Below are 72,089 nucleotides of genomic sequence, written 5' to 3' on the forward strand. Positions count from 1 at the left end.
GACTTTTTTGGAGGAAGCACCATTATGGATTTTGGACTCTTAGTTTGGGCAAAAATTAAGTTAAGACACCTTAATGACAGATTTGTTTCTTACCAACCTGCAGTTTTTCACTTCACAGGATGCTAACGGTTTGACTTCTTACGAATCAATTGAAGATAAAAGCCCAGTGCACTTGAGCAGCTGGGTCGACCTGCCTAACTTTTGCTTTTAAGTAAATAATGTCCGAATTTTTCAAAAGTAGCTCATTTTTAGCTGCCAACAATGTGTGACACTCTATAAACAGTGGCCTGGTTCTTGCCTGAATATGGCTGATGAGTGGCAGGGGTTTAAAGCCTATTACCTTTTTAAGTATTCTGAGCTTCTCAGAGCAAATGCTCCAGAGATCAGAAAACGGTTCACATGACTGAGCAACGAGCAGACTTGTGATGTGTTGTGTAAGACCACAGAAACAGAATTGGTAATGTTTCTACTTAAACTTAAATAAATGTTATGATAAGACTTTGTTTGCAGTCACTTAATTACAGACGGATGCATAACATGTGAGACATTCTTAATTTAAGAATTTAAGAAGCAAAGCATGTGGCTGCATTGTTTTTAATTTAATTATAGAAAGGGATATTCGTGGAAATTCTAATCTGCAATCACGTGTGTCCCTCACAACCGTTTTGCATGCTGATTGTTGTTTAACCTTTTTTTTGCTCACTATGGGGTAATAATGACAATAATGACTTTATCAGCATTATCAGTGTTATCAGATATTAGATAAAGGCCATCAGATTTAAAAGGACTGGTGACCCAATATATTATTATAATAAGTAAAGTAATTTTATACAAATCTTGACTAAACAAATAACCTGCATAAATTACGCATATTGAATAGAATAAGCCACATTTATGCCGCACATTTCTAATGAGAGATAAGACTGTGCTGCCCTCTTGTGTTAGCTTTATAAACTGACACATACCGAGTTTACAATCCAAGGCCTTCAGTTCGTGATGTACATGACGTTCTTGCCTCAGCCAAAGAAATGAATGTTTTGAAGGAAAATATCTGAGGACTTTCTCCATCAAATGCAAGGTGAATGGTGCCCAACATGCAAAAATTTTTAAGGTTAAAATAAATAAAAAATAATAATAATTGGATGCCCGAAAAACAAAATCATGTTGGGATGTTATTTTACCTTAATGATTAACATAATTCATAGAGTTATTAATAATTCAAACATGTTTATAAATCATCAGGGCCTATAGGCCTTTTATTGCTACATTTATTTTATTAATTACATACAATTGCATACTGTTCATCAATTCATATAGTGTAATTCAAATTTATCAACAAAATTGCATTTACATGGAATATTTCTATATTCAGCATTTTACATGAATTATTTTTTTTTTTCAAATAAATTAATAAATCCTACATCTGAGAAATGGGAGGGTGACCAAATTCTTTTTGGGCCACATGGTTTCTTATAGTTCTACTTCTGTATGCTCGCAGCTTGTCACATAACGTTTCATTACATAATGTCAGAATGTACACAAGCAAATTTGCCAACAGGTAGACATTACTATAGAATCCAGGAGAAAGTAGGAGGGTTTGTAAAGGAAATAACAAAATAGAAGGTATAATTGCACTATTGAGAATGGGACACGCAGGGTTAAATAAAACATTACATCTAATAAGGAAACATCCGACTGGCTTATGTGATCATGATCAAGAGGAGGAATCAGTGGAACACATATTATGTCATATATTATGTGTGTGTATATATATAAAAGTATTACATTAATAAATACAATTCCCTGCCTCCAGTTCTCTCATGAAGATGTAACATTAATGGAGCCTGTTGTGTTCTGGGAAACCGTGTCCCATGCAGTGTCTTCAGATGCATACATCAAATTTCAGTAGATGTAGCAGGTAACACGGGAATTTCATGCATACATTCACTTACTATTCACAGTATACACACAGCATACTGCAATGCAGTAGGAGTTGAATGGTTGTATAACATTCTGAACACAGCTTCTGTACTGATTTCAGAGTTATATTTAGCAAATTCTGGTAAATATAGTTGTTCATCCGGGTATTTCATGCATACATAACATTTGCACATTTTGCACAGCATACATACTGGATACTGCAGAAATAGTAAGATTAGTATGATAGTATGGCATTTCGAACACAGCACTTGAGTTGAGCGCTAACCCAACATGCGACAACACGCGCGTTACGTGCGCGCGCACGCACATGAATCGTCAGCACTCTCTGCTGGCTAGAGATTCTTGAGAGGAGACAACTGGTGAGTGTGAATTAAACACACTTTTTATTAGAGTCTGTTAGACCAAATAACACCCTGATTGCTTTTAGAGTAAAACGGTGAATGGCGGCTAGTTCACTTTCAATTCTAATTAAATCCTCTTTTGTATGTATGCTAAATCACACGAGCGAACTGAAACCAATGCTAAGAGAATTAGCACTCCCGTTGTGAACCAATGTAAACCATTAGCATGAGCTAACAGCTAGTTTGTGCTAGAATGTTCCATCTGTTTTGACTTAGTGAACATGTTTAAGAGTTACCAGTTCTTCTCAGCAATGGTTACACATCTAAAAGTCGTTAATTTGTAAAAGTCTATCGTAAGCTGCTATTTCTAGTTTTAATCTTGTGTAAGTTATCGAATGTTTATTGAAAGTATTAACTCCAGAACTCCAATAAAAACTGTAATAAATACATTGTAACATTGGAAATCTGCTCCAAATCTTTCCAAACTGAGGTTTCTCTGATTTAAGGTACCATTATCATGCTGTTTTTCTGTATTGTTGTCTTTGGTGATAATAACACACATCCCTGTCTCGTAGGGTTCCTTCACATATTTATTTGGTGAGGTTTAGTCCTCAAGACAGAATGGCAGACACAAAGCATCTTGCGTTCTCCATCATTCAGTTTCTCCATGATCAGCTGTCTTCTGGGAGTTTGTCATCCGATGCTCAAGAAAGTTTAGAAGGTAATACATCAGTGCCAGAATCAGTGCTGGACAATGTTATGCTATTGGTGGGTAATTCATATTTTTCAATTTTTATTTATTTACCCTTTTATCTAGTTGCCATCCAGTGCCTGGAGACGGCATTTGGTGTCTCTCTAGAGGACCAGAGTTTAGCAGTCAATCAGTCTCTGCCAGAGATATTTGCCTCTGCAACCAAACAGGTAAAAGCTGTTCAAGAGTGTCATCCAATCCAGGTGTTTTCAAACTGGGATCTGAGGACCACCAGGGGACCGCAAGGGAGTGATAGGGGTCCGGAGAAATGTTTAGATAAAAAGTGTAAAAATAAAAAATAAAAAAGTAGGTAAAAACTGCTAAAAAAAAAAAAAAAAGAAAATACATTACTGTTAAAGTACAGTATTGTAATGAGTTGAAACAATTTTTACAGTAATGGGTCTTTATGTAAGAAACTTTATAGACGTCTTTGAAATTTTAGGATGGGGATACCACACATGATGATGATCTTATCTGGTGGTCCATGGCATTTAAAAAAAATAGAAATCCCCCGGTCTAATCCATGTTGTTTTGGAATGGTATTCATAACTTTGAATGGATTTCACCTAAGACATTGCTCTTTGTTGCAGACACCACAAGTTAAGACCAATCCATCCTGTGGTTCACCTTCAGAGGAGCAGTTAGCAGAGGCAGAGCGTCTTAAAACAGATGGTAAGACCATCCGTCACACCATTGCCATTTTTGGACACTTCCTACGGTGTTCTCACTGAAAGTGTTGCATGTTTGTCTCTGCAGGTAACGATCAGATGAAGGTAGAGAACTTTAGTGCAGCCGTTGAGTTCTACTCTAAAGCCATCCAGCTGAATCCTCAAAATGCTGTCTACTTTTGCAACAGGTATATGCACTTTTCATTAAATCCGAAAAAGAAAAAATGTAATGCTGTAGTATTTGCATTATCCAAGAATGATTAGAAAAGTATTTTATTAATTTTTATATTTTATATTTTGAAGAATTGTTTTTATTATTTGAAACGTAATGTAATTGTTAAAAATGATTTTCAGAGCTGCAGCCTACAGCAAACTGGGGAACTATGCTGGAGCCGTTCAAGACTGTGAAAGAGCCATTGGAATCGATCCAAACTACAGTAAAGCGTATGGGAGGATGGGGTAATTGTGATGTTTTTATTTTTCCCCTTAAAATGTTGTGCACAGATAAATTATTGAAGGCCAATTGTTTAAACCTCTTTTTCAACTTCAGGGTCCACACAGGTCTTGACTTCACCCTACTTCATAAAATTGAGAAAAGCAATAATCATGATACAGTCTGATATGTTTCAAAATGTTATGATTTAAGTAAATAAGTGTGTTCAAAGTCTGAATGCAGTCCTGTGGTCCAAGCGCGAGCCTGTAGAACATTTGAATTCACCTTCTGTTGATACATTATGCAGTTTTTACCTTTATAGTGTTTATATTGTAATATGTTGTAGATGGTTGCAGAAAATGCATGTCATATCTCTCATCACTTTTTACAAACAATTGGAAGTAGGAAAGCATTGATATTTAAAAATAAGATACCTATTACATTCCAGAGTTGTTATGCATTGTGCATCATTATTTTTTCTAGTTATCATCGGTACTTTGGTTACTCAAACTGTATCTGACATTTAATTCAAAGCAACACTAAATCCTCCCTGAATATGTGCTGCAGCCTATTTAATCACGCAGAAATTGAGATACATGCATGATTCATGTTCTCAAAGGACATACTGCATTCATTTTGGTTTGTGTAGGTCTTAAGGTTTCAAAATATTTAAATTTGTTTTCAAAAACCCTGCAGATACCCTCATTTAAAAATAAATAAGATATTAATGGATTCTGGTGTCACAATTTCTTCTTAATTTGTGTTTTGCTTAAAAACAAGGCTTGCTCTTGCAAGTTTGAACAAATACTCAGAGGCTGTGAGCTACTACAAGAAAGCGATGGAGCTGGACCCTGACAACGACACTTACAAAGCCAACCTGCAAATAGCAGAACAGAAGATGAAGGAGGGACAGCCCAGCCCGGTGAGTTCACAGAACAACCCTGATAATCGTTTTCTTCTCTCTGTGGAAAACAGAGATGTGCTAAAGCCCATGTGTTTCTCTTTGTTAGGCAGGGGGTTTGGGTGGTGTTGACCTGGCCGGTTTGCTGAGTAACCCTGGTTTCATGAGCATGGTCAGTAGAAATACATCTGTATGTTCATCATTAATGCTTGCTTCTCATCACTAACTCATTGTCACTCTCTTTAGGCATCTAATTTAATGAACAACCCACAAGTGCAGCAAATGTGAGTAGACAAATCTTAAATACATCATTTATTATACACATAATATTCACGCTCTGCATGAAGTGATGATTTTTTTATTAGTATTCAAGAAACAGATGTTTAATACTTAAATTATTTCATATTCAATGAGCTTAGGAAATAAATTGCCATATATAAAGCTTAGGTATGTAACAATATGAAAATTTCTCGATACGATAATATCATCAGGAATTCATACTACACTTTTAAGCTTCTATCTTGATGGAAACGGCAGTAGAAAACTCCAACTTCAGTAAAAACAGGATTACAAAAACGTGTCTCGCTACAAATCTTGTGAAATAGTACCATAAAAAAAAAAAACAACTGGTGGCCGCTGCATTCCCAAACGCAGGCTAAAATCACAGCACTTGCAATAGAGTTCACTGCATTCATTCACTGTGAACTTCTGAGGTACGGAAAACACTGAATCACGAGCTGATCGCCTCAACAATGTGCGTGCTTCGCTTTGATACACACAGAGAAAACTGAATTGAAGGGATTAAGCCATATTGTGCTTTTATTAGTTTGTTTTATTACTGTGCCAAAGCATAATGGCCCAAGACCTTTTATGTGAGAATGATAGGTTTAAATATATTTTATGAATGACACTTTTTGCCCAGTAGACCTATAGTTTTATATAGTCATGTGATCATGATTATATTGAGACATCCGCACATTGCTTTCACGATATCATGATATTGATAATATTGTTACATCCCTATTAATGATAAAAATGATGGATCTCCACCTCAAAAAAATAAATAAATAAAAGTTCATTATTGTGATAATGCTTAATGTAGAGCCCTGATTTAAGAAAATTATTGAACCTGACATACAATCATGAGGGTCTGCAGGGGTCCTTTCTATGATTTGTCTATGATATTTAGGTTTTATTTGCATTTTAGTTGGGCCATGTGACTTACATCAGTTTAAAGGGCAAAGATTTTCAGGTGTTAATAAAGAGCGAAACTGATCTTTACTAAGAAATAATAAAAACAAAATCATTATAAATATATTTTAAAAAGTATTTTATTATTTATTAATTTTAATTGTTAATTATTTAAAAAAATTTAAAAGGTGACAGAAGCAGCAGTTTTAAGTGTAGGTTGGCCAGCCCTAACCCAGCCCTTGCATTAATTGCATTAAATATTTTTATGCGTTAAACTGAAAAAAATTAATTGTCTCCGTTAACGTGCTGATTGACACCACTATTAATAATCAATTATATATTTAATAATTAACACGTAAACTAAAAACTAAAAAGTCCTACAAACATTTAAATTGCACAGATTTTATGTCAAGAAATGGCAATGGCCCTCCTGAACTATTTCTGCTGAATATTTTTGCTTGCTGAAATTTTCAATGCATCACTGTTTCGGGGCAGTTGTACCAACCAAACAAGACTTTGTTCTTAGCAGAAATGTATATCAGCTATTTCTGTGCCCATGTAGGATGTCAGGTATGATGTCTGGGGCTTACGGTCCTATGGGAGGAGCCACCTCGCCAGGAGCAGCAGCGGGAGCTGGAGCAGGAAGTGCAGGTGCTACAGGTGGTCCCAATGATCTCTCCAGCCTCATACAGGCGTAAGTTTAAACATCACTGTCCTGTGATTTTCATAGGTTTCATTCTACTTCCAAACAGAAAATTCCAAGTTATATTCAGTGGGTCTTAACTGGTGTTTTTCTGTCACAGTGGTCAGCAGTTTGCCCAGCAAATGCAGCAGCAGAACCCTGAGCTTATAGAGCAGTTGAGGAGTCAAATACGCAGTCGACCTCCCAGTAGTGCTGGCAGTGACGAACACTGACAACTCTCTATGGTACCACAAATAACTCTAATTCAAGTATTTTTGTGAAACATAGCTTTAATGGGCTTTAGACTTTAAGGCAAGGCACTATAGGCAAAAACATTTTTTTATGCACTGGTCAATTTTGATGTTTTGGGTTATTGGCTTTGAATAATGTTTTTCAAAATAGTGGAAGGAAAACATCCAAAATGCACTTTTAAGTGTTTATTTTATTGCACATTAACTGTTTGTGTCTGTTGATTTAAATTACGATACATATCTTTATCAGGGTATAATTTCTACTTAATGCATTATTATTGCATACTTTTTTATAGTGTAATACAATACTGAGGTGCAGATAATTATTTGCAATAAGTGGTATAAATAGCCAAAAATCCTGCTATTTTAACATGATGAAAATAGAATCTATAGTTGTTTGCACTTAGTGTAAATAGCATATCATAAAAAATACTGCTATTTTCTTTGGTGTAAACATAATCCATTGTTATTTGCACTGTGTTAATAGCATCTGTCGCTAAGAGAATATGCTATTTTAAATTAGCATAAATAGTAGGGCTGCAAGATAAATCAAAATGAAATCACAATCGTGATTAGACAAATGTTGCGATTGTCATGCATATCTTTCAGGGAAGCATGGTTCTGTGAGCAGTAGTGAATCTTCATCCGAAGACCAGATAGTGAAATGTATGCAGATTTGTGCATATTTATTTAGACCGTGCCTCAGTTGCATATTTAAAGGGTTAGTTCACCCAAAAATGAACATTACTCACCCCTGAGGTCTATATGACTTTCTTCTTTCAGACGAATCTAGCCGTAGTTATATAAAAAATTGTCTTTTATCCTTCAAGCCGTTTCATTGCACTCAACTGGTGTTGCATTCCTTCAGTCCTGGGGGGGGGGGGGGGGGGTGGCTGGTGAACAAAGACCTCCTGTAAAGAATCGATGCGTTTCCGTAAGAAAAATATCTATATTCAAAACGTAATATTCACTTTAATCTAGCAGTTCTGGGGGAATTGCATATGAGATCGCTGCTCAGAAGTGAAACAACCTGAAATATCGAATACCATTTTTAATATAACTCTGACTGGTTTCATCGAGGGTGAGTAAAACGCAGCCTAACTTTCATTTTTGGGTGAACTAACCCTTTGAAAGTAACATTAAAAATATATATACAGTTTGGTCAGCATGTTAATCTGTAAATTAATATTTTTTAAATCTTATTCACCAGGTGTGTCTTGCCTTTAGATGTTCTATAGGTTTTTTTTATGTTGTGGTTGAGCTTTACAAATGTTGTTCACCATTACTTCTCTCATTTTGTGCAGAGTTTTATTCTGGACATGGTGGACCTTTTGGAAGATGGGCTACTTTTTAATTTTTTAAGATACACCTTGTACCTTCCACTCTAGGGACGAGACAGAATTTCTTCATCTATAAAAACTGCATGAGTTCCCACTGCCCCACATTGCCCTGCCGGTTGGACGAGGTCCTCAGTGCACATGTACACATCATAATTGGGCACTGGACTCCAGCAAATGTTTATCAATGAAATATCACATTGGGTTAACACTATATTACCAAGTAATAATCCATGTTACTGGACTGAGAGAAATAAAGCACTGCTACATGGACATAATGCAGATTTGCTGTAACACCTCAGTGATTCACTTGTCCAAAGACAAGTCTCTGTCTAAACAGGAAGGGGTTGACAAGGAACATGTGCAAACTCAACATTGACAATTAAATGTCACATTTCAAATAGGACTTTGTGTTTTTGCATCTGAAGTTTCATGTTTCACAACCACTTATTGCTTGCAACCAGTGAGATTTGTCAAAGTACCATTACTTAAGTGTGGTTCCTCATTTGTTCTGAACTTTTTGGATTAAAAGAAATCGATGTTTTCTTTTTCCATTTTGGAGAACTGATATGTGTGATGGTATATTAAAAGGAACTTTTTTTCACCCATAACATCACTGTCTCAAAATCTAGCAAGCTGCCCATATACATAGCATTTTGTTGAATTGTAGGCAATGTTGGGGGCAAGGCATTACAAGTAGCACAAGTTCTGTAATCAGATTACTTTTGTGAAGTAACGAGTAAATTAACGCATTACTTTTTCCAAAAAGTAACACCAGTTCTAATGGCGTAAAAAGTCAGTCCCGGGCCCATATGCAAAGAAAAAAAAAACTTTTTTTAAACAACTGATCTTGGCACGGCGGCCCAAGATGTAAAAACATAAAACTACTCAGTCATTTTGGTACGGCGGCCAAAATGTAAAAACACAAAACTACTCACTCATTTTAGTTGCATTCTCCGGTCCTTTCTTTCGGCAAATTCATCCACGATGAACTTCGTGCATTCGATGGAAAGAATTGCCAGTCCCGATAGTCTGTTTTGCGACATTGTGCTCCGCAAATAATTTTTGTGTCGTGACTAACTTCTCCACTTTCTCTTTTCTCTTTAAGGCCCCATTTTTATGTTTATATTGTCATTCCTTTATATGTTCACGTAGATAGCCGCTATAATAACCTCTCACTGTGTTTTCTTTTCCTTTTCTTTTTTTTTTTGGCGCGACGATGCGTCATAGTCTACGGCAGCCGCGGAGTGCAAAAAATTATAAACGCAAACAAGAAATGACGGAGAAATTAGACATTACGGAGAAATAAGAAATTACTACACGATATGCATAAAAATGTATTGCGCCCACAAATTAATTAAATAGAAAAAAAAATTGGCCTCATTTGCACGTGCTTACCCTGCATGCCCAGGCGCTAACGTTACGCCACTGACGAGTTCTTTTTGTTTTCCATGTCTTGACTGACAGATCTAAATTTGCCATGTTGAGAGAAATCTGGAGTAAGTGCAGAGGCGTTGTGATGTTACTGTAGTTCTAGACTAAATGTGAACATGTATTTAGTCATCTCACTCACAAAAACAGGTTCCGTATTCCTCAGAATGAAAAAAAATGTCAAATGCAAACTCTTATTTTATTTTATAATATTATACAACTAGGGTTGCCACCCGTCCCTTAAAATACGGAATCGTCCCGTAATTGAGAAATAAAATAGCACATCCCGGGTTTGTCCCGTATTTTCGGAGTTGTCTTCAATGCAGCATCTCATGCAAATCATCCCACAGGCATTCTGTGAAGACTCGTCCTATTCTGCCCCTGATTGGGTAATATTCGCTGCCATCGTTGGATTGATTGGTTTGTTTCAGGTTCACGGCCAATCAGAGTCAGAGGAGGGCGGGTCTCTTGGCAGAGAGTCGATTTGAAAGAATGGCGGAGGCTGCTCAATTTGTCGGCGAGTGTTCTCTGTTGCGCACGGTGGCTTGTCAGATGTGCGACAGCATGCCTCGGGAGAACAACGTTCATACACTTTACAATAAGGTTCATTTATTAAACATTAGTGTATTAACTAACATGAACTAACAATGAGTAAATAATACATTTTTACAGTATTTATTAATATTTGTTAATGTTAGTTAATAGAAATAAAGCTGTTCATTGTTTATTCATGTTAGTTCACAGTGCATCAACTAATATTAACAAGATTTTAATAAAGTATTATTAAATGTGTAAATTAACATGAAAAAAGATGAACAATTGCTGTATAAGTGCAGTTCATTATTAGTTAATGTTAATTAATGTAGTAAATTAATGTAACTAATGAACCTTATTTTAAAGTGTTACCGATTTGTTTATTACAGTTAAGGTGTACAGACAGACAAAGCATTATTTTAATAATAGATAAGAGATATATATTTAATAATAAAAATACAGTGATGTGAAGCAAATAAACAACTAATTTAAATGATTGCATTCTTCAATAGGCTACTGTAGAATTAATAATAGACTAAAATAGATTAACTTACCAATAATAATAATAATTTTAAAAAAATGGTATGTTTTACGTGAATTTAGAAATGTTTGTAGATCGGATATTTATTATGTGGTTTCACTGTTCGGATGGTGTTACTGTCTGCAAACAACGACAAATATTTTATCCAAATCTGTGTTCACGCCACCTTATACAATTACTTCAGTTCATTAGCAATTTATATTTTTATGAAAACATGTTTTAAGTTGTGATTTACCACCCCTGGCACCTCATCGGACCTGTGGTCATCGTGGTCCTGAAGATTTAGTATTTTAGTGTTGCAAAACACTCGTTTTTGATTTATTTAAAGTGATTCTCCTGGTTATCTAATTTTGGATTCTCTTATTTACTGTTGGAATAATTATAGCCTAGTTGGAAGTGTTCCAGATCATCATGTAATCAGTCTGCTCCTTTAACCTGGAGTGTGCCACAATCTGACGCTTACAGGTCCTGATCCGTCAGACCCATTAGCACTGTCTGATTACACACCATTGTCACGTGAATCTGCTTTTTTTTCATGACAGGATTATGGCTGGATTGGATTACTGTTGTATCCAAGGTTTCATTAACTAGCATTCTGTGTCCAGAAAACCTGGCCTTGTTTACAACGGTTCAATGCAAGATTTTACAGATGGCAAAGACAGCTCATCGGATATATATTTAATTGATATTACATATTAACAAAGTCAGGATTATGAAATAAACTCAGAATTTCTAGAAAAATTTTGTTTATATCTGGCAATTATAACTTCTTTTTTTAGATATAACTCTGGTTTAATATCTTGCAATTTCTTTTATACCATGATTCTGACTTTTTAAATTTAATTTAATTTAATTTAATTCCTTTAGTATACTTTAAATTCTATTGTTCTGTGGCAAAAATGGGCGTACTGAACAAATCAATGAATGAATTTGAATAAATCTTTTTAGTGAAGGGATTCAAAGATTTGAGTAACTATAGGATACATTAAAAGTCCCACCACTAATGATCACCCATTTAAGTGTGAATGAAAGTATATCTGATGAGAAGTAAATTATTTGTGAAAACTTACTGGAACTCAAACAGTAGTAGAGCACAGCACTAGCAAAGGGCATGGGTTCGATTCCCAGTGAATACATGAACTAAAAAAAAAAAAAGCAGACTTTGAATGCAGTGTCAAAGTCAAAGAGTCTGTAAAATGCAGACTGTATCAAGAATAATAAACTAAACTGAATATATTGCAATTGTCAAAAGAAAAATAATTTAATTGAGCCTGTGCATAAAGGACACAGTCGTAACTAGATCATGTGAAGGCACATGTCGATTTTCCTTGTGGCTTTAGAGACAGATCTTTTACCTGTCCTCACTATGGATTAGGTCCGTGAACAGCACATCTCACCCTTTGCTATAGTACACAAAAAGTGGGGGTTATTTGACATCACTTTATGCCAAAAATCCAGAAGTAAGGCACAGAGCCACTGTCAACAGGGAAGTGTTAGATTTTATTACTGCATCCTAATCCTCTTAGTCTCCTAGTTTCTCCTGACCGTGGTCTTGAGATGCTGGATGGATGCATGATGGCTTAATCCCTCCTTAGAACAGGTTACGCTTTGCCCTCCTGCGTTACTCGCAGCGTCTCACCCATGGAGGAGCTACTGATACCCACAGAAGCCGAGGAGGCGCCGCCCGAGCCTGCCGTCTTCTTCTCTCCGGCGGGACCTGCTAAAACTCCGCTGGAAAGAATGAAGGACTTCATGTCAAGCACGTTCTCGGTCGGTGTCAGAGAATATGTGAAGGACTACATGAGGCAAAATGGGCTGCTGACACTCTCTATTCTAGCCGTGATCACAGGATGCGTCCTGGGCTTCATGCTGAGGGGTCTGGACCTCTCCACACAAGTAAGGCTAAACTAGAATTTTTGACAAATAAATGACTCTGGACATGTCAATGAAAATGCAAACACGTGCAAGTTGTAATTGTTTTAAGGTTGTTAGTGATGCATCTTCATAGATGCACCTCAAACATCCACCCAACACATCTTTTTAGATATTTCATTCATTTTTAATCAAAAGGGGACAGAAAATGTGTCATTATGGTGCAACTCATACTGTGTTAAAAGAAAATGTCACTTCTCAGTACTAATTAAATTTTTACTATTATATTTTAAAAGATAAAACTTAGAACAGTATTGTTGGTTTTTGTTGTGATGAAATTAGGCGTGTAGGTTTGAATGTTAGGAAGTGCTTAAGGACATCTGTGCTCAGTGATCTAATCCCAGACAGAAAGCAGTTAAGCCGAGACAAATTCAGCTCGATGTGAGAGAAGGTCTCACTGCGCGTGACGCCTGACCCTGCTGAACAGCGAATAGCAACAGTTCGGGGAATTGGCTTAGATGGACTTCTCTCAGAAAGCAAATTCGTCCTACCCAGTTACATTATAGTCGCAAGCATCAGTAGGCTATTATTACATATCCTTTAATATAATCTAAATTTTAATTACACATACTTTTAAGAATAAATATAAAATTCTGGCAAGAGGAGAAGTGTGGTTTTTATATTAGGGATTCACTGATGTATCAGCCAATAATCAGTATCAGTCGATAAAATCATTATCTTGTAATACATTAATGCAATCTCACTTTAAAAAGCGCAGGTTCTGTTTGACCCTATTAATCACTCGTACCTCACATCAGGTTTTCCACAGTTTTTACCCTTCACCAAAGGTTATTTGTTCGCCTCCCATCCAGTATTCACAGGTTGGGTGGTGCTTTGTTACTTCTGATTAAAAACAAATCAAGTCTAAGGCTATAAGTACAAACAATTATCCAGTGTTCACAACTGGTTCTTAGTTAGCCTATAATAAAAATCTTGTTAAAAAGAGTTGTTTACAAACATTTGAGTGTGATTATTATATTTGAAAATTAATAGCAGTTGACTAGAATAGTTTGGACTCTGATATTAGTTTGTTAATTTTAACCTCTAATTTTATATTAATAATAAAAAAAAATTGTTCCTTAAGAAAACCAAACTTTCAATATTTGCATCAGAATTATGAATAATCGGCTCGGTATTGGTTGAGAAATTACTTGGTGGATGTGTGTGTAATACACACACACACACGCACAGTAAAAGCCATACAGTTGTAAAACGTTATTACATTTTAAAATCCTTCAGAAATTATGCTGATTTGACACAATATTAATACATTTCACAATATTACTGTTTTTCTTTTTCTTTCTTTTTTTTACTGTTTTACATTTGATTAAATAAATGCAACATAAAAGAGTTGTTTCAGCAGCTTTAAATATTTTTACCATTCCAAACTAAATATGACAAAATATAATACATGGTGAAACTAGATGACGTTTAACGCCATGTTACCATATTCGAAACATTAGCTCTTTCTGTTGTTGATGTTTTTATTATACTATGTGAAATTTAGAAATTGTTAAAAATTGCTCATCATCTGAAAAGTAATTTTTGTGTTTTCTTTGTAACCAGGCCAAAATCTATTTCTCCTTCCCTGGTGAGCTGCTCATGCGGATACTTAAAATGTTGATTCTTCCCCTGATTACTTCCAGGTGAAGATTTGACTCATTCTCATCTTTATATTTTATATAAAGCATTTATCCAACATAAAAAGTGTGTGAAGATCTCAACTCTTACTGTCTGCCTGTAGTTTAATGTCTGGACTGTCGTCTATGGAGTCGAAGGCCTGCTGCAGGATGGGGGTGCTGACGGTCACTTACTACCTTTGGACCACGTTCATCGCAGTGATTGTTGGCATTGTACTTGTTCTCATCATCAAACCTGGCTATGGGACACACTTAGAGAGCAGCAGACTGGGAGGAGGACAAGTCATAACGTCTGCAGATGCCCTTCTGGATCTGGTCAGGTATGACTGTCTAAATTTGTAGCAACAACAACCTTGTAGTTCCTGAACTAATATTCATATCAGCCAAGCAAATTTTAGGAGTAGACCTAGATATGGGGTTAAAGGCTCCTATCGACCTATTTCCATCTGATTTTAATTAGCATTAATGGTTTATGGTTCAATGGTTTCAGAATTGCTGATCTAGGAATATGTAGTACTTGGAAAATAGATGGGAAAGTTAACCCAAACATGACAGTATATTCTCAAATTCTGACCTGTATGACACAAAATGTGAACTTTTTTTCCATGCAATTACAAAGCATCGGGACCAGAGCATTCAGGCTTCAAAAAAGAACAAACGTATCCTAAAAGGAGTTTGAATGATTTGTGCATAGTATTTATGCCTTCTGAAGCCATTTAATGGCTCTGTGTGAAGAACCCAATCAAATTCACCCTAACCTTCCTTAGCATTTTCATTACTTGTGACTGTGAATTGTTCTTTGAGTAAGATCTTTTCAGTTAATCAGTTGATTCAGTTCATACAATAAGTCTTAAAAACCTCAACAGTATGTTGGTTTATGTTGTACATAAAAAACTAAAATCCCATTTCACACAATTTACACAGAAGAAAAAGATGCTGAATGGCATGAGGTTGAGCAAATGATTATAGTATTTACATTTGTTGGTTAAATTCCCCTTTAATGTCAGCTTTTTATTACTAAAACAAGTAATCTTTTCAAGTACATTTCTCTTCATTTTAATTGACACATTCATAAAATACAAGAAATATTCCTCATTGACACTGTAACTGCCATTCATTGGAAGAGTTGCCCATGTCTGGGGATTTTCAGCCATCCTATACAGTGCAATCCTATTATAGCAGTGATTAGGGTATTTTTAGTAATCTGTACAAAGCGCCAAGTAAGAAGTGCAGGACCCTCCCACTCCCCTCTGCCCATAAACACAGCTAGTCTTGTGCAGCTATATCTGATAATAGCTGAGCTCAAGTGTTTAAGTCTGCAGGGTGTACATCATGTCTTATAAAGTATAAATGTGCTGTACTTTATATTCATAAAGACACAATTAATGAATAGGCATCAAATTCTTTAGATATGGCCAGTTGCTCTAAACCTTTCCACTTATACTTCTTTTCCATCCTCAGAAATATGATCCCGTCCAATCTCATTGAAGCCACATTTCAGCAGGTGAGTAAACAGACACCATAAGATGACGGCTGTTAAGTGAGCTTAAACATGTAACGTGTTTGTACTAAGAGCATGAATAATATTAAAGTCCCTTCCAAGACAAGTCAGTGCACTTGGCAGCCATATTTGGAATGTTCAATTCTGTTGCTGATTTGAAGTAGATGCTATTTAAATATGAGTTTGGCAAGCAGTTTTTGAAATTTCTGTACTGCCTCATTCAAGTAGGTATTAAATATATATCTCTACACACACACATATATATAACTGTTCTCATAGTGGACTCGATTAAGTCATTTGCAGTGCTTCATGGGAGTGGGTGGGGCTAAAGAACACTTTTGATGGGCTTTCCTCCCTACGATTCTCTGATTGGTGGAATTTTCTGTACAGCATCATGGGTAATGTAGTTTTTCACCACAAATTCTGCTATTAGATGTGAATATTTTAAAAAATAATTTCATGCGAATGGATGGCTTCAACAAAAGCATATGTAATCGATTAATAGCCTCAGAGCTTACGACAAGTCTGTCCTAAAAGATTTACCAGTTGTAGTTAAAATTCAATTTCTCTATAGAGTTTTTAATTTTGGAACCCGACTGATGCAACTCTGTTGCACTGCACTTTCTCCCATTCATAATAATATGGGTGAACTATTTTGTGGATAAATATATGCATCCTCAGACGATACCTCAAATCATGCAACTTATTATGGACTTTAACCTGGTGGACGATAAAATCCATTAGATTTGCACCATAGGATCAGGATATCATAGAGATTTGGGCTTACTGGACTCGGGCCAATAAACAATAACCTAGCATCTGCATAACAATTAAAAATCCCTTCATAACTACCTAGAATACTTACAACATTGTAACAATGAAGTTTGTATAAGCAAAGAAAACATAAAACCTTCTTCTATATTTTGTTGTTTCAGTACAAGACAGACATTATTCCAATCATAAAAACACAAGTGAACACAGGACGCCCAAATTTTGTCTACCTGATGCCTGATGAAGACCATCCAAAGGGTCGGACGGTGCAGTTGGAACTAACGCCACCTCCAGACATCGAGTACAAGAACCGTCCAGGCAACAGTCAGCAGATGAATGTACTCGGCATCGTTATTTTCTCAGCCACGATGGGTAAAACATCTGCCTTCACCTAATGAAGCATCTTCACTAAGTGAAATCACGGTCAAATGTGGAACTATAATGAATGGCTTTTCATTTAGGTCTCTTGCTTGGTAAAATGGGCAAACGCGGAGCTCCTCTGGTGAACGTTTGCCAGTGCATCAATGAGTGTGTGATGAAGATTATTAATGCAGCTGTATGGTAAGAGAGAAAGCACTCATTCATGCTCATACATCATGGCAATAAAAACAATCCTTTAATTTAGGGGTTTTAAAGGCACAGTTCCATACAAAGACTGTTTGTCATGGAAATTAAGTTTTTCCACAATACTTGGCCAGGATTTGCCATTGAGAAGCTTGAGGGCTCAGATACCATTAGCTGAGGATCTGAGTGAAAGTTTCCAGCATGCAGCAGGCACGTGCACAACGGCTGCCAGCGGGAAGGTGTGTTAAAGCCACATGCAGGGATTATGGATCACCTGCGCTTAAGAGCTGTCTCACACTTCTCCAAGATGCTGACTAGTATGTGGCTGTCACACACTTAACAAAATACTTAGGCCTAATTTGAAGATTAATCCGATTTGAACTGCATTCAAAATGTCCATTTATTTGGATAACACAGTTATAATATTAACTAATCAATGAAACAGGTGTGATTTCTGCAATCTATTCAATGCATCTACTTGTGGTCATATTTTCAAATGCATTTATTCAAATTGCTTAGAATCTGCATAAATCTGTTCATTGTGAAAACAACTGAATCTATGAACATGCTTAAAATATGGTTAGCTGTGGAACAAGAAATATTCAATTGTATGAGAAATGTATTTCTGACCTGGTTGTTGTTTATTTAAAATACATTTATTAGTACTTTTACAGAAATCTTAACTGCTTCATATGTGACTGACTGACAGATGTATTTGTTAGGTTAACATTGTTTAATCTAAACAGATGGCAATTTTATATGCAACCTAAATCTTATATTTAGGCCTAAATGTTCAGGGCCTAATTCCAAATCATTGATTGAAATCAAGATGGACCCTATTTACTTCCTTAATACATATATTTTCTTAATGTAAACAACTCAACACTGAGTGTTACTCAAAGAACAAAATGTTTTGTAATAAAAACTAAATAAAAATAACAATAAATCACTATTTTAATTAATGTCTTTTTTTCAGGTCTCAGTGGACAAGTACCTTCTTGCATTTTTTTGTTCACTGAATTTTCTCTACTCAAAATGCATCACATTAAAGAAGTCAAATTGGTTTAGTTTTCATGTTGGGTTTTCATGTTGAGTTGAGTTTAATAGTTATTCATAGTTTATGCAAAAATATAAATTCTGTGATTTACTTACTCTTACGTGGTCCCAAATCTGTTTGACTTTCTACAGAACTGAAAATATATATTTTAAGAATCACTGAACCATACAATAAATGTCCATAGAATCAAAGTGTTCTAAAAAAATCAGATTGGGAATGACATAAAAGTTATGTCAATTATAAAATTATGACAATGTGGCAAATTAGTGACTGGACAGCAATTTTTCATGTTGACTGTTGAAGTCATCACATTCTGAGAAATGTGAATGTGTGAAATAATTCCTACCAGCTTCTCTGTATTTTTCAACAGGTATTTTCCGTTTGGGATCATCTTCCTAGTGGCTGGTAAAATCCTGGACATGAGTGATCCCTCCACACTTGGGAAGAAGTTGGGCTGGTACGGGATGACGGTCATGGCAGGCCTGTTTGTGCACGGCCTCATCTTGCTTCCATTCTTCTATTTCATTCTGACATGGAAAAATCCTTTCACATTCATCAGAGGGCTCCTGCAAGCCATGGTCATCGCTCTCGCCACATCATCCAGGTATGAAGAACTAGGCCCCCATGAAATCAACTGTATTTTTATTTTTTATCAAATTCTGTGTCTTTTTTCCCCAAATTACATTTTATTATTTAAAATGTTTCTGGATTCAGTCCCCTCCCCAAAAATCCAAAAGCATGTATAATTAATATAAATCATGAAACTTACAATTTAACAGCAATTGATTAAAAACACACACAATTTTTTTTTGTGTGTGGCCCTATGAAATGTTTTATATTACTTCTCAAATTCAGTTTTATTTTACCAAACTCTTTCCATTACTTTTCTGAATTAAATTTGACTGGTTTCATAAAATTGTAATAATCAAAAGCATATTCAGATAATTGATGTTATATATATATATGTTTATGTATTATAATTTTATAATTTTATTTATGTATTTTTTCAGAAATACCTTGTTATTTCTGTCAGTTTCTTGAAGTGAAGTCTCAGAGCAGTTCTAGAGATCATGTTCATGTGTTCATATACTGAGGCGGCAGAGGCGAGCATCACATGCACTTCAGTATGTGTGTTCAATTAAATGAGAATCTTCTGCGCCATTCACACAGACACACATAACATGCAGTATTCATATTTAAATACTATTTTTGTGGCTTAATATTCACAGACACTAGTCCATATCACGTTTTGATGTGTCTGCCGCCCTACTTTGGATTTATCCATCCAAAATGTAGCAAATTCCGGTACTTAAATTAAGCTGAAATTATGCTTTCATGACTGGATTCTGCGATTCTGTAATGGCTTGTCCTAACTCCATTAAATAAAGTAGAAACCTGCTTTGACCTCATGACTTTGTAAACATGAGATATTCTATCTTTTTCACAGTTCAGCAACGCTGCCCATTACAATGAAATGTTTGCTGGAGAACTGCCGAGTGGACAGGCAGATTGCCAGGTTTGTGCTGCCAGTGGGAGCCACCATTAACATGGATGGAACGGCGCTGTATGAAGCAGTGGCAGCTATTTTCATTGCCCAGGTCAATGAGTACGAACTGGATTTCGGACAGTTGGTCACCATCAGGTACTTGCAGACAGCCAAAGATTTAACCAAATATACCGTATTTTTCGGACCATAAGTCGCACCAGAGTATAAGTCGCATCAGTCCAAAAATACGTCATGATGAGGAAAAAAACATATATAAGTCGCACCGGACTATAAGTCGCATTTATTTAGAACCAAGAACCAAGAGAAAACATTACCGTCTACAGTCATGAGAGGGCGCTCTATGTCTTCAGTGTAGACTACTAGCGCCCTCTCGCGGCTGTAGACGGTAATGATTTCTATTGGTTCATTTCTCTCTGTTCATTTCAAATTAATTTTGATAAATAAGTCGCACCTGACTATAAGTCGCAGGACCAGCCAAACTATGAAAAAAAGTGCGACTTATAGTCCGGAAAATACGGGTAGTCAGGTTTTGTGGTTGATCGCTAGCACTTGTGTGCACAGAGCTCCTGTTACCCATTTTCAATACTTTCTGTTTAACAGTTTTTTTTTTTAACTAATTAATTATTACAAATAACTTTTAAACAGTGTTAGTAAAGGGTATACAAAAAGTAATAGCATTTGCTTTTCTATAAATAGTAACAGAAAGACAAATGTAATAATACTTTCTCATCTATAGGCAGCATTCAGCAGATGCACATTCCATTTAAACTAGTCTTTGAAACGTTTAATTTCACTAACCTCGTAAACTTTGTGAAAATCAGTTCGCAGATCCTCTGAAGTGTGGATTTGTAGACTGCATAAAAACTTAACTGAGTGCACTGTTGGTTAACTTCCTTTATAATCAAGAAGTTGCCATCTATATTTTACAGATAAAAAAATAAAAAATAAAAATAATACTTATTAAATATTGTCATGCATGTTATGCATGCATTGTTAACCAGCTTTAAATAATGTGATAGACCAACTCATCTAGCACGATCAGTTCTATCAGGAATCACTAAACTCCTAATAATCTTACTGTTGTGATTTCCTGCAGTATAACAGCGACCGCTGCCAGCATAGGTGCTGCTGGAATCCCTCAGGCAGGCCTTGTAACCATGGTGATAGTGCTGACATCTGTCGGATTGCCACCGGACGACATCACGCTGATTGTGGCCATTGATTGGATCTTGTAAGTTGAGATATCTGCCATATTTACCTGCTGAAAAAAACAAACAAACAAACAAACAAAAAACATAATACAGTTCTTAATAGCTGTGATCAATGGATCATCTAAATGAATAAATAGTAAACAAGAGTAAATACTAAAATAATGCATGAGGACAATAGTGATAACAGGGTCAAGAATAAAGACTTGTACTCCTTCTGGTTTAAAGAGATCGCTTTCGAACAATGATCAACGTGCTGGGAGATGCTCTGGCAGCTGGAATCATTGGTCACTTGTGTCAAAAAGACTTCCCTCCTGACAGAGCGGTAAGATAACAGCTGTTTTCTGTTTATAGTATTTGGGTCAATGACATTACATGTTTGTAATGATATATGCATTTCATTTTTGTTATATATATATATATATATATATATATATATATATATATATATATATATATATATATATATATATTTTTTTTTTTTGTTAGGGGACATAAAGTGAAAAAAATATTTGTCCTGATATAATAATAATAATATTAATAATAATAATAATAACAATAATAACAATAATAATAAAATTAACTTCTTGAAAAAATGTAAAATAAAATCTACAATTTAGTATTTTTTTTTTTTTTTCAAATTTAGTATTTTGACAAAATTATTTGTAGGAAAAGTATTTGAACAAATCTGGAGCACAAGATAATTTCATGAATAGCACTGGTATATTTGTAGCTATATCCAACAAAACATTGAATGGGACAAAATATTTTTTTTTCATTTTTCTTTTACGCCAAAAATCTTTGGGATATTTAGTAAAGATCATGTTTCATGAAGATATTTTGTAAATTTCCTACTGTAAATTACATTTTTGATTGATAATAAGTATTGCTAAAAACTTAATTTAAAGGTGATTTTCAAAATATTCAGATTTTTTTGGCACCCTCTTATTCCAGATTTTTATAAATCTCAAATACTAGCCAAATATTCTCCATTCCTTTTTAGCATCATGTTGAAACTTTAGTTTATATTTAAATACCACAAGTTTCACAATGCTATATGCACTTTTATTTATTTTTGTCAGGCGAAAGCGAATGGAGCTGCACAGGACAGCCAGACGGCTAAAAACATGGAGAATGTGCCTTTAACTGAAGTACCGCTGCTGGCCGGGAAAGACTGTATATTAGAAGTGGTTGGGGACACAGTTTTTGAACGACCCACAGTCTACTATAATATATGTCAGGTCTGAGTCACCAGACGATTGCCTTATATCCACAAACCTCCATTCTACCACTGTGCCATAAAGCAGTACTGAATGAACACTTCTTCTGGTTCTTCTGTTTCCGCTTTTTAAAACGGACTGATCCTGGCTGTTTTGTACAGCTGAATACATTTAGGCAGCGTTCTTTCCCTATTCAAGGGAACCACTTCTATTCACAAGGACAGGCCAAAAATAAGTCACCCCTCCCCCTGCTTTTGTCACCTCTGGTGCTGGAGGTACAGCAGTTATTGCATGCTGGCATGCATTCAGGATTTTTGCCGTTCAGGTTCAGGCTGATATTACGGTCAAAACATGATTCAGATCCGCAGTGACATCATTCAACAACTTCCTAAAGGTAATGGGGAAGGAACCTGAGTGACATGTTAAAATGCACAGTTAAAAGCCAATTATCTGGCATCACATGCAACAACACGGGTGACTGATTTGCAAGCTTTTTTTTTACATATACATTATTGTATTTTTGTGTAGTGAACTTGCAACATTTTCGTAATAAAAAAATAAATAAAAAATGGATGTAATGTGTTTGCGTGTTGATGTTACGACAAACGCCATGTACGTGTGAACAGATGGTTAACATCGGATTTGGTTTCAGAGAACACTAGATTAGAAATTAGATAGAGCTGCTTGCTTCAGGTTTAAGAGCTCAGGATGATCAGACCAAAGAACATTAATGACAAATTAGCCATTCTGAGGTTATGCCCAATCAAACTAATTCAGTGGTGACATGACATAGACACATGACCATGATCCCAAGCACAGCTGACCCAATTATTAAAGCCTTGAAACCAATTGTGTTCAACGTTTAACATACTTTTTGTATGAAGTTTGTCACAGTATTTTAGGGCTTCTGCAATTTTTAAAGGTAAGTTTAAGACTTTTAAATGAATGAATGGGAGAAAAGAAAATGAATGGGAACATAAAAAACTATGTTCTGTAAATGTAAACGTCTTAGGAGACAAGACGCAATACATTAAATTTAGAAAACACAGTACACCTTCCAACAGATCTCCATTAGTTTTTGCTTAAATAGGAAAATAACTTCACTGTAGCTGCAAAAAGGGGATCATGCTTAATTTTTTGTCTTGTTTTTCAATGCAAAGGTCAAAAGTTTCTTAAATCATGATGTGCTACGAATTAAAAAACACTACTTATGTTTTATGAGAAACTGATAACAATGAAATGTTTATGAACAAAACGAACAAAATGCCAATGGGCTCAGAAAAATCAACAATTCAAAATAAAATGTTTTTGTACCCCACTGACATACATTTGTTCTTGATTTAAGTATGAACTCAAATGTGCAGAAAACAAGACTTCATATATTTAATTAGCATCTCAAGTAACTAAATGCAAATTCAAGATTGTTTAGATTTATGTACTGGTATATATATATATATATATATATATATATATATATATATATATATATATATATATACACACACAGTATTTTTTGCTTAAAGGGGGGGTGAAATGCTATTTCATGCATACTGAGTTTTTTACACTGTTAAAGAGTTGGATTCCCATGCTAAACATGGACAAAGTTTCAAAAATTAAGTTGTACGTTTGAAGGAGTATTTTTGGAACAAAAATACTCCTTCTGGTTTGTCACAAGTTTCGGAAAGTTTTTTTCGAGTATGGGTTTGTGTGACGTTAGATGGAGCGGAATTTCCTTATATGGGTCCTAAGGACACTTCTGCCGCGCAGAGCACGGAGAGCACAGACATTTCACTGATCAGAGCGAGAGCGTCGCGAAAAGTCACAAAAGAAGTGTGTTTTTGGTTGCCAGGGCAAGACAACCCTGCACAGATTACCCCCCCCCCCCCCCCCAAAAAAAAAGACCAGCATTAAGGGACAAGTGGACGGAGTTTATTTTTACAGAGCATCAACGGAGTTGTGCAAGTGTTTTTGTTTGTTCCCTGCATTTCGAAGATGCTTGTTTTACAAACAAGGCCCAGTTTGACAATGGATTTGCGTATCATTTATTTCTTAAGGATAATGCAGTCCCAACGAAAAAGGGTCACGATCGTGTGTTGGAACCGCAGGCGGTGAGTAAAACTGCTTCAAATATCTCCGTGTTGTTAACTTAGCTATCTGCACGTAAGCACATCAAGTAAACAACATGCGATGTTGTCATCAAACTGCACTTTCCACATGTACAGCTTAAAAAAAAAAAAAAAAAAAAGACGACAAAGTGGAACTTTGTCATTTTCCAAAACCGCTAAGCAAATATATACAGTTTCATTTCATACCACATAGAGACGTTGTTGCTGATGCTGCTCTTGTTAAATTTCAACCTCTTTCAGCCTACATGACTGTAAGCCATGGTTTGTTTTGGATGTTTTTTTTCTTCTCATGGTGTCACAGCTTCCAGACGCTCTCTACGCAAAAGCCTACTGGCGCTCATGATTCTTTAGCTCCGCCCACACGTCACGCCTCCAGCCGGTCGTGTTTTTCTGGGAAAAATCGGTACAGACTATCTTTCTCTTATAAATATAATAAAACTATAGACTTTTTCGAGTTATGAAGGATGCAGTACTACTCTATAGGTACTCAAGATTAACAGGATATTGAGTGAAAACGAGCATTTCACCCCCCCTTTAACATCTTTTAGAAAAGCAGTTAAAGTATAATTAAAATTTTAAAGAGGAGTCTGGAATTGGATGTTTTAAATAAACATACCAGCTTTTGGACTTTTGTCACCTCCCCATTTTCACCTAAACCTACTTTTTATTTTTTTTCTGTGGTGAAAATGAGGCTTGACCTCAAGCTACTGAAAATTGCACTTAATTCCTAAAAATATTTTTTTTATACTCCACATGTTAAAGTCTGTCTCATCTCTGTTCAACTAAAACATGACAACTCTTCATATAAAATATGTAATGTAGTGTGGAGAGTTTGTCAAATATAATCAGCAAATAAAAGCAGATTAATTTGTCAACATTTAGCATAACAATGAAAATATCAAAAACATTTTTACGACAAAACAATGGCATTTATTTGAATGAAACATGGAACATCATGCTACAGGTCCTCAAGTCACACTACCTCTAAAGACCCGAAGCATGATGTGTACAATTACTGAAATCAATCCTACCAACATATGAACATGCAAACAAGTATAGTGTTGGTCTGCAAACCGGATGTGTACTAGTACTGTGTGAGAACAATTAAATACAATTCTTCACCTTTGTGTGGCTTTACATGACTTGACAGCATCTCAAAAAACAGATTGAAATTTCACAAGTTCACATTAAAATGTACAAAGCTGCATTTAGGATAGACTAAGTACAGAGTAAAACACTACATTAAAATGCATTATTAATATTAAGCAAGCAAATGTGTAATTGAAAACTGATCTAACCAAATCTATAGACTGACAGCTTGCAGTCAAGTGCCTACATCCCTGCTTTTATCAGACTCCAATTTATCCACATGGGGAGTGAATTCAACGCTGGTTAAAAAGATCACGTAAAACCAAGTTTTAAAGATAGCTTCTTTCAACCACCTTCCAAATAAAACCAGACGAAAATAAATGTGGTTAAATGCAAAACAAACTTTAATATCAAATGAAAAAAACTGATTAAAATCATAAAGAAAACTGCATTGGAGGAAGAAAAAATGAAAATAAAAAACAAAAAGACAACACTTGCGGTTTTAGATTTTAATTTCTAAACAGGAAAACTAAAAAACTTAAAGGCATACACTTTACTCTCCAAGTTCTTTGGTCCTTCCAACGATCTTTTACCTTACAGATGGGTGAGCTGGAGCACTGAAGAATTGGACTAGTCACTATTTACAGAGGTCTACAAGAGGTGGGGAAGTTTTTACTGAGAATAAAGCTAAAAGCTTTCACATTATAATATAATGAAGAAAATGGGACCATTAAGTCCAGTGTGATGAAGGGAAAGAGCAACAATGCCATGGTATCTTTAAGGCATCGTAACAGTGTTGGCAAAAATTAAAGAAAGCTTATCTTTCGATATATATATCTGAAATTTGTAAATTGTCCAGGGTTTTATAAATGCCAGGCATCAGGGACAAAACCACTAATGCAACATTCTAGTTTTTGCTCAACACCAGAGAGCACAAACTTGTTTCACCCCAACACAGACGTATGAATTATGTTTATGTAGACAGTCAACAATAACTGAAATCTTTAGAACAAACCGCAATTAACTTTTTAAATTCGTTTACGAAAAAAAAAAAAAAGTCCCTTTACTTGTGAGACTTGCTGGTTTTGAACGACACTTGCAGGACTCTGTCTCCCATGCGGTATCCGTTCAGGCTAGCGATGGCCATTGCAGCCTCTTCGTAATTTGTCATGGTAACAAACCCAAAACCTTTGCATTTGTTGGTGTTAAAGTCACGGATGACCTTGACGTTGGTGACAGCACCGAACGGACCGAACATCTGCCAAAGGATGCCTTCGTCGACATCCTGACCCAAGTTGTAGATGAAGATACACCATCCAGAGGAAGAGCTGCCAGACACGTTCATCCCAGAGGCACCGCTCATGTGGTCAACACTCATGGGTGAAAACCTAACAGAGCAAGAGATCAATCAGTCAAGTCACCTTCATTTCTATAAAGCTTTATATAATGCAGACTGTGTCAAAGCAGCTTCATAGTAACAAACTGGACAACAGCGGGATCAATTATGGAAAAGACAACAGCCAAGACAAGAGTCATCTTCAATGTTGCCTGCTTATTATTTACATTGAAAACGATTGATTTTAATATTGCATTGGTAACATGCTTTCATGGCTGCAGTTGCCAGATTTAAAGAGATTAAATCCTCCAAGCAGAGCTTTTTTTCTTAAATCTATACATTTTCTGTTCAGTGGTTCACGTAATCTTCCCAATCTGGCACTACAGAGAAAGAGCTGATGTGCTGAAAACATTGACATGGAAACTATTGCGAAATTCCAGTCAAATAAGTGTAATACAGCCAGTCTGTTTCAGTTTGTGTTATTTGCTTTGACTACATCTGTGAGCAAACCACGCGAGTTGACATTGTCTTGATTTATTCTGTTTGAGAACAATAATTCAGGGAATGTATTACACTTTTCTTACAAGCAGCAAAGAATCTGATGCAACAACTACAACGTACTGATTAATGGACAACATTAAAACTACAGGAAGCATATTTGGCTCTCACCTGAAGCGCTGCGCCTGGTGATGAACAGGTCCTCCAAACCGACGGGACTGAGTGGGGTACAGCTGAGAGATCAGCTGGGAATTCTTGGTCTGGTTTGGACTGGCAGCAAACTTCACTGTGATTGGTTCAGAGGCACCAGCTGGTTTGGATCCATTAAGATCCTTGATGGCTTCCTCCGCTTCAGACCTCTTATCGAAACGGATGAACGCAACTCCACGAGATAGGCCTAACAGGTAAGAAAGCCCCACAAAAAGAGTTGAGACCCAGAATACTTTCACGATGGAAAATTGCAGGACAGAATAATTACCAGAGGCCTGATCGACCAGTATGCGGGAGTTTATGATATGCCCGTACTGGGTAAACATGTCCTCTACATCCTTCTGAGTCATGGTCTTGGGTAAACCGCTGATGTACAGGTTGGCATCTTTGATGCTGTCAGAGCTCGGCCTGGCATAAGACACCTAATTTAATGGAAAAACATTGCATTAAAAACCACTTCATTAAGGCCTTATTAAACAAAAATATCAAGCCATCATGTGTGCCCCCATTACTGAATAAACAATATTGTTCCATTGTGTAGCCAAAACATAGCCTCACATCTGAGTTTCACATATGAAATAAAATTAAAAACAACCCCAACAAAAATAAAACCAAAACAAAAACATTACAATGATTGTGTACTTCATATTCTGTAATGCTCAGAAAGAAAAAAAACAAGTCTGGGACTTCAGCGCAGGGCTTCTGTTCGGCACAATTTCATACTCAAGCAAATGACTACTAACTTTTACCACTCTGTTTTTACACCACAACCATGCAAGAGAAATGAAAACAGCATATTCTGATCTTAAAAGGAACTCCAAAATAAAAGTGTCACTGACTTCAGTATAATTCTGTACCGAAATTAAACCATGCTCAGTCAAAGACAGCCAATCATACAGATTATGAGAGCAAAAATCTTGAGACGTCAAATGTCAGGAAAAAGAAATACAAAGAAAAACAAAGAGAAAATAAAAAAAGGAACCATTGTTGAAACTCATGAAGTTGTTCATTCCTTACAGAAAGCAGGCAGGACTCGAACGCCGTCCTAACTGCTTTGAGTCTAGTTTACCAATATGGCATCTAAAATATAACACATGGATACAAAAACACCTCTTTGCACGTTACCTTGATAGTTTTAGACTGTAGTCTCAGGCCATTGAGTGTATTGATTGCCCTTTCTGCATCATTAGGGTTAACATAGTTAACAAATCCGTACCCTAAACTGTGGCCTAGAGAAAACAAAAGGGAAAACAAACAAAATAAAAATAACAAACGTTCGTCCACATCCTGCAGACTATTGCAAAAGAAAAGACAAAAGAAAAATGCAAGCTGTTCTTGGGAATGACAATTGTAAAACAAAATAGTTACATCATCTTCAAAAACAAAGTTTGACATCAGGCAAGAAAATAGTTAGGATACAGAAATCTAATCCAAACATCAAAAAACAGTCTTCATTAAATCATTGCTAGGAAAAAAAAACAAATACCTTCCTTCACACCTCCTTAAAAATAAAAACAAAAACATTATTAGGCATTTATAAAAGTTTAAGTAAATAAAATACAACGTACATTCATCAGTACACCTATACAACATATATCTAAGTATAATAAATTCCAAAGAGGGATGCTTTGTGCAAAAAAAAAAAAAAACGAAAAACGAAAAACAAACAAAAAAAAAAGACTATCAAACAAAGCTAATGGCATAGATGCATGAAGATGGCACCAGACTGACATCAATAGGCCTCTCCAGGTACTCCACAATACAACTGGAAATTAAATTGTCCTCAAAAACATAGAAAAAAATAGGAAAACAAAAACACAACAACCCAAAGAATAAAGCACATTTGCACGGAACAATGCATGATGCCCACATCATAAAATTTTTTTATTTTTCAAAAAAGTCAAATGAGTTTTTGCAATATACACAGCAAGAAAATATTTACAGAAAAACAAATGTGTCTGACTTCAAAGACAAATAAAATCTTGGCACATTGTGGGAGTACTTCAAATCTAATCAAAAGCTCAATGATATTGAATCGGACCAGTACCATCTTTACACCTTTTCAAATTGAAAAAGAAAAAAGGATTTTGGAAAAAAGGAACCAAATGAAATTGTGTGAGCAAAATGTTTATTGGAGCATAAAAATAAAATACCACAGTGGACAGTGAAATGCTGCCACAAATCTGACCCAAGCTTCAATAAACTGGTCAAAAGAATTTGCTAAAAAAAAAAAAAGTACTTTAAAATACTGAAAATAACTTGTAACTTAAAAAAAAAAACGGTGTCGGTAAAACTTATTGAAAACAGACAAGAAGTTCTGAAAATAAACAACCTTTCTCTTCATGTATCACAAACACATAAGAGAAAGACACTGGCTCAGTGTGTTGAGACGTACCTCCCATCTTGTCTCTTATGAGTTTGGCCGACTCCACCTCGCCAATGCTGCTGAAGAGACTCCGAAGCTCCTCCTGACTCATGTTCTGGGGCAGATAGTTGATGATCAGGTTGGTTTTCGCATCACTCGGCTCATCGCCCATGTGGTCCTCGTAACCGTTCGGCATGTCGTATTCTTCCTGCTAGAGACAAGATTATGCATTGTGACCAAACCAACAAAACTTACACTGGCAGACTAAAACCTAAAAAAATAAAAAAATGCAAGTAGCATGACCAACAACATCCGACATTAGTCTACACACAAAAATAATGGCCAATTTTACCTTTACTGAGCTGCCACTCTTGTGTGAGTCTCTGTCATTACCCTGGTTCTCAACCTCACAAACCTGCAGCAACAAATCAGTTGCAACATGATATAAATGTATACCTAATAACACCATGCTATATATAGCTATTTGCACTTTTGTTTAGGTGCTAACTGTAATTCCTGGCCTTTATACTTGTACTACGCAAAAAAATAAAATAAATAATAATAATTGAAACTAATCAAATAAATGAAAGTATTACTTTTTACAGAAACCAAAATGTTAATTTTCGTTTGGCAGTAATCCAATAGAGTAATGTTACTTAAATTTGGGCAATTCAACTTCCTCACTAACAAGCCACTTTTTGATATTTGAGCTGAACGTTCTTTTCTACTTTTTAGTTTTGGTCATGGTAAAGTGCATCTGCACATCTAACATTTAGCTGTTGTACATTATTCACTTTTATGTGGATAAAATACATGCTAAAACTGTCCAAATGCACCAGAGAAGCACTGATAAAGTACCAAGATAACTTCAGCCCTCCAAATATATTTTGGCCATAACCAAGTTTTATTTTTTTTGCAGACGAAAATTTTCTCACTAAGATTTCTGTGCTAACCACTCGAAACTCGTCTCTAAAATTCTTTCCAATTGTCAAGTAAATAAGTGAATAAACAAAAAATTAAACAACGGTAGCTCAATAGGCAAAATAAATACCTTAACATGTTGAATTGTTTTAAGATAACTCACCATTTCACTTGAAGAAATTAACGTAAAATTAGATTGTAAATACTTACTTTTAAATACCTTATGTGTCCTCTTCTGACGGCCATGTAGATACCTTACAGCTTCAAAATCTTAGTCTGGGGAAAAAAAAAAGAAGAAATTGTAAACAGCTTTGCAGTGGATACACATTTTCTATTAGAGCCAAGACGAACTCTGCATCGTTACGAACCGTAACATATATCGGTTTAGAACATTTCATTTTTTTCATTGTTTACACTGGCATAAGCACAAAAAAAATCACTTTTGTATACAAGTTACAATGTAATAAACGTTTAGTCGTCGACGTATTTCCTCTACAACCAAAAACAAAGGCAAAACTATGAGGAGTAACGTTAGCTAAATATAAGCATGTATGCTAGGCTAGGTTAACCAGGCTAGGCTAACCAAACTAAGCTAGGCTGCAGGAATAGCGCGTACAATTACAAATAAATAAAATATTAACGACATCGTAACAGTATCACTACTCACACACAGAGTGGATACATTATTACCTAATCTAATTTAGCTAATTATAATGATAGTTCCAATGCAAGGCCGCTCTTTTGAGGCCTGTTCGCCAGTATCGAAGCTACCGGCGCGTGCTCGTGAACGTTTGAGAACGTTCAGTCCGCACATTTAAAAACTCACATTTTATATTTGAAAAAACGACAATATTCAAGCACAACATATATATTTACCTCCGTGTCCTTTGTCCTCGACCGTCGTTGTAGTATAGCGAGTTACAAATCGTGAAGAGAACAAAGCGGAGACCTGCCCTACCTACTTCGCACGCGCGATTCTCAACCCAAGAAGGGGCGCGCTCGGGTGTCTCGCGCTCAAGCGGAAGTGAAGCCACACCTCCTCCCGTCTGGAGGAAGGGATGCTGCGGAGTCACACCCCATCAATGGCTATGACCCCATCTAAGCAAAGCACACGATCTTTTTGAAGCTCTGCCATGTTTATGTATGTATATATACATATACATATATACATACATATATACATACATATATATATATATATATATAGATATATATATATATATATATATATATATATATATATATATATATATATATCTATATGTGTATATGTGTATATGTGTATATGTATATGTATGTATATATGTATGTATATATGTATATGTATATATATATATATATATATGTATATATATATATATGTATATATATATATATATGTGTGTGTGTGTGTGTGTGTGTGTGTGTGTGTGTGTGCGCGCGCGCGCGCGCGCGTGTGGGTCAGTTGTTATTGATCTGTATTTTAATTGTACCATTGGATAGTATATCATAAATAAATAACAAAATTGCCAGTTTTATGTAATTGTAATTTTATATTAATGTCAAATTGAAGTATTTTATTCTATAAACTTTATTATATAAAATTATACTATTTTTTATATACAAAACTTATGACCCTTGCATGACATCAGCTGAACCATTATTATAGCATCATGCCAGGAAATATGTAAATAATGTGCATTGTTGTTTTCTTTTCTTTTCCTTTTTTTTTTTTTTTTTTTTTTTTTTTTTTTACACTGGCTTATAGTTTCAGTGTCTTTACTTTTTTTTATGCTGCCAATTAGAGAAATAATATTAAAAACATTCTGGTCATAGTTTTTCTAAGACACCTGACCCAGGCGCCTTAAGCAGAAAACCCAAAATAGATTGATGTGTACTAGCAGAAATTGTCACGGTCAGCATGTGAGCTACTAAAAAGCATATAAACTCACTTCAAAAAGTAGAAAGCATCTGATAACACAATTTATTAATCTTGGAAACATGGAAACTTCTGCTCAAACATAAATAGCATCTACACTGGCTGGCATTAGAACACAGAATTCTGTCATTTAGCTTAACTTTAAATTAGTAATATTATTCATACATAACCATAATGTTCCAGTGATGTCTAGTCAGGCTACTGTTTATGTCCGCAGTTATGTACAAAGCATTCTTGCTTGGCAAAGATCAAAATAAAGCAGAATGACAAAAGCATCTATATTATATATAGAAACATTTCACAACGCTGTTACATGTTCATAGAGGCAGATAAATATAGCCTACATAAAGTTCACAAAAACAGCCCTTCGACATTCAACATTGAAAAATATTCTTCCCTGCCTACTATCCTCAAAAGTAGATCTCTACAGAATTTCCTATTAGAGAAGTTGGAAGCCCCTGTACAGTAAAAGAGGTAGACAGTGTGGCTGAAGCGTACTAGCTTTATTAATTCCACCTCATAGAGAAGATTTCTTATAGTACAGTGGCAGTTTAGGTGCAATTTTCAGCAAAACCTTCCCAAGTCTCGATGAGAGAAGAAGGGGGTGGTAACCCTGAATGACATCAATTCTGCCAAGATGAGCCGGGAGAAACCTAATCCGTTACGTATATCTTCCATTAGTCTTTAAGAGCTTTTACAAACCATCAGAGCATTTTTTTTGTGATGTGCTAATACAAAAAGTCTGAATTAAAACTGGGGAAAGACATATAAAGATACATTATATATATATATATATCTATCTATCTATATATTCATTTATGAATAGTGTATGCAATACAAATTTTAGGGTTTTTATAAATCATTCCTAAACAAATATACACTATCACAACATCACAGATACATGATCCTCACTACCTTTAGAGAGAGAATAGGATTATTTGGACAGTTGCATATGATAGCAAAAGAAAAAAAAGCAAAATTAATTTCAGTTTCGATGAGAGACAATCTTATTCACAATGCTTGTGCAAAGAGAAAAATGAAAATTTTGCTCTGCCGCTAACCTAAAGTTGCCACAAAAGCCACATGCCTCCATATGAAGAGCTCATCATACATCAGTATCAAAATAGCCATCCCATGGCAAAAATGGAAGAGGAAATTTTCAGTGTGTTGTCAAAGCATCGTTTTTGTCTTCCACGTGAATCCAAATCTATAGATCATCCAGGCTACTGACATTCTGCTGTGCTGCCGCCCGCTTCCAAGCTCATGGTGAAACCATTACTGAGGTTCTTGGGACCTGGTGGGGTGGTGCTCACTGTCGAAGGCTCGTGTTTGCCTCCGGGAACCATTGAGCAGCTCTTCTTGGGCACCCTGGGCCGAACCACTGGAGCCTTCAGAAGGACAGAGGTCTGCCGGTGTCCCTCTGCTATCAGGGGTGGGCGAGTGGGCATGGGGCCAGGGGGGCCAGAAGCTTTAGATTTATGGGTAGGGTGGACGGGGGCACTCGAGGGTCTCTGTGGCCCGTCTTCAGCCTGCTCTGATCCCTCTTTAATGGGAATGGGCTCTCTTTGAGAATCCAGCGTGTTGTCCTTCTGTATGCTGCTCTGGCGTGAGGTCTTGTCGGCATTGGGCATCTCGCAGCTGTCCGTCCGCCGTCGTGAGCCCTCATGCATCCGGCTTGTGGCAACCACAGCTTTCATAGCAGCCTGTGGACAGAATAACTCATGATTAGTGTAAGCAGCTTTAATAGAATATTCACGATTCTGCTAGTAAATAAAGTTTAGAAATCATAGCATAATATGCTACACTGAACAACATTTGATGCCAAAATACCAATTCTGTCATCATTTACTCATTCTCAAGTTGTTCCAAACCTGTATGAGTTACTTTCTTCTGATGAACGTGTGCAACCAAGTGGTAGCCATTGACTTCCATAGTGTTTTTTCCCCTGTTATATTGAAAGTCAATGGTTGCAAACATTCTTCAAAATATTCTATTTTATGTTTCATAGCCAGTTTGGAACAAACCGAGGGTGAGTAAATTATGACAGAATTTTTATTTTTGGGTGAAATACCTCTTTAAATATCAATGGTATTATTTTTTGGCCTTTATATAGATTTATTAAAAAAATAATTTAAAAAATGCAATTCGTGTTCACAATGGAATGAACACACAACATGTTTTTAAATGGATTTTGATGCATAAAGCCAAAAATTTCAGCTTGACACGACTCTCTTGATATCATAATGAAGAAAGAAGCCTCATTAAAATAATGAGAGTAATGAAAAAAAAAATGTTTAAAGGGACATTTCACCCAAAAACGAAAATTACTCATCCTCATGTCTTCGCAAACCCATAGGACTTTGGTTAATCTTCGAAACACAAATTATATATTAATATTTTTAATGAAACCTAAAAAATTGTGTATCTAAATTGAAATCCCAAAGAAGCTATAAAGGTAATGAAGGCGTCATAAAAATTCATATGAATTGTGTTGTTTAATAAAACTCGATTACTTTTTAAAATGATTACTTTATATGATGAGGGATGGAAACCTTCCAGGTTTAATTGAAATTTTTTTAATTTGTCTTTCAAAGATTAAAGTATTATCAGTTTGCAATGACATGAGGGTAAGTAAATGATAACAGAATTGTCATTTTCGGGTAAACTATCCCTTTAAGTAGTTATTTTATAATTTATTAAAAAGAGTACATTTCAACAAAGCTTCTTAAATGCCTGTGAATATTTAATTATTGTCAAAAATAATAATACTTTTGTCCACCAAATCAAAGTCATTTGCCTACATTAAAAAAAAACATAAAATGTCAGTCATTATTCATATGCATGAATGAATAATACCCAATATTTTTACCTTGATAAATATATTTAAAGATTAGGATATACACATATAAAAGTAAAATAATTATTTAAAAGTAGAATTATAACTTTGATTAAAATCAAAATTATATGCAAACATCTTGAATACAAAGAGGACATTACAAATCTCGACAGTAGACTACATTTTCTTCAAGTTTTTGACACTTTTATTGGTGGCTGACCTTTAATTTGCGCCGAGCATTAAATTCCTGTAGTTTCCTTTGTGTTGTGTCCATGTGGGAGAACCGTGCTGCTTTTCCAAGCACCCATGGGTGCTCCAGAGCCTGTTTCACTGTGAGCCGTTTATGAGGGTCCATCACTATGAGCTTACTAACCTACAGACAACATCAAACAAACATAACCAACAGCTAATGGTGAATAAACAAAGAGCGGAAAAGCTCGGATGATTGAATAATCAAATCAGCATCTGAGTCGGCTGTTGATATTTTGATGGAGATGCGGACTGTTCTCTCTCATCCCATCTGAAATCAGTCAGCAGTGCATGAACAACAGCATTACAAACAAGACAATGATGTGTGAGCACACACTCAGTACTCACCAGATCCTTTGCATTGAGAGATACTTCATCCCACCAGGGGGAGACAAACTCATAATCGCAGTTCAGAATGCGACTGTACATGTACTGATCCCCCCTTGGATCGAAAAATGGTTCAAACCCACACAGCCTGAGGGCAGAGGAAGAAAGAACAGAGACAGATGAATGCAATTTATAATTTGAACACTGAAGTGAAGGGGAAACACACTCAAAGTGAAAATGGTGAAATATTATAACAATTTAAAATAACTCTTCTATTTTAATCTATTTCGAATATATAAAAAATATATATTTCTGTGATGGCAAAGCTGAATTTTCAGCATCTTCAGTCTTGGAAATCATGTGCTGATCAAGAATCATTTCTTATTAATGATCAATGAAAACAATTGTGCAGCTTTCATGTTTTTGTGGAAAATTCATAGATCAGTAGAATGTTGTAACAATGTAAATGTCATTACTGTCACTGATCAAATTAATGCATGCTTGCTGAATAAAGGTACTAAATTCTTTTTTTAAAAAGCATATATTTTTGGAATTTGCTTACATGCCGACTTCTAAATGAATTTGATCTAATAAGTAATAAGGAAATCTCAATATAATAATCCTATTCCAAGGTACACATTTATATCAGTTCATGCATTCCTTGGGATTCGAACCCATGACCTTGGTGTTTCGAGCGCCACACTCTAATATTTGAGCTGCAGGAATGTTCCATGAACTGATTCGTCAAATTATGTAAATTTTCAGTTTGTTCCTCTCATATTTCTGAGAAATATGGGTATACAGTGCATTTTCAAGTCAGATAAATGCGACCACTAAATGAATAAACATGAATGCATTACTCACAAAATATAAAGGATGACTCCCACCGACCACATGTCAACCTCAGGACCATAAGCATTTCCTCTGAGGATCTCAGGAGCTGGATGTGACAATAGAGGCAAATGATTGCAAATGAATTGGCTGATGAAACTTTATTAGTCATTCACTGGAACTGCTTGCTTGTGGACAACTGAATGACTTTTATCACAGCCGTACGTGTAAAAATAAGGAAGTCAGTAATAGGGTGATTAAAACTATAAAACTTTAAATTACATTTTGACTCACCACAATAACCGGGGGTCCCACATACTGTCTTCATCGTGACTTGCTCATCGATTATTTTAGAAAGACCAAAGTCCGCTGTGGACATTACAGAAAAGCTTGAATTAATAAAATCCATTTATTAATGAAAGATAAAATTTTCTGCATCAAAATACTAACTGATTCAATGTAAAGTATGAGTACACAGTTTCTTACCTATCTTAAGAGGGGCATCTATTGACAAGTCAGCATAGAGAAGATTTTCTGGTTTAAGGTCTCTGTGGACAACTCCATTCTCATGTAAGTACTGCAAAATAAACAGAACAGAGGTATCACAACCAAGGTTATTATAGTTCACTAAAACTAAAATGAACAAATAAATGTTACTTGGAAAAAAAAAAATAACTTAAAAATAACCAATATAGAAATAACTAAAATCAGTTCCCAAAGAAACATTTATACTTTTAATTTGGTTTAAATGTAATAAAAACTACTGTATATAGATGAAAAATAAACATGACAAGTGTGAAAATGTAAAATAAAAAATATAAATGAAAACAGAAAATATATAAAAATTAAATTCTAATGCAAAATTGTTATAAAAATTACAATAATATCAAGTTACATTTTACGGAAATTAATGCATGACATTATTTTTAAGTTACTTTTTTAATCTGGAAAGGCTTTGCTTTTTTATTATTAAGTTTTTTTTAATTATTATTAGCTTTTCTGCCCTTTCACAACAAAAGTGAAATAAATACACCTGACGGAAATGTACATTCATGTCTGTACAGTCGAGGGTGCAGCTCAAACAAATGGCACTAAGAATATGACACAAGAGAAAAAAGTTCAACACTATTCAGCAATAACAAAAACTTAAAATAAATGTGTATTTTTGATTAGCATGGTTGAATTGGATCATTGAAGGTCAGTAGCAAAAGACAATGGCAAAATAGGATTAAATATAAAATTATATTTGTCTTATTTAACATATTTAATTATCACAGGTTTGTATAATATTCAGAGATGACATTTAACTGTCTGTATTCATTTAGAGGAATACTGGATTTGTTTTTGTGCAGGTGAGATGAATAAATACATGTTCATATTTAGTCTAGAACTACAGTATGCATCATATTCACACAGCACAAACTAAACCTTTGCGCATAAGGCCATCGCACAGAGTCCGAAATTCTCGCCTGAATGTTTACACACTGCCTCCAAAAATTTCATCCATCGTAAAAAAATTAGGACCAGGATCGATTTTCAGCATTTTTGCATCCACAGCAAGCATTTTGATAGGAAAGAATGACGAATAAAAATAAAAAAACACATGCGAAAATTTCAGAATTGTGCAAGGACCTTTACATGGTGACGTGAGAGCTGTCAGTCAAGGCATGGAATTTTTTTTTTTTTTTACTGGCATTACTTGAATTGAAAAATGAGCACAGATATTTCCTTACAAATTAAAAAGTAATGCGTTACTTTACAAGTTACTTTAAAAAAGTAATCTGATTAGGTAACACTAGCTACTTTTAATGCTCTACCCCCATACACTGATGGGGTTTAAAACATCTGACTCCAGTGTTTTCATTATATGGACAAATGCAATCTTAACATTCTTCAAAATATCATAAGTCATGCAGGTTTAGAATGACATAAGGGAGAGTAAACAATGACAGAATTTTCAATTTTACAAAAAAGTATCCCTTTATAACAAGCTTTCTTTGGCGAATTTTAGTGGAATCTGCCAGACTTCACTAAATCATGGAAGGAGCATCATGGATTAACTGGATCAACAGTGAAAACCTGCCGAATGTGACTGCAGCAACATTGAAAAAAATCTGCATTTTTCTTCATCTCACAGAGTAATCAGCATTTCTGCAAACCCCCCACCACCCCTCATTCAGCAAAGCTGCTCTAAGAGGTAATTTGCTATGTTTATTGAATTAATTAGGACTTATTATACAGCTCTAGGAACAGGTATGTGTGTCTGATTGTGTGTGACTGTAGATGACATCCACGGTTCTCTGAAGTCCTGATGGAGTGTAGGAGGGGAAGATGAAGCAGTCTGGAGCAGTTCTCTGTTAAAACAGCTGTCATGAAGGAAGAGACAGACTCTGTATTCAGCATCTCCTCACTTTACAGGAATATTTCTCTGAAAGATCAAAATTCTCTTCTCATTTACTCGCCCTCATGTCATAACAAACCTGTATGATTTTCTTTTCTCTGTGGAACATAAAATGAACCACTTTAAGAATATCCGTGTTGCACTTTTCCATGCTTTTGCATGGTGACTGAGACGTTTTGGCTGAATCTCTGAGTTCCAGATGCTGCAGATTGTAGACTGTCTATGAGGATGAGAGATGCCTGAACCTTTCAAGCCTCCTGTCTTCCCTAAAGTGGTTTTTCTAGCACTCTGTTGAGATCATGGGGTTGTTCTCCATTATCGAGGCATGGATGTCTGTGATCTGCAGTCTGATGAGTGCGGGGATGACTCATATGGTGTCAGCCCGTGTTAATTCATTTTGTGTTTGAAGGCACAAGACAGATGATGTTCCTTTAACACAATTCCAAAAATATAACAGTACATCATGGTGGTGAGGAGACAATGATTTCCTGGTAAATGTGAGCCTAGCAGATCCCTACAGAAGTACAGAAAGTGTTTGGCAGATGACAGAGTGTAAATTGAAGGCGGCAGGAGTCACTCTTGTGTTTTAGCACATGACTAGTGTGAAAACCGGAGGTGAGTCAGTTCTGCTACACACTCTGTGCTCTGTTGAAATAAGCTTCTGGAGTTTTGTTACACTGTAAGAAGGTTCGAACAGGTTTGGGATGGTGGTGTTTTTATTTAATGTTTAAATATCAGGCCAAATAATTTGGAAAATTATAAACAATACTAGATTTTCTACATTTGTGAGTCAACTCACCACCACAACACTAAGGTGTTTGCCAGGGTGCTGCTTTGTGGTTGCCAATGTGTTACGACTGGATTTAGCAGTCTGCTGTGAAGTTGTTTCTGTGGCTGCTAGTTGGTTTTGCAAAGTCAAAATAGCATTTTCTATGGGACTAGCTTAGCTAGGGCTTGACGATAAACAATATCATATTGAGATTGCTCTAAAATATATCAATAACAATGATAAGCTTTGTACTTTTTACTCGATATGGATTAATCTATAACAGCCTCACAGCCGAAATAAAAGTGACAGTAAATGAGTGCCATGCCTCTGTGTGAATGAGTGACAGTTTCATCTACACAAACTCAAACACACGTGATGCTCACAATGTTTTCAGCGTCTGCGTCTCCTAAATACTTTATTTCCAGAGCTGCTCTGAAAGGCACTTCACCAGCTTTACACAATTTCATTTGAGAAAAGCCACCGTCAAACACACTGAAACTCAAAGATCTTCAAGGTGCAATAGTTGATAGTCTTCAGAATTAGTTTTTGTTATGCTGGTTGAAAATCTCTCCACATCCCGGTAGCAATCATTAAGTTAAGTGGTCTAAATATTTATATGTATTTATATATTCTGTAAAAGGCGTCGGACCAAAAAATATTAATTCAATCAAAAATTATGATTGGCTTTCCTACCTGCCTGTCAAATATGTATTTGCATACCTCTGCGCACCCTGTTCGCACAGACAGGATACATCATCAGCGTGTTCACGTACGCTGTGTAGACAAAGCGAAAATGGCAGACAAACATCAAAAACCTGATCTTCCTTCCTGGTAATGTAGTACTTTTACTAACTGTGCTATAAAGTTTTCTCACCAGTGAATGACACATGATGTATTGTAGTAATGTTGTCTCTGGTCGTCTGGTGTGTGTTTAAGCGTTCAGGGGGCGTGGCTTTGGAATGCAACTTGCAGGGAGGGTGGGACCTTCGCTCTCAGTGCTATCAGACAAAAGTTAGCATTTTCCAAGCTCTCCTACTGCACCTTTCAGGACAAACCACCAAAATAAAAGTCTGGGCTAACTTGAATAAATTAAGACAGAGATATATTACTATTGTACACTAAAAATGTACTTCTGCAATAAAATTTTAATTCATACAGTTCTCCAGCATCTTAATTTCTAAAAAATAATTTTGTAAATTTATTATTGAAATTCTTTTTAATCAAATTGTATTTTTTTCATTTTATTAAATTGTCCTTTTTTGATGATTAATTTGTGTTAAAGGGGTCATGACCAGAGAAATCAAAATTCACTTGATCTTTTCACATATAAAAGGTCACTGTACTATAAAAAACATCTTGTTTCAGACCTCACCACTTTCTCATTTGTCTAAAAACAGCTTATATTGAAGGCAGTCTGCCAAAACGACAGCTTGTGGAATGTGCCACTTTATGATGAAATAGTATGGATAAACACCTCCACTGAAGAAGATCAACTCCTGATTCTACATTTCTGCCTGTTTAGCCCCGCCCACCAATGCAGGCATTTAGTGTAAACAAGAGGCGAACTCGCAGGTCTATGCAGAAACCATACAATAAAGATGACACTGAAGATAAGAAAATGCTGTGAAGTGCGAAGATCTGAAAAAACATTCCTTCTGATCCCAACATTAGGAAAGAGTGGATGAACTTTATTTTTAATTCCAGACCAAGTCAGTAAGACCTCTGGCTAACACTTTCGAAAAGGTAACACTTGTTAACTATTAACTACGACATTTCTCTCAAGAAATTCTTAATTTGCTGCTTATTAATATTTAGTAGTTGTTAGGTTTAGGTATTGGGTAAGATTAGGGATATAGAATAATCTTAAGTAGAATAAGGCATTAGGCTAATAATCTAGTAATATGCATGCTAATAAGCAACTAATAGGTGTTACCTATTCTAAAGTGTTACCGAACTCTGTCATTTGTTCACTTAATTTTTACTGCAGATGTGTTTACAAACAAGTCACAATTCCACAGGGATTTTCAGAAAGATTTAAACTAAAAGACAGTGCTGTGCTAACTATATTGAATTTGACAGCTATGTTGCAACACACAGGTGTAACTGTGTTTATTACTTGGCTACTATAGTTTTGTCTGTTAAACATAAGATGTACATATTCAAAATATTCCCAAAATATGTCACAGAATATCTTCATTCTCAAATATGAGCAAGTAAATGCATTTTGCACCTTTATAGATTATGCTAGTTCTCAAGTAGAACTAACATAATAGTGTAATCTATTAACTTTGCATAAAAATGCGTCTTTTTATTCAAGTACCAGATGTTATTTTTTTATTATTGTAAAAAAAGGGAGCAAGGAATGTTTACATTATCAACGAACGTTTTCACTTCAGTCCAGCGAGTTCATGCACTCTCAAAAACTCCCATAATAATCTCTAAAGCTGTTTACTACTGTGAAATGAATATCTTACTTACATTTACACTCTAAAAAACGCTGGGTTGTTTTTTCAACCCAACTGCTGGGTTGAGGCCGTTGGATAGTACTTTGGGATGTTTTAACCCAAGTTTGGGTTGAAAATAACTTTCTTTTTTAACCCAGCGGGGTGGGTTGAGGACGCGGACGTGAAGGAGAGCACGCACGTCACGTCAAAATCGTACGTCTCCAGTGCGAGCAGCCGCCATTTTCTCAGCATGATAGAAGCGAGAAGCGAGTGAAAGCCTATGGTAAGTAACGTTAAATATTCAAAATGTAAAGTTATCTTTTATTGTTTACCCGGTTGTATGAAAGGCGGAAGGTTTTATGAAAGGCGGAAACAAAGGAGCTTAACGTTATATACGTTATATATAAAAAAAACGTACGCGGTTTTCAAAAAAACGGACGCGGTTTTCGCCTCGGACACGGAGGTCTTAACTGCCTCATGTAACGTTACTGAACGGAGGATGTACTTTTAATATAACGTCTGTGAATGTATTTTGTCATATTTACATAAGATTTTACATTATCTGTTCTCTTTGAGACGTTAACAGACGGTTATGGTCACGGTTACGCTCATGTGAATTTGTCTTTTTTTTTTTCGCGGTTAAACTGAATGTATGTTTGTCTCCTAAAGGAAACGACATTGTGTAGTAAAGACTAGCATAATTATTTAGAGGCTGTTGAAGTGGTAACTGTTAAATGTATGTTTTACATGTAATATTTCAGACTTGTCCAGCTCCTGTCTTCATTGTCCTCGCGCTGAGAGTTAAAGACACAGAAGCTGTTTGTGTGAGGAGTCACAGACCTGTGTGAGGATGAGGAGGATGTGTTCTTCTGAAGAGAGGGACAGACGGTTTAAGGAGAGTAAACTTCAGAATAACATCAAGTTATCTTTTTTACTAAGACTAAAATAATGTGTGTGTTTTTTAGATGTTGAAATCCAGAGACAAGATAACTTCATTCTTTTGAGACTGATGTGAGTTAAATTAATATTACTTTTTTTTTTTTAGAAAACTAATGTTTCTGTTGTGTCCTGCCTGTTAACTTCACATTTTGATGCAAAAACAGTGTGATTTTATATATGTATGTATGTATATGTTAATATTTTATTGAAACCATTGATGTCCCTCTTTGCAGAACTCAAACTAACTGGAGTTAAGGACACACAAGTCTGCTTGTGTAAGGAGGTGGTTTTCTCAGCTTCTTCTGAAGAGAGGGAAAGATCATATAAGGCAAGTAAACTTCATAATTTCATGTTATCCGTTGTTGTTGTGTTTTACTAAGAGTAAGATAATGTTTGTTTTTTGTTTTTGTAGATGTTAAAAGCAAGAGACATGGGAGAGCATCATTCCTTTGAGATTTTATGTAAGTTATTTTTAGAAAATAAATTTTTCTGTTGTCTCCTGCCAGTTTACTTCACATTTTGATGCAACAACAGTGTGATTACGTGCTCATTTCATTAAGAACATTGATGTCTGTGTTTTTTATTGCAGAACTCAAACCAACTTTGGAGTTGTCTTGTCTGATTTGGAGAGTCATTATTCTTGGTCTTCGCTCTTAGAGGTAAAGTTCACACAAAAAATAATTTACTTGCCCTCAAGTCATTCCAAACCTATAAGACTTTTGTCTGTCTTTACAACATAAATTAATATATTTTTAGTTTTCTCATAATATTTGTTAATCCATTTATAGTTTAGATAATCAGTATTTTCAAGCTTCATAAATATAGAGTTATTGTAGAAGTAAATTCTGATATTTATATATGAATACATCTTAAATTATATGATAGCAAACATGTATGTTCAAAATAAAATACTGGTCTCCCAGACCAGCAATGGAGGACACAAAAAGAGAATATTAAATATATTCACACATATATGTTTTCCAAAAAATGAGCAGATTTTGTATGAGTCTGGAAAAACATGAGGAGAGTAAATTATAAACATTTTAATTATTTGGTGAACTAACGGTTTGAAGAGCAGCCCTCCATGTACGTGAATATTGTGAGGTATGTGAATGTCATGTCTGTTTTAATGTTTCAGTAAAGAAGCTTTCTGAAAGCAATATTTATTCAAACAATATCGCATGTCCTCACACTAGTGCTACCATTATAGCATTCTGGAGCGCTGTGGTGGACTGAGACATTAAACAACCGCACAAAGTGTTGAAACTTTAAAACCGATTATTTACCTATCCTTACGGATGTGAATACACCTCTACCTGAAAATGGATAGTTTAATTAAATGTTTAATTTTTTCAAATGTGTTTCTCTTAGGCCACTGATGAAGAACAGGCGGTGACTGGGATGAATCCTGGTCAGAGAGGAGAATCTTCTTTCCTCTAAACTGATGCAGCAGTGGTTTTAAAGGAGGACGCTGCCCTGGATGATGTAGAAGATGTCAGATGCTGTGCTGATGGGGTTTCTTCATGATTACATCAGTTATGCTAAAGAGATCATGAAAATTGACCGTGATGCATGATCTGTATTCATGGACTATGAAACAAACTGTAAGTGCATAATTTGTTTAAAAAAAAAAAAGTTAAATGCTTTTTCTGTGTTGTTTAGTAGAAGAGTTTACACTCTGTCATTCATACACCTGCTCACATTCTTTCACACACACACACACACACACACACACACACACACACACACACATGCGTCTGTTAAATGTTATAATATCAAAGTTAATGTTGTGATTTATTTGTGTACTGTCATGCCAGAATAGTTGGAAAAAAACCTAACTAATTGTAAATTTATTGTATAAGTGTTTTCGTATATTTTTATACAATATATACAATTGAACAAAGTCCAATTTGATTTTAAGTTATATTCATCAAATGTTCAATGCTTTATGAATTCTGTAGCTGTTAATGCCATCCTTTTCTGCATTTCTTCTAACATGTTACTTTTTGACTTTTCTCTTGTTTTTAATAAATATTTTCCTTTTGGTTATTATTATTTGTGTGTAAAAGTGATATTTAAAATGAACAACATTTGTAGGTTTAATGCCTAGCTCAATTTGGGTTAATTTTAACGTAGAAATGCATTGTTTTCCCACATGGCTGCACTCTGCGAGTTTATTTTCTGCCAGCAGGAGGCGCTAAGAGCGAGAGAGGTAGGTTTCTCCGGTAACGGCTGCAGAGCGGTGCTGAGCTCTCAAACGCTGCCTTATCAAGCACATGCGAAATGATATCGAACATTTTCTAAATACAGTAGTTTTTCTTCTGAAATACACTGATAAAAAAACACCCGCTCTGTTTTTTTAAACCCTGCAATATAGTCATTTTAAACCATAAAAAAGGCAACCCAGCAGGCTGGGTTAAATATGATAACCCAACTGGTTGGGTTAAAACAACCCAGCGCTGGGTTCGTCCCTTTTTGACCCAGCGCTGGGTTGTCAAAATAACCCAAATTGGGTTGTTTTCAACCCAGCAGTTTTTAGAGTGTATACAGCTTCACTTTGTTGTTGAGAGAATTAGCCAGAGAATTCAGTCAGCCAGCAAGACCAGTGACAAAACAGCGTGTTTCAGAAATGACTCATCTGAATGCCTCTGATTGGTCCTTGCATTCATATACTCAACATAATCGTAGGGGCTTTAAAAATGTGTTTGTCTGATATATATATATATAGTTTACAGGACAAACCCATCCCTCACTAGAACCGCCCCTGCACAGAGATCATGCGTGCATTGCCTGTCCTCCTTTTTCTTTAACACGGTTCTGGTTCATTAGTCGCTTTAAGTAAATAACGAGGAGAATAACAACGTGGAGTAAATGGTAAAACGGTTTGCACTACGAACCAGTGTGCTCATTATTAAGAAAATACATTAAAAATATGACAAGACACACCAACTTTCAATATCAAGCAGCAAAACAAACTGTAGCTTATTGTTCAGCTAAAAATAGCTATCCGGAATGGACGCAGATGAGACCAGAAGCCAGACCCATAGAATTTACAAATGGCCGCGCCCATTTGTACGACAAGAAAAAGGTAGATAGTCATGTGGATTAATTACTATTATTAGTATAAGCACACAAATACCATGGTGAAGCTAAATGACTAGTTTAGTGAAACCATGTTAATGTGTGGTGACTTTATTTATTATTATTATTATTTTTTTTTTTATAAACCCATGTTAAATTTACACAAAGGTGCATATGTAATTAAACCATTATGTAGCCTAATTGAGTTCGGAAATGAAAGTAAATAATCTTAACCAGAGTCCCTTAAAGGTATTTTAACTGACACTGATATTACAGTGGCCAGTCGTAACCTTTTAACATATGTGATCTGGCTCTTTATTTTATTATTGTTATTTAATTTTATTTTTTTGTATTAAATATATCAATAATTTTTTATATATTTGATTTATTTGCATTAAATATATCAAACGTGCACGGACTATAATAATTTACATTGGCCAAAACAAGAAATGCCCTGTAAAAAAAAAAAAAAAATTCAGATGGGATTAGTTTTCTCAGAGGATCACAAAGTTTGCTGAAAAACAATAGGTAATTTGCTCTGGAATTATTACAGAGGTTGTGTGAGAGAAACACAGACGTAGCAGATTAGTACGGGATTAATCACCAAGTAAGCCTGTGAAACACAAATTTCTCAAATTTCACAAACACCAAACGACCCCTTGTAAAACTAGTCCCGTCCGAATAAGGCTACAGACCAAGTGGATTAAGCAGATCCGATCGGCACACGCAAACATTTAACACATAAATGTGGCCTCTGCATTGTTTCTTCATTGTCGGGTTGCTGAGCTGTTATGTAACGCCAGCCTACATTCCTCCTGCTCAGAGAGATTAAAAGCTGGGGGAAAAATTGCAAGGTTTTTTTTTCCTGAGAAGATTATTTTTCACTAGCAGCTCTGCACACACATCCGCTTACTCTACCATTCACTTTTGAGTGACGACAAGTGACTGACCCACATCTCCAAGCCCCTCCACTGTCAGCCCATCACTGGACATGTGTTCAGCCATGCCAACACATAGGCTACACAGTAATCCTCCGGCTGAGAATGCATTTAAATAACTGTGTCCTTCATAACACGTACCATCATATCATGCTGGTTAGATTATTTGAAAATGTTTGAATTTAGAATTTTTTGGTGAGAAACTACATTACCCACAATGCTGCACAGAAAATTCCACCAATCAGCAAGCAAAAGACATCAAAAGAGACACTCCACCCAATTCCATGAAGCATTGCGAATGCCATAATTCGTATATATAAGCATATTCTGCAATTAACTTAAAGTGCCACTTTTATACCATTTTTAAGCCTTCTAATCTTGTTTCAAAAGAACAGATTTACATGCATGCAAGGTCAAAAAACACTTTCGTTTTCTCCAAATATGCAATTAATATCACCTCATTTTCCAACGATTTTCAAACAATTAGTTCGAAGCAGTTAAAATTTGTTATAATGCTTTAACAAGCTTTTTTTTTTTAAATCCCCATGGGTAAATTAATGGGAGAAATACTTCCGGAACCAGTGTCGCTGAAAAAATGGATCTGCACTAATGTACTCTTATAGAATATCACAGCATATGTGGCTTAATAATTTTAATAATTCTTTTTATTTTTTTAAAGAAAAGCACTTGTCAAGCTTACATGAGACACTAACAATGGAAGTGAATGGCACCAAAACCAGGGCAGTTTCTGAAAGTAGCATTTTTGCACTTTTGTATTGTTAATATTAGACTATGTCTACCCAGTACATCAGACTCCTTTACTTCAAAAGAGCCATTTTGTGTTCCTCTTTAAAGGCTAAACATCAACATTACCATTATTGCCTTTGAAACATGAATAGCAAATCTCTGTGTGGCAGAAAAGCACATTATTATATCCCATGATTCATTTGGTCTTACCGCCACAGCCTCCAGGATCTGTTTGATAACGTGAGCTGCATCTCTCTCGCTGTAGTAGCCCCTCTCCACAATCCTGAAACAGCACACGACAAATTCAGCATAAAAAACATCACAGCACGTATATAGACTATCGTATGTTTTCAGACATGAACAGCTGATGTTTAGGCGTCTGTGTGTGTGGATCTGGCAGGATTTAATGCTCTGTTTAGCAGTGTGTGGATGTGTGTAGGCAAACACATCCTGCTCCTGCTCTGCACCAAACCCACTTAAACCAATTATCGGGAACTTGTTTTATTCAATTACGTCTCACTGCTGGGTAGAAGAACAGACAGAAAGCCCACTGAGCTTTAAGACCTTGAGCCAGAGAGGTGCTGCCGATAAAGAATAAATGAGATTCCTGGGCTGAGGACCAATGCAAGATCTAAGGAGAAACATTTGGTCCTCGTCGTATCATTGCATTGTGGCAGATCATCTCTCGATAAATCACATTGCTTAATGATGCCATCATTTACTGACCCTAATGTTGTTCCAAATTTGGATTTTCTTTCTTCTGTGCAGTGCTGTTATAGTTAACTGAAACTAAAACAATTAAAAATAATTTTGGTAACACTTTACTTAAAGCCTTTCTGTATAATGCATTATAAACGATTTTAAAGGGTATAATGCATTTTAATTATAATGTAAAATGTATTAACTGTGGTTACAATTATTCATGAGAATCTACAGTGCATTATAAGTTGCAATACAAGGCATTAAATCAAATGTTATAATGCATTATACATAAATACTTAGTGTTACCATAATTTTTTTTGCCAACTGAAATAAGACTGAAGTAATTTTTTTATCATTTTATTTTAATAAATATTTACCTTATTTCAACTTTATTTGTAATTCCCCAAAAAATAAAGATTAGATGGAAAACAAAAAACAATGCATTAATAAATAATATGGAAATAAATATTTTGGAGTACTAAAATTGCTTAAAAAGCTAAATTAAAACGCAAACTGAAAAAAAAAGAATATTAAACATTAGAAGTAGGAACAAATTTATAATAAATAATAAAATATACTCGTGAAATAATAATGCTAAATCAGTGATCTTTTTTTTTCTGTACAGTGAAAGTTGTTTTAGACCCCATTGACTTTCATTGTAGAGACACACAAAACATTCTTTAAAATATCTTGTTTCTGCAAAAGAAAGAAAGCCATACAGTTTTGGAGTAATATGAGGGTGAGTCTATGATGACAGAATTCTCATCTTTTGGAGTGAACTATTTTAAAGTGATGATGAATGTCAGAAACCCTGTTTCACATTCGAATTGTCTTTCATTTATGGAGCACATCATACCTGTCAAAGAGCTCTCCACCTGTCACCAGCTCTAGGATGAGAAAGATCTCCGTCTCGGTTTCAAAAATTTCCTTCAAACGAATCTGAAAGACAATAAAGTGAGAACAGTCACGTCAGAACAAGCTCATCCATATTCTCACAGAATACAATGAATGTGAAATATTTCATAACAATGTGATGTTGCCAGGAACATAAATATCTTACAATATTTGGATGAGAGAGACGCAGCAAGACTCCGATCTCTGTCCTCACAATTTTCTTGTCAATCTGAGTGGATGACACAATGAACATAACATTAAACATTCATTCTGGGATATCTGGAAAAATGAAAATATCTTTACAATCGCAACTCAACTTACAGTTTTCTTCAAGACCTTCACAGCATAAGGTTTCTCCGTTTGCTTCTCTTCACAGCGAAACACAACTGATGTGGCACCCCTGGTGGTTAACACAAAGCGATCTGTATTTAGTAGTAATTAAATAAAGATCTTAAATTCAATAACTGTGCATTATAACAATTTCTATACACAAACACACTGCATAAAGTGACAGATTGGAAGATGCTAATAAAACCAAGATGTTTGAAGAAAGAAAAGTGTTGGCATTTCACGACTTTGACCTCCACCGCTCAACTAATAATGGAGGTTCTTACCTACATTCTTCCTCCCCCATCACCACTATTATGTTCATGGAAACTGAGACAAAACATTCAGTGTCATTGAGAACAGAAAAACTACAAGGCAAGAATATAGATTTACAGGGTGTAAGAGATTTACACTGCATGTTTAATTCACCATTGACCCACTTATGGCCTAAAATCGGGGGGAAAGTCATGACAATGAATGTTGCATGCAATGTAATGCAAAAAACAAAAACATAACAAAACAAATAAAACCCTTCTTAGTGAGTTCATGGTTAAAACAAAAACAAATATCTGTCAAAGGGGTATGAAAACTTTTTTCACTTTAAATTAGGATCATTTTCTGAGCCCATTAGCAGATTTCTGTTCTGGATTTAATCAAAAACCCATTTGTAAGCATGTTCCAACCAAAAATTAACATTCAGTCATCACTTACTCAAGTTGTTCATGCATGGAACATAAAATAAGATATTTTGAAGATTGTGGGTAACCAAACAGCAGCTGTTTTGTTACCAAAATTCTTCTTTTTTGTTGTCAACAGAAGAAAAAAAAAATCAAGTTTACAATGATTTTTTATTCCAATACAAGTTTGGTGATGGCAGAATTTTCCTTTTTGGCTGAACAACCCCCCCCCCCCCTTTTTTTGGTGAACTATAAGAAGAATCTTCAGAAATTTGTACTGCAAAACCATTAAAACACACATAAACCCATATCACCTTGTGTGATGTGTGATCAGAAGGTACAGAAAAAGTTATTTCTGTATTATAGTGGTTGGGAGGAGATATATTTAAACTATTTTTATTTTAAAATGGTATCAAAAATAGAATTTTCTAATTTTGACACATTGTAAATATGGGACATTTACATTTAGGGACTATATATATATATATTATGTGTTCAATTTCTTACATTTTCTTTACTTGTTCTTGAAAAGGTCATATAGCTCTTACATTTACCTATAAGACCCACAGAAGGACATTAAACTGGTAGTCCAAACTTTCAGCTATAAAGACCACAAAGGTTTTTCACCGGTGCATTATGTTATACACTATATAGTATTTGTGTGTCTTCATGTTGTCTCCTAGATCTTGTCTTTGCTTTTCATGGTCAGAGAATGACTCAATCAGACGAGCACTCAAAGAGCAGGTCAACATTTCTCCATCTGCTGCCTTGTTATCCAACACTTCAACACATCAGTGTCTGACAAACAGTCCTCAGCATAATCAGTGATAAACATCAAAGTACAGTACTTGCAGTCATACAATGCAACTAGATACATAAAAAACAATTAGGTCCATAGAAGTGCTTCTCTGTGCGGAATAATATCACACCAGGCCATACAGCCAAGATGCCATACTAAAATCAGGTGACAGCATCAACTGCTCAACATTTTGCATCTACAACCCTGGGAGGTATATATTTTTCTTAAATATATAAATGCATGTGCTTATATATATATATATATATATATATATATATATATATATATATATATATATATATATATATATATATATATACATAATAAATATAAACACATTCATATGTTATGTAAACAAAATCTTAAAACAAAAACCATTGTTCTTTATTCAGATTTAATTTCAAGTTATCATATTCCTGCCACAACAACAATGATAACAAGTTCTACTTAAACAAAAGAAACATAATATATCCATTATAAAGATTTTAGTAATAATACATTTTTGGCTTATAATGCTCACATATCTTACAAACGTTGTAGAAGAACTAAGTACAAAATGGTTATTTGTCATTTATATATATATATATATATATATATATATATATATATATATATATATATCGATTATAGGTCAACCTCTAACAATGATAGGCTATATTTTTGCAGGCTAAAGATTATTTGTGATTTTTTGGCACAAACCGACTATAAGACACTCAAATATTGGTTCATGTTACAGATACATATATGAACCAGTATTGCCATAAAAACAATACAGGTCATGCAATTAAAAATCAAATCATAGGTACATAGTGTGCATTTACGTATTTACACAATATCATCAAAACGAATGTAAAGTGGATGCAGTAATGCACTTACCTGCCTAATTCTGGCCCCATATTATAGAAATCCTCCACTGTCGCATCTCGGCGCGAGCCATCGACCCAGTATTCCACCGAGCACGCGCCGGACCGAGAGGTGGGCATGATGGACCCTCAGAAGACTGTTCTGCTCTTATAATGAATACAAGTGATCCCTCAGACCAGGGAAGCCCAGAAAACGCGATCACTATCACATCTGGGTGTCAACTTGAGCTATGATATGGCTGCAAGTTTATGTTTATGATTCAGTTCCAGGTGATCAATGATTTAAAATGTCCAGGTTTCCATTTCCGTCTGAGTGCGCATATTACAAGTCAGTCCAGACACTGGAGCATCACTGCGGGCTGGAGTTGATGTCCAAATTATTTGTATTTTCAGTATATCTATAGATATCCTACACTCACGAAAAGATATATCTTAAGTATTAAGCTCGGTTTGCTTGGAATAATCTCTATCAAAACAATTAAAAATGCTGTTTTCAAAGTGGGTCTTCAGCTTCCAAAGGGCGTCATAGATCCCATCCCAAACCTCCAACGACATACAACATCAAGAAAACATCATAATCCGGCGATTCCCGAATCCCGATGTCACAAGCGACAGGACGACGAACGATTCCTTGCTTTGGTCCTCGCCAGATTGAAAACAACAGATCTGCGTCTTATTTATCAGATGCTTCTTGAATATTATTGTATAATGTTGTGAATTAGCAGGGCGAAGGTGGAGTAAATTTCGTTTGAAATGTAAATATCACACTGCTGTTTGTGCTGGTAAGGGGTGGAGAAAGGGAGGGGGTCTGTCACACGCTAACCACACACACACGCACGCACGCCCTCTCAGCCTCTCTTCCAATCCCTGGCTTTCACTGCGTCCTGCAATTGGGAAGCGCAATATTCAATCAAAATAACGAATGAGCTTCTGGGTTGGGAACCGATAATCGGATTTTATTCAGAAATACTGCTTGTCGAACATGGAAACTCGTATAATTCGGTTCTTTTTTTGTAATTCAAAACACTCAGCTTCATAAGAGCCGATTCTTTTCACTGAAAACGAACATACAGTGCAGTCTTATGTCTTATGAGCCGATTCTTTAAAAATGAATCAAAAACACCAATCGAACCAAATTACTATTTACTAGATTAATTTAATTTACTTTGTTAAGGTTTAGTTGTAAGTGGTATTTAATAATAAAAATGTAATAACTGCATTTATTTCAAATAGTCCTCCATGAGGAATCCCCCACTAAGTAGCTAAAACTCTTGCTCTAAATGTATCACTTTTGAATCATCTTAAATAGTACAGTTTCCCGTTATCAAAATAAAAGCCAATTTGTTCGCAGTCACTTGTGCGTGGTTCACTTCAGCACCGCGGACAGCTCCATTTTCAGTTTCGTCCTAGCTGGATGACGGCTTGCAGTTGCTAGTGTTATAAACCAAATCAAAATTATAAACAAGTTATCAAATTTAACTCAGATGAAAATGAGGATGTGAGGTATAGACATATACTATCTTACAACTTTTACAACCGTTTTAAGGAGTTTTTGTCTTTTGAAAGTACATACATGTAACAGCCACCACAAGAACAGAAAGCTCATAAACTATCCTAAATATGTCCCAGACAGTGCTTTGCCCAAGCATACCAAATTGCGTTTTCAAGTGTAATTCCACTATAATAGGATCCTGCAATGCTGGGCAAATGGAGTTACATTAGAAAATGAGGTAACTTGCATTGATTTACTCTACACTACTCTCAATATATATGCATTTGAATTATTTTAATATCCTGTCAGTATTAACAGTGGCATTAATCATGGAATTTGAACCTGAAATAGTTTAAATCACATGTCAGTTCTTTGACCTCTATATGACCCGAGCACTGGTCATTCTGTAAGTCATGCTCACTTGTCTCCATGATAATGATGTTTTCTCTCTAATAAACTTTAAGAATCAGACAGCAGTTCCCAAAATCAATAGCAACATACAATAAACACTGTTACATAACACATAGTAGCTGAGTCCAAGTCCAAGTCCAAGTTTAAATTATTTTATTTTTTTTGTTGCCTGTTGTATATTTACAGTTGCCAAGTATTGTTCACAGGTGCAGACACCCATAGGATTAAACTGAGCTAAATCCAGAGAATGGACAGCATGCACACCACAGAAGGTGCGCCGAGAGACACTGTTGTTATTAGAGACAGAAAGCACACTTAATAGCATGTAAACATATTTAGATTTACATTTGTTAATTTAGCAGATGCTTTTATCCAAATTTACTTATAAATGAGGAATACATATTCATCATTCAGAGACAGATAAACACAAAAAGTGCTTGCAATACAAAGTTTCAGAAATTGTTTAGGTTGAGATTCAACATTTTTGATGGGGTGGGAAGATAATTTCACCAGTAAGGAGCAATGAATATAAATGTTTTGGAAAATGGTTTTGTGCTTCTCTGTGATGGTAACACAAGACATCACCCATTACCAATCTTAAGTGAGCATGTAGATTCATAAAGTGAGTGGAGGTAGGAGGGTGTTGCTGAACATGTGACTAATTTGTAAGCAAGCATCAGCGTATTGAAGCTGACCCACTCAACCTTTAGCTAGTATAAGGTGATAAAGAGAGGTATGAGGGCCATTGAAGACCAGTAATGCTGTTGCATTCAAGCTGTCTTTGTTATGTGGTATTTGAAGGTCAGATGGTAATCAAACATTGGGATGGTGATATAGTGAACAGCTGGATGGCGATAAAGTGTATATGGAGAAGAGGAGAGCTCCAAGAACTGATCTCTGAGGAACCTCGTTGCCAGTTTTACCAGCATGAGAGACAGGCCAAGGAAAAGATGCAAATTATTAAATGAGTCTTATTTCACAGCTATAGATAAGCAAAAAGTTCATTTTACAGTAGATCCTTGTCTATCCATCCATCCATCCATCCATCTATCTATCTATAAAGAAATACCGAAATACCCATGAAGCAGGCGTGTCAACATCCAGGTTATGTACATCTGGGACTTCATGGCGCATCTGTCAGCCGAGCAACTGCCTTTGAGGAAATGGAATTAGTTACATATACAGGCATTCGGGTACATTCAAACCCATCTGTTCAGTTGAAACCGGACAGAAGCAATAATTATGAGACATGAAATATAATTAAAAAACTAATTTTATTTATAGTCCCTTTGACAATATAATAGTCCATATGACTACATCATATGGATTTTCACCTTTTTAACTTGTCCTCTCTGCTCAGACCATGTCTAGAATAGTCCAAATATTGTATATAAAATACATTCATACTGTTTATGTAAACAGAAGTTTGAGTCAAAGGTCAAAAGAAAAGAAAATTAGGAAAGGAAAATAAATGTGTCAGCAAGCAGATTCTGAATTATGACCAACCATGTAATTCTGTACGGCTGTGGAGGTGAATTAAGCACATTTGTTGTTTCTGTTTAAAAATGAATGAATGAATGAATAAATAAATAAACAAATAGAACGACTTCAAGGGATAGTTTACCCAAAATAAAAACATACAAATCAATTTTGTCAAATTCTATTATGTAGTTTCTTTATTGTGCAGTCCATGACTACTAGCAACTGTTTTGTTACCTGAAGTCTTCAAAACATATTATTTTATGTTATATAGAAGTCATATAGGTTTAGAACAACATGAGGATGAGTAAAAGATGATAAAGTTTATATTTTTGGGTCAACTATCCCTTTTTGTATTTGTTGCCTCCATGTATCTTTAACCTCATGTGCAATTTATGCTTCAACCACTAGATAGAAGCAAACACCAAGTCATAGAAAATCTTTTTACGCTCCCCTTAAGGTCCAGCTTCTGGAGTGCTGTGTGAAATGCTTGTGTGTGCTTAAAGCCACATGCAGGGGATTTTATGTGTTTATGAGGCGCCATAAATCATAAAGCAAAAAAGCCACAAGTTATATCATCTCTTAAACTCACCAAACCACTGACCCTGTTACAGCTGAAACCTGAAATGTATACAGCTATGTTTGGTACAGACAGAAGCCTATAAAATCCTCCCATTAAGTGGCAGCTGCTGAGGATCTTGCCGTAAACTGTGTGACTGTTGCACACCGAGCGGGAAAGAGAGCGAGACATGGCTTTAATTATGACACAGACTCCTCCTGTACTTCCAAATATGCTTTGCTTAACAGCATTTTTGTTTCCTGAAGCCAGACTGGAAATACAAAGACCTTTAAATGACTGTAAGTTCTGTAAGTTGACTGGCTCTAAAGGCCTATCACCCTTGGTGATTCATCTGTTTGGGATTCGGTGAAGTAAATGACCACATTTTCAGACCACTGTTAAGTGCCTCAAATTGCATAGACTAATTTGATGCAGAAAATCCCCCCAGAGGTTTTACAAGCTTTGTAAATGAGTGTGAGGTCCATTAGAGGAGATTCATGTGTGCTTTGAGGAGAGCCGTGGCTGTTTTTTGAGCTTTTAAATTGGGACTGTTTTGATGTCAGCCTGTGGGCCATGATGGAACTGGAATGGCAGAAAAAAGTAAGATTAAACAAAAAGCACAAAGCACAATAGGATTTTGCTTAAATTAGGGACTATATCCAAGTATACAGAATAATTTGCACATTTTAGCAGCACAGACCGTAATGGCTCAAACTCTGCCACCTGACTGCTCATGTGGACGGACTCATCGCACCTGTAAATGGGACTAGGTTTTAATGTTTGATAGGTTTTAATGTTTGTTGCTGGTGGTGATCCACAGAGCAGATTAAAGGCAACCGGGACTGTTGCCCAGAATTACTTTTCGATAGCATGTCAAAGAGAGTGACCTGGTAAACAACAGTGATTTAACTGACATCACGATGACATATTTAAGGCTGACAGTTTGATCCAAGATCAAGCCCAACATACACAATAGTTCAAATTCACTGCTAATACAAAATGTATCCCCAAAACTAATTTGGACACTGCAGAATATTATAATAATGTAATAATATGATGTTAATAAATTATAATGATTATTTATGATGAATTGTTAATTATAATTTGCAAATATTTATGAAATATTAGATTTATGTACTGTAAAATCATTATTGTGCATTATTGATGTTGTTGTTATTACTGTTATTACTATAACTAACTCTCTCTCTCGCTCTCTCTCTCTCTCTCTCTCTATATATATATCCACTTTTCAATAATATATTATTATTAATATTGATAATAATACTGTTATATTAATTATTAAGGATCTTGCATAATAGAAAATATTACAATCTTAATTCATATTCAATATATGAATTAATATTTAAATATTTTCTATTTATAATATTAAATAAATGTTCTATATTATTATTTTCAGTTATAGTAGTAGTATTTCTATTAACAATATTATATTTATTAATAATGATCAATACATATAATTTTTTTTTGCAAATAAATTGTTTTATATATATAAAATGGATTTTAAGTGCATGTAGTGTTTAGAAACCTTTGGGACCAATGTATAAATCCAAGTCGTTATACTCCATCTAAAAACAAAAGGTGTCAAAGCACACTGTGCTCAAATGACCAGTGCCAGATTGAATGTATTTGTTTTTATTCATATTAATTATGTGCATCTTTCCAGACTTTTGTAGTTCCACAGAAATAATGTATATTTTAAACAGTTAACCTTGATTATGTTCTCTGAGCTCACTGTCTTACATTACACATCATTGTGCCAATGACCAGTCTCCTCTCCTCTCCTCTCCTCTCCTCTCCTCTCCTCTCCTCTCCTCTCCTCTCCTCTCCTCTCCTCTCCTCTCCTCTCCTCTCCTCTCCTCTCCTCTCGAATGCTCTGTCACTTTGTACAGGAAGGTAAGTGCAAAGAGAGCTAATTAAACTCCACAAGTGTTTCATGTTTTATTTCAGCACATTTAGACTCATTGGCTGGTGAATAATGAACAGTGCAAAGCAAGGAAATCAATTTTCCAGCTATGGGAGCAGAATAAATAGACACAGAGTGGTAAACTAAATTAAACACTGGCACCTGAGGCTGACTGCAAACAGATGCTGGGGCTGTAATAGAAATGCATTGCCATTTTCCACCACCAAAGGAGATGCATTTGAGGGGATGTATTTCAGTGTCGAGTCCATTGAAAAACAAGTACCAACAGATGCATAAAACATTAATTGAAATATTCATTCACAATGTGTTTATATTTACAGCTATATTTACATTTTATGTTATGTATAGCTCTGTTTATTTAGGAGGCTTTTCAAGCTAATGGTCAAATAAGTTACAATCTGCCCCCAAGAGGAAGATGTGTGTAACACCAAGCGTTTTGCCAATACTAACAGGATCTTTTTAGCTCGTTTATTTCATAAACAAGCTAATACAAGCTTTGACAATTTTCTTGCTGTTTGGACTAATTCCTCAAAGCCCATTATAATATTGAAAATTCTTTCTCTTCTGAGAACTAAAATACCAGACTTTTCTTGTTTTGGAAAAGTAGCTGACTGCCATTTAAAAGGAGAAGGAAATTAAATAATGAAAGAATCAATTTGATTGTTCAAATTGTTCATGAGTCTCTGTGCAACAGTCAGGCAGACTGAAAGGTGATGTTCAGGGAGAGGAAACACCCATCAGGCCCTGCGCCCATTTGCATTTATATAGTTTCAGCATCAAAATCACACAACACATTTTTATTTTCAATTGGACACTAATATGGATGTGCCATCAGTGCATATCTTGAATATGAAAACATTCGCACTCAAATGGCTCCCTAGATTGTGTGTTCAGAGGTGCTCTTGTAACTTTAATGAGGAAAATAGGTTTATAGGTTTGCAAAACTTTTCTGTACATCTAAACCATCCATCCCCATCAGACTTACAGAAAACAGTGCCGGAAATTAACAGGGGATTGAGGCAAAAACATTACCAAAATGAACAAAAATGCCCCCCAAATTCAAGGTAAGGGGACCAAAATGTTCTGCAGTATTATCCTCCATCTATTACGGCCGTTACGATTAAAGTAAAATATGAAATGAAGGAAAATGCCGATTATAGCATTACATTAACAGTAGATTTGCACAGATTACAACAGCGTTGACCATTACAACCAATCACACATGTTTTTGTTAAACTAAGGAACGCAATGTCAGAGAAGTTTTATTCAGTGTGAGTGCTCACTGACTGACTTCTGAATCTGCATTCGTGAATTCTTTCATCATCATAAACAACAAAGTGCAGAAAAGGTGTAAGTAAGAGGTTAATTTTGTAATTTAGACTTCTTTGGTGATTATAACGGGAGGTTTTGTGAAAGTAACGTTATAACTCACATGAAGACAAGGACTGCATTAGTGTTCCATGTTGTTTATAATGCTACCGAAATAACATGTTAAGTCTTGATTTTCTAATCCATAGAAAGTAATAAACACATTATTTAATGGTTTTTACTTTTTTTTTCTGTAGTCAAATCACGGCCCAAAAAAACAAACAAACAAAATTAGTTTTTCAAATTAAGTGACATTGAAATCAGTACCACAATATCAATAGCAGTAGCCTAATTAACATTAATAATTTGTCATGATATTGCAGCGTCACCCTCTAATTAGTTTTTATAGGTATTTACATTATGCTATTTTTGTGTAAGACAAGAACAGCATTAAACAGTCTGTATAAATAATAATTAATTCAGCTTCTGTTCCACCTAAAGAAGACTGTTTATTTTTTTTTTTCTATGTGATTGGTAACAGTCCAGTATTGTGATTAATTGTTTGATGGTTAAATTTAATCATTTTATATAAATTCAACCCAAAAACATTTAAAAGCTGTTGATGAGGTGATTTGATTTCTCTCTCTCTTTACATATCAATCACTAAGTTAAGTGGTCTAAATGTATTTATATGTATCATCTGTGGAAAGTGTAGGATCATGAAATGTTTGTCCAATCATATCCCTTGGCTGAAGGTTACCATAGGCTGTCTCACCTCTTACAAAGGTTTATAAAAAAGCCCCTGGAAATCAGTTCCAGAGGGCCCCTTAATGGAAAAGTTCATTTCTGTCCCCAGCACAAACCATTTGAGTTTAGGAGATTATTTTATCCGTGCATTAATTTATTTAGACTATTCTTCATCTGGAACAATTAGTGTTAATCATGTGGGTCCTGCAACATCTGTTCACCAGTGAACCACAAACCTTCAACAAGTACATTTCTAATAGCCAGGGTGCTTGGCTGTGCTTAAAAGCCTTTCATAATTACTGTATCCTAAAATTAGTAACATTGAGAAACTCCCTGGGAACCGTTTGTATGAATTCCTCCGGCGTTGCGCTCATGTGGAGATCATAGGTCTGTCGTACAGCCAGCTGCGGTACAGGTGCTAGACACATTTCCCTCTATATGAATAACGTAATGTTGTAACAGATTTTATTTGCGTGATATGTCACTATGGATAAAAGTGCCCGCTAAATGATGTGACAGATAAAAAAATAACGACGACTTATATATCGGAGCTGTTTGACTTTTTAAAAAAATCACATCTGAGAAATATTAAGATGTGTATCAAAACAAAGAGCTTTTCCCGGAGGCAAAACAAGCAGGCACATATAGATGAAACAATAAAAATGTAATCTTACTATATTGAAAAGTTGGCCATCATCATTTGGCTGGGAGAATTTTATCAGTACCCAGGTCTGGAATACTAATTCAGCGAGGACACACAAGTGCATACGCAGCTCTCTTTGAGGGCCTCTTACTATTTTTTTGACAGCTCCTGTATCTCATTGTCTTGGCCCCCAGAGGCCCACCACAGGCCAGAACTGCACTAATAGTTCTGGCAGCACAGAGTCAGGAAAAACTGTTACAGAGGCCTATTTTGATCCAACACCTCTCCGACCGCAACTATAAATAATATAAATCATATAAATATGCCAAGTTTTGTCTGAAAGAAATAGTGAATCCCTTCTTAGTACAATAAAATTAAACTGTATAGGGCCGCTTAATTTTTATGAAACAGATAGTTCAGATACAGTGTTCCAGTCATGCTAAAACACACAATATGGTTACAGCTATGATGCGAAACATATGTTCACTATATGAAGGCCAAATGTTAACTTTGCACAAGATGGCAGGGGCTTTATCTTCCAGTGAAAGATTCACACTTGAAATAGATATTAAATGATCAACTTAATGGGAATTTGTGTCCTTTTAATTGTAGTTTTCATTTTATAAAAGCAATAAAGCAATTGATGCTGCATTGTGAATGCATTAATTAAGTTAATATTTTATATTGTTTTTTTTTATTTAGTGACAATTTGTATCTTTTTATTAGTTTATTCAAAAATGGATTAAAATGCTACACACGCACACACACACACACACACACACACACACACACACACACACACACACACACACACACACACACACACACATATATATATATATATATATAATGATGTGATACCTCTTTTATGATTAACATTTTCAAATTTTTCATTTTCAATTCAAATTACTATTATTATTAATATTATTTGTATTGTATTTCCAAAATATCAGGTGGTTCAAGTGATATCATAATGTAAAAAGGCCATTAAAATTTATTTATAGTTTGGTGATGAATTAGTATTATTTTATTGCTTAAATAAAAAGTGAAGTATTTAAAAAAAATCAAGTTATATATATTGTTTTAAATATACATATGCATTACACACACACACAGACACACACACACACACATATATATATATCACCACATTACAGAGATTTAGAGTCATTTCATTTAAAAGTTTCTCATCATTAATTGTTATTTATATATATATATATATATATATATATATATATATATATATATAAATATATAAAATACAATACATATTATAATATATATAATATAACAATTTATATAACGCCATGTCTGGTATATATATTTTTTAGTTTTTTTTGGTTAGAGGGATACAATAGTAAAGTATAGAAATAATCTTAATTACAGTAATATTCAATATCTGAAAATAATCATCCAAACATAATTCACAGCTTTTTTACACATGTCCATATATAGGAGGACATTTGATGAAGTTGCTTATTGACTTTCATTAACTCTATCTGAAGGCCGTGGAGATCTGACACTGTCAATAGCACATCAAGCTCTGTTGCAGCTAAGCCAATTGATTTGAACCCTGTGCTCCGTACAGCACACACATACTCAGGATCATGTGTTTCTGTCCCTCACTGCTCAGGTGCTACTACAAGCTCTGAGGTCCTTGCTGACCTTTTCAACAACCATATGCAGTTTTTGACAGTTTACCTGCATGCTCATTTATTATCTCATCTGCTAAATTAATTAATTATGAACACTGCAGTCATGGTTCGATGTTTATTCCAGATTCTATGTAATTTGTTCCGGTTTAAATTGTCTGCCAAACTTAGATGATACTCAATTTTGACATCCAGGTATCATAACAAATAACAGAAACTTGTTTGCCACCTCTGACATATTAACCACAATCAAGACTTCTTCTGCACAACATTTACTTACCAGAGAATCTCCTCAAAATTTGGTGCAGGCTCTGGTCTGCTCTCACTTTAACTACTGCAGTTCAGTCCCGATGTATGCAATCAAACCTCCACGACTCATCCGGAATACTTCTCGAGCTTCCCAAGCAGAATCGATTCAGCATTTCCAAGTACTCCCACATCATACCTCTGCTACTCTTCCTTTGCTGTCCTATTGTACAGGGCAGTTACTGCATCCAGTCCAAAAAACCATCTGCAGCAACTCAAGTTACTTTAAACCAACAGCCAGACGAGATTTCTAAACAATGTCTCTTCTGTCATGAAGTTTAATTAGTGCATGCAAACTTCTTTGACTTTCATCATGGAACGATAAACTGAGGTCTTTCACATATAATTGGCGAAGTAACATGACTTTCTTGTTTTCCGGACATGTTTTATAGCAAGTTGACATTTTATATGAATTGAAATCATTTGAATAATATATATATATATATATATATATATATATATATATATATATATATATATATATATATATATATATATATATATATATATATATATATATATAAATGCTGTTCTTTTGAATGTTCTATTCATCATAGAATCTTGAAAAATATATACTCATATATTTTCTTAAATATGAATAATTGTCATATTACAGTGATTTCTTATGAATCATGTAGAGGAGAAGACCGTAAAAGACTGGAAATTTAGATCTGCTTTAACATTTAAAATGTAATAAAGTCAGAAACAGCTGTTTTTACTTAATTATTCAAAATATTAACATTTTTACTGTTTTTTTAACCAAACAAATTCTGCTTTAGTGAGCATAAAAGCCTTATCATAAAGATTAAAAATTCTACCCAGATTTGTGTATATACAGAATAATTAGTACATTAATATTTACTATTAATAATATCATATAATAATAATAATAATAATCTAAGGTGAAAATATACGTCATGACGTTTTCAGATGACATTCAGCATATTGTTTTGCTGAACAAAAATATAATTTACAACTGCATTTCTAAATTTAGCAGACGTTAAATGAAAAAATGTTTATTGAAAAAGTGTGTGTAGAATTGTATTTTTTGGTTGTTGTTGTTGCATAAAATATACTGTAAATATACTTACACAGCTTTACATTAAGCCATTTGTTTTAAACAACTGTTATAAATTTAAAAAATTGAAATAAAGAATATTCAAAGAAATCATGCACATCTTACCACTGACCCAAATAAAATGTCCCCTGCCAGATTCTCACCAACCGTTGACCAAAAAACAAACAAGTAAAACCAACCAAACAAACAAGCGATATTCTCAACAGAAAAGGTTGGAGGTCATTTACCTCTCCAGCTGAAGAATTTATGAGGAGCAGTGAGAAGATTGTTTTGGTACACATTAAGTCAGATGTGCCTTTGTAATGCAATCAGCAGACATATAATCATTCCTGCTCCGCATGAGCACTTTTGGGAAAACAGTGAATCAAAGGAAGAGCTCTGGACTATAGAGCAGTTAGGTCACGTCCCTCTTTTCTGTGCTCTCTGTCTCTCTTTCTCTCTCTCTCTCTCTCCATGTATAGCGCTGTATTGATTGCTGCATTTAGCTGAGTTTTAGCATGCCTTTAAAATCACTCCAACTCTCGAGATGCTCTGCTCTTCTGAACACGTTACACTTATTCCTACCACATTCGTCTGTTTTTACAGGCATACCGATTTTTAAGGAAGACTCATAATGGAAGGAGCATTCTGACTAGAACTTTTCCCACTGAATCGATTAACGGGAATTGAAGCATCTTCTGCGTGTTTGCTAAATGTGAGTGATCTAAATGATTTCCTTTTGATCAATATATTTGATTAAATTGCAGCAAAATGGATTTAGCTTGTTAAAATGTGCTCCTCTTTGTAGCCCTGAAGAGGAAGACAGGACGAGGCTGTCCTGCTGACATGTAAAGCAGCCGACCACAGTTTGTTTTGTGTTATTGTTGCTCAGGGTCAGGTCATATGAAACACACATTGCATTCACAGCACACTGAACAAAATACTTTCATTTTGACAGGAAAACTGTAAAAACAGTTAAAAATGTCAGTTACTTTACCATATACAGTGAAAAACTGTAAATGGTATAGCATTGCTTTATTGTAAAATACTGTCAAATTTTATGTTATGTTATTTAGTTAATTACATTTATTTATTTTTAATGTTACATAGTTTTGTAACATTACTGGACATATTATGGACAGGCCACAATGAGCTCTGATTCATAATGTGTGTTTTATTTATTTTGTCTTATAGTATTATTGCATTTTAAGGTGATCAGATTTTTGGTAGTTCAGAAAGATAGATGTGTTGTATCACTTAATGAAATGTACAATAATACGTTTTATATTGTAAATTGTAAAATATAATTGATAAAATTTAAATATGAAATCTAATTTACCACAATCACAGGGAATTCACGGAATGACAAGTTATTGTTTTTTCACTGCAGACAGGGGCGGATCTAGAAAAATAGTGATGGGGTGGCGAGAAGGGGGCAGGATTTTTTGAGGGGTGGCAACATATGGCATATTTACTGAATTTAGTTACAGTTATCACAGTTTGATGATAAATATATGTGCACACTACAAAAGGGCACAGGCTATCATTTACAAACTTAATCTCATGCAATCAATGTCTTGCATTTGAAACAGTTCATATAAGGAATAAGTGACCATGCCCCATAAGCACCACCACACTCACTAATGCATACAGTATGCATCGACATGTAATTAAGAGCATTATAAAAGGTTCAGTGTTATCAATATGTCAATTTATTATAAGAAACACAAGATTTTAACAGCCAATGACATTTCCAGTTGGGGAGACTCAACTGATTTTCTACTGTTTAGTGTTAATCACTATCGAACTCAACCAGTCAAGAGCTACATTTAGCCTTAGATGTTATTTTAATATGGTCCCTGAAGCATAGGTTTTATTAGCTGACAATAATAATAAATAAATAACCATTATAGGCCCAAATACAAATGTACTTTTAGAAATTGTTTTTGAAAAATACGGTGTTATTGTTTGGGCAAGCTTAAATTAAAACTTCTATGAAAACTTGTGTGATATTCCTTTAAAATAATGTTTTAGTATATCTTTTTTTAAGTATATTTTACAAAGCAGTTTCTTACATAACTTCTTTGAGTTAGACCAAACTTTTATTTTGGTGGGTTGTAACCCACCGTAAATTGTTTATTTTGTATTTTGCCTGAATTATGTATTTTAACAGTGTTATTATTAACCAATAATTATCGCCTCATTATTTTTTATATAATGCATTTTAAGTCATTTTAAAGGCTATTGATGGCTTAGGTCTGTTTTTATAACAACAACAATAACAACAAAAAATATTACAGTATATTAATACTTTGTAAATTATTATTTGAAGTAACAAAACCATGGTTAATTTGCAGATACCATGGCTACAAGAATGATGATTTGTGGTGTTATTGTTAAAACCATGGGTAATTTTCGTAAGGGAACCTGAAAAAAAAAACTTTCACAGGAATGTGCCTGAAAGTGATAAACGGGCCTCATTTTTATCTAAATGATTTATACTTTATTTTAATATATATTAAACATGTATAAGGTGTGCATTGTAAGCTGACACCTAAATGAACACATTACAATTGTTTTATGACAGCAAGTCTTTCTCCTCAAATGCTATTGAGCTTCAAATTTGCATTTGAGCCCATGTGAAAGAGTAGCATAATTTACATATGATTTACAGGTTCAATTGTGCATTATAGCTGACACCTACATGAACAATTACAGTTGTTTTTATGACTATAAGTCATTCTCCTCAAATGCTACTGACGTTAGAAAAGTGTATACCAATATCGCATGTAACTTTAGAGACGGTCCCTAAATTTGAGACTCGTCCAACGTCCAACATCAAGCCACCTTTATGTTTTTTTTTTTTTTTACTTTTAATTTTCTTTTCTCTTCGTTGGATTTCTGATTTACTCTACCCGGGCATAGATGTTAATCCATCAATCATGAACATTCAGCAGCAAACATGAGGTGCGAGCCGTCGAGAGCGCGGATGGGAGAATGGAGGAAGTTTTTTTGTGTTTTTTTTTTTTGGAGCAACTGGGATGGTGCCCCCATTGGGAGTTGGTGCCCTAGGCAGATTGCGTTTCTGCGTGTACTGAACACCTTCGATATTGCAGACACTAGCCCATATCGAGATTTGATTAAATGCTATACTTTTGATTTATTCATTCAAGAATGGCCGAATTCCGAGACGTTCTGCTTTATACAGCAAGTTCCATTTCCGCGATTCAATCCCTGTGGCTTTTCAAACACAAACGGGGTGAATTTATGAATGAAAGTGTGAAAGTTCTGACACAAAACGAAGCCGTTACATATACGTATCACGTAGTAGACTACACTACTGTAACGTTAGTTATCATCTCAAAGTCTGTGCTTTCATTAAAGCTTCATTTATTGATAGATAATACATTTTTACCTAACTTTTCCTCCTGAGTCTCAGGCCGGTGACACACTGTCTGCGTGTCGTGAGCGTGGCGGTTCTGCTGCGTGGTGGCTACTTCGCGTTTTCTGTGTTTTTACACACCAGAATCGTGCCTGACTTGGCGGTGCGCTGCTGCTGCTGTAGGTGACAGAGGGAGGCCGCTGAAAGACCAGGATCTTGTCTTCACGACAATATCTATACTTCACTTTGAGCATAAATATAAAGCCTACTGACAAAGGACACTGTCAACAGTATTGACGGCAAAATACTATGTTTGACAGGTGCAATATTTGAAAATCAAAAAGTATTAATTTATTTTTTAAATTACATTTATATCTGAATATATGTCAGAGTTAAGAGGGGGTTCGCGAAACATTTGATTCATTTCGGGAGTTCGGAGCGGGATCGCGAATCATTCGAGTCAGTTCGGGGAGTTCGGAGCGGGATCGCGAATCATTTGAGTCAGTTTGGGGATAGCGAATCATTTGAATCAGTTCGAGAGTTCGTAGCGGGATCGCGAATCATTTGAGTCAGTTATGGGGATCACGAATCATTTGAGTCAGTTTGGGAGTTCGCAGCGGGATCGCGAATCATTTTAGTCAGTTCGGGAGTTCGGAGCGGGATCGCGAATCATTTGAGTCAGTTATGGGGATCACGAATCATTTGAGTCAGTTTGGGAGTTCGCAGCGGGATCGCGAATCATTTTAGTCAGTTCGGGAGTTCGGAGCGGGTTCACGAATCATTTGAGTCAGTTTGGGGATCGCAAATCATTTGAATCAGTTCGGGAGTTCGGAGTGGGATCGCGAACCATTTGAATTAGTTCGGGAGTTCGTAGTTGGTTCGCGAATCATTTGAGTCCGTTTGGGGATCGCAAATCATTTGAATCAGTTCGGGAGTTCGTAGCGTGTTCGCGAATCACGAAAGATTCGTGCTTGTAAATTTTCAAATTGGCCATAACCTTTAATTTGTTGCTGCCAACTGGGGCTGCAGCAGGGGTAGATCTGCACCTGACTGCAGATGATATGATGACTTGTTCTTTCCAAAAATGATACATTTAACAGTATTTTACAGTAAATGTTTATGTTAGATCTATTACAGTTTTTCACCATATAGTAAAGAATCCAGTTTTTACTCTAACATTTTTACAGTTCATATAAAAAAATATACATAAAAAATAAGTACAGGAATGCCAATAGCATAATGAAATAAAGAGTAAACCCTCAAAAACGACACAAAATATTTAATAACTTCAATGATAGGGAAAGTAAAACTTAACAATATAGTTAACCCCAAAAGTAAATTGAATTCTGTCATCACTTTCTCACCCTCAAGTGTTTCCAAACCTACAACAAAGTTAAAAAGAAACCTGTACAGCGGTGGAACCACTTGAGGGTTAGTAAAGGAAGATAGAATGTTCATTTTTGGGTGAAATCCAATTGAATTCCAATTTTGCAGAATTCTGATGCGCGTGTAAAGATTCCATGTGGGCCTGGCAAAGATGGTGAATATCTAATGATATGATCTCATCACCAATCAAGAAGGACGTTCATTGTTGTTGTTGTTGTTTTTTCTTTTTTTTTTCTCATAACTTTATTGACAACATCTGTTGTAAATGTGTTTTCTTGGAAAAAACTGCATTGTTGCTGATCAGTGTCTCAGCTAAATTATCTCTAATTACCTGAGCTGGAGCCAGGACATTATCATCACCTTAACAATCAGGACAAATGGTGCTAAAAGAGGAGGAGGAGAAAGAAAAAACTATCTGGCTGGGGCTTCAGCTGATGTGGGAAAATGGCCTCTGGAATGTCTCCAAATAGGCTTGGCAGTTAAATATATTGTAAAAGCACGGCTTCCTCTTAATGCCTTTGAAGGGGTCTTATGCATTCATTAGACAGTCTGCCATCCTGGGATGATCTGAGCCAAGTGAATAAAGGAAAGTGGAACGCAGAATCTGTTATGGCGAGGGTAAGGTGACTTAGAACAAGAGCGGAGAGATGTTCCTGCATCTGCTTTCAGTCGTCGGCTGTCAATTGTGCACAGAGGGAATCTGCTGTCAGAGCGAGAGCGCAGCAGGACACTAGGACACGTACTTTGAGGATCAATGAAAGCATGGCACATGACAACCGGTTCTTGGGTTTCTTGAAAATATTCTGAAATGTCAACCAAGTGTCTTTGTGTTACAACAATATCAGTGTAAATCATTAGTCACAGTTAAATGGGCATACTGACCCAGAGGAGGATTTTATTGCTCAGAAAGTGCTCTCTCATTGTACAGGAGATGTTTAGGATCAACCTTGTCTAATATTTCCCCCTAATATAGAGACACTGAAACAAATGAGAACTTTTGACATATGCATTAAGAGTATAGAGCTACGAAACATTTTTTTTTATATTATTATTATTTATATTGATATGACAGATTTGTAAAATGAGAGTTTTGCTTCTTTGCATAATAATTGTTAACTTTTAAATGTATCGATATTGGTTAAGCTTTAGAAACACTAATGATTTAATATACAGTGAAATGTAATCATTAGCAATTCAGACAAAATAAATATAATTTTTCATACTGTACACTATAAAGTGACTTTTTTGGGTTTTACCTTTAGTTAACTGTAATAACAACTTTAAATATTTGTCATTTGTCAGTTATCGTCCATAATTGTAATGGTCCCACCATGCTACACACCTTACAGCAAGTTCAATTTACTGAATTACAATGAGTTGCAACAATGTCTGCCCATTTTTTTTTTCAGTGGCCTTGGTTCTAGAACTATTTTTCCAATTATTTTCCATACGTCTTTGTTGAAGAGTTATAAGCCATGAAACATACCAACCAGATACGAGGTAATGATATATTTTACACACACACTAAACCTACCCCTTACAGAAAGAAAACTTTTAGCAATTTTTGAATTTCATAAAACACTGTTTTTTGGTTTGTTTTTTTAAGCCTTTTGTTTTACAGGGACACAGGAAGTGTCCTCATAAACCATGTTTACGTTGTAGTACCCATGTCATTATACAAATTTGTGTCCTCATAAACCATATATACAAATACACACACACACATATTAAAAGAGTGTTTATCCTCATTGCTCAAACTACATCTACTTTTAAAGGTGTTAAAGTTGTCATTAAAAATAAATTCTCTTATGAAGAAAAATAATTAACTTTAACTTCCAGAATTTTACTCTTGCACACTATTCAAAGAAATTCAATACGTAAGGGCATTCTGGGAAATGAAGTGTTATTCCACTCTGGTTCACTAATCATTTAAAAGAACCACATTTATTATGAGTGAAGTATCAAACATGATATCTCTGCTGTCTGTATGTGGGTTATAGCGGTGAGAATGTGCATTTCTACACATGGTGAGATGAGGTGAGTGAGTTTTTTCACTGAATTCCAGTCTAAAGCCTGAGCTCACGTGAGATACATGGCAAAGGCGCTACATCAAGATGATCGTTAAACAAAGCAGAGGTTTGGATTGCAAGAACATTCCATCAGCTGCTAAAGGGCAGAGTTGCAGATGTTTTGCAGGTTGTGGGTCGGCTTTCTCCTCCTGACACCTTGAGTGTTACTGTTTATCCTCATGCTGTTAACCAATGTCTGTAGCGCATGACATTGCAGGCAATCTCTGCATCGGCAAAGCTTTATGGGCTGTATGAGAAAAAATGACTTTTCTCCACACTCATAATTTCTTTGAACTTTGCTGCCAGGAAGCCGACACATTTATGAGGTTCTGCTTTTGTTTGAGTAACTTTTTCACCTCTGTTCTAGCTGCTGCCGTCCATCTGATATCCTCCTCCAGTAACAACATGCTGCGGATTAAAAAAGCTTCTCATAAAAATGTGTAAAAGTGCAGATTCTCTTTCAGTTTTTTATGTTCTCAACTTGTTTTTCAGAGCATGGGAGGATGTTTACTGTGAACTAGTACATTGGTTCTCAAGTGGTTTTTACAATATCGTAACAAAATGGACAATGAGATTTTTTAATATTGCTATGGACCATAAACCCAACAATATGCATAATTATCAACAGGTTTTGAAATGTCTCTTGAGTTTCAATTATTTTATGGTCTCATCAGCCAACAATGGGTCTCATTTGAAATGTGTCTCATTTCATATGGTCTCATTTACCAAACAAAACACACTTAAAAATGGGCCTCTATGGCTCCATGAAGAATGTTCATCATCCATGGGAACTATCCATTGCACAATTGGCTTTTTATAGTGGAAACATGTTCTATAGATTATTGAAATGTTCTTCACACTAAGAAATAATAAAAAAAAGATCTTCTATGACATCAAAGCAAAAACACCTTTTTGGAAGCAGTGTAAATCTGCCCATGGTTTTCAAAGTTTTTAAATTTAATAA

The 72,089-nt window shown here is 35.3% G+C and overlaps 3 protein-coding genes, 1 long non-coding RNA gene and 1 pseudogene across 15 annotated transcripts; 3 read left to right on the plus strand and 2 right to left on the minus strand.

Annotated features, from left to right (window-relative positions):
* The first annotated feature begins 2,167 nt into the window (after positions 1-2,167).
* sgta (small glutamine rich tetratricopeptide repeat co-chaperone alpha) lies at positions 2,168-9,107 on the plus strand. The gene is made up of 12 exons (XM_052568634.1): positions 2,168-2,300; positions 2,858-3,003; positions 3,100-3,203; positions 3,624-3,705; positions 3,790-3,889; positions 4,056-4,160; positions 4,915-5,056; positions 5,145-5,207; positions 5,282-5,319; positions 6,789-6,920; positions 7,030-7,153; positions 8,464-9,107. The coding sequence occupies exons 2-11, from the start codon at positions 2,904-2,906 to the stop codon at positions 7,139-7,141; spliced, it is 978 nt and encodes a 325-aa protein (XP_052424594.1). The 5' UTR covers positions 2,168-2,300; positions 2,858-2,903; the 3' UTR covers positions 7,142-7,153; positions 8,464-9,107.
* A 3,463-nt stretch (positions 9,108-12,570) lies between these two features.
* Positions 12,571-22,980, plus strand: LOC127968210 (excitatory amino acid transporter 5-like; annotated as a pseudogene).
* A 2,455-nt stretch (positions 22,981-25,435) lies between these two features.
* Positions 25,436-31,992, minus strand: LOC127968211 (ELAV-like protein 1). 12 transcript variants are annotated; one of them, XM_052569239.1, is made up of 9 exons: positions 31,824-31,992; positions 31,158-31,217; positions 30,379-30,441; positions 30,057-30,234; positions 29,148-29,162; positions 28,787-28,890; positions 27,930-28,083; positions 27,623-27,848; positions 25,436-27,005 (listed from the first exon to the last, which is right to left on the minus strand). In XM_052569239.1, exons 2-9 carry the CDS (start codon positions 31,191-31,193, stop codon positions 26,681-26,683), a joined length of 1,101 nt encoding a protein of 366 aa, XP_052425199.1. In that variant the 5' UTR covers positions 31,194-31,217; positions 31,824-31,992; the 3' UTR covers positions 25,436-26,680. The 12 variants fall into 12 exon arrangements, with proteins under 12 accessions (XP_052425199.1, XP_052425198.1, XP_052425197.1 ...); XM_052569238.1 differs by having other exon boundaries at positions 31,158-31,223; positions 31,824-31,990; XM_052569237.1 differs by having other exon boundaries at positions 30,057-30,237; positions 31,824-31,989.
* An 899-nt stretch (positions 31,993-32,891) lies between these two features.
* LOC127967802 (calcium/calmodulin-dependent protein kinase type IV-like) lies at positions 32,892-53,501 on the minus strand. The gene is made up of 11 exons (XM_052568496.1): positions 52,703-53,501; positions 50,345-50,423; positions 50,190-50,252; positions 49,986-50,068; positions 48,638-48,710; positions 37,595-37,685; positions 37,403-37,477; positions 37,142-37,217; positions 36,299-36,425; positions 35,922-36,074; positions 32,892-34,568 (listed from the first exon to the last, which is right to left on the minus strand). Exons 1-11 carry the CDS (start codon positions 52,807-52,809, stop codon positions 34,089-34,091), a joined length of 1,407 nt encoding a protein of 468 aa, XP_052424456.1. The 5' UTR covers positions 52,810-53,501; the 3' UTR covers positions 32,892-34,088.
* LOC127967803 (uncharacterized) lies at positions 42,832-45,709 on the plus strand. Its single transcript, XR_008155831.1, has 5 exons — positions 42,832-43,005; positions 43,484-43,733; positions 43,895-44,122; positions 44,251-44,320; positions 45,033-45,709. It is a non-coding gene; the product is annotated as an uncharacterized LOC127967803 (long non-coding RNA).
* Positions 53,502-72,089: the final 18,588 nt, after the last annotated feature.

The sequence above is a fragment of the Carassius gibelio genome, chromosome B11 (genome assembly GCF_023724105.1).
Source record: "Carassius gibelio isolate Cgi1373 ecotype wild population from Czech Republic chromosome B11, carGib1.2-hapl.c, whole genome shotgun sequence".
Classification (NCBI taxonomy): Eukaryota; Metazoa; Chordata; class Actinopteri; order Cypriniformes; family Cyprinidae; genus Carassius; species Carassius gibelio.

What these genes read in the sequence shown, in the direction of transcription:
- sgta (XM_052568634.1), top strand. Translation starts at nt 2,904, where the DNA reads ATGGCAGACACAAAGCATCTTGCGTTCTCCATCATTCAGTTTCTCCAT. An exon ending in AACCCACAAGTGCAGCAAAT is followed by an intron (nt 5,320 to 6,788) that starts GTGAGTAGACAA and finishes GTGCCCATGTAG; the next exon opens with GATGTCAGGTATGATGTCTG. An exon ending in CTCTCCAGCCTCATACAGGC is followed by an intron (nt 6,921 to 7,029) that starts GTAAGTTTAAAC and finishes TTTCTGTCACAG; the next exon opens with TGGTCAGCAGTTTGCCCAGC.
- LOC127968211 (XM_052569237.1), bottom strand. Translation starts at nt 31,193, where the DNA reads ATGGCCGTCAGAAGAGGACACATAAGGTATTTAAAA. An exon ending in AGAGTGGCAGCTCAGTAAAG is followed by an intron (nt 30,238 to 30,378) that starts GTAAAATTGGCC and finishes TCTTGTCTCTAG; the next exon opens with CAGGAAGAATACGACATGCC. An exon ending in TACAGTCTAAAACTATCAAG is followed by an intron (nt 28,084 to 28,786) that starts GTAACGTGCAAA and finishes CCATTAAATTAG; the next exon opens with GTGTCTTATGCCAGGCCGAG.
- LOC127967802 (XM_052568496.1), bottom strand. Translation starts at nt 52,809, where the DNA reads ATGCCCACCTCTCGGTCCGGCGCGTGCTCGGTGGAATACTGGGTCGAT. An exon ending in ATGGGGCCAGAATTAGGCAG is followed by an intron (nt 50,424 to 52,702) that starts GTAAGTGCATTA and finishes GTTAACCACCAG; the next exon opens with GGGTGCCACATCAGTTGTGT. An exon ending in AGATCCTGGAGGCTGTGGCG is followed by an intron (nt 37,686 to 48,637) that starts GTAAGACCAAAT and finishes TTTATTTTGCAG; the next exon opens with TACTTACATGAGAATGGAGT.